At 39.4% G+C, this 60,948-nt stretch overlaps 2 protein-coding genes across 2 annotated transcripts; both read left to right on the top strand.

Annotated features, from left to right (window-relative positions):
• Nucleotides 1–5,276: 5,276 nt before the first annotated feature.
• MMP1 (matrix metallopeptidase 1) lies at nt 5,277–12,986 on the top strand. The gene is made up of 10 exons (XM_066253667.1): nt 5,277–5,763; nt 6,147–6,391; nt 6,486–6,634; nt 6,866–6,991; nt 7,717–7,872; nt 8,010–8,127; nt 10,158–10,291; nt 11,219–11,381; nt 12,129–12,232; nt 12,426–12,986. The coding sequence occupies exons 1-10, from the start codon at nt 5,662–5,664 to the stop codon at nt 12,527–12,529; spliced, it is 1,401 nt and encodes a 466-aa protein (XP_066109764.1). The 5' UTR covers nt 5,277–5,661; the 3' UTR covers nt 12,530–12,986.
• A 7,036-nt stretch (nt 12,987–20,022) lies between these two features.
• Nucleotides 20,023–50,102, top strand: LOC136319545 (stromelysin-1-like). Its single transcript, XM_066252759.1, is given in 16 exon segments — nt 20,023–20,034; nt 23,118–23,362; nt 23,456–23,519; nt 24,121–24,202; nt 24,332–24,457; nt 26,570–26,734; nt 26,920–27,058; nt 27,761–27,767; nt 27,985–28,120; nt 31,385–31,468; nt 31,471–31,540; nt 32,220–32,323; nt 33,395–33,492; nt 45,021–45,041; nt 45,144–45,389; nt 50,025–50,102. Coding segments are annotated over 16 exon segments (1,677 nt in total).
• Nucleotides 50,103–60,948: the final 10,846 nt, after the last annotated feature.

A 60,948-nucleotide genomic window follows, 5' to 3' on the forward strand; every position in this document is an offset into this window, starting at 1 on the left:
ATGGGGAGATGTCCAGGGTCCGTTGAAACAGAGATTCAAGAAAAAACTAGGGGCAGAGTTCAGGGAAATTTTCTGTGAGGATGTTTGCTGAAAGTATAAGAGTAGGTAAGATTGTCCCAAGAAAAAAGTGGTCAAAGAATAAAGATGAAGTCTCAGAGCAGGATATTGGTGAATGACTAGATTCAGCAGGAGAGAAAGGAAGAGATGGTAGCAGAGGAGAGGGAACAATCAGAAAGGGACAAGGAGAAAAAGAAAGTGCAGGAACTCCCAAGCCAAAAACAGAAGAATTTCTGAGACTGAGCATCATATGCCAAAAAGAAACAATGAGAAAGTGATCTGAGAAGAAGCCATTTGTCAGGTGGTGGGAGTGAATTAGTAGTAAACATTGGGAGTGCGGTGCATGCAATATACAGACACTGTATCATAGAATTGCACAGTTGAAACCTACAATATATAATCTTATTTACTAATCTCAACTCAATTAATTTAGTTACCCCCCCAAAAGAAAGAAAACTATACCCATGGAATTATTCAGATGAAAGGTGTGTACATGTTAGACACAAAAGTCAAAGAAATATCAAAAGAATATGTTTATTCCACTAGATTCGTTTTTATCAGAACCATGTGACGTTTGCATTTCTCTCTTGTACCTGTCAATTGACAATGAAATACTGAACTACAAAAGAGAAAAGAGTGCAGTGCAAGAAGTTACAGTCAACATGAGTTTCAGTGTAAGACTGATGGTAAAGACAAGAGAGAGAATAGCGAGTTACAATAATAGTTACCACTGTGATCATCAGTCTATTTCACAAGCAGACAGGTGCACAAGATGAGGAAAGAGCTATACCAAAGGAAACACAGGAAGACAGAAGGGTTGAAATCACAGTGTGATACTTTAGCTTAGGCAAAAAGTCTTACCACTACCATTTGCTAGTGAGCAACCTGAAAAAAAGACTTAATCATGAGAAATTGCCACAGTTTTTTCATTTATGAAATAGAAATAATAGTATGCACCCTAATTATTCCATGGGATTGCTGTGAGAACAAAATAGTCAAGCGTGTTAAAGTTGTCAGAGACCCAGTGAATGTTAAACACTCTTTCTTTCACCCAGCACTCATAAGGGTAGACAGACAGAAAATCAGCTGACTAGCCAACTCTCATTGCAATGAATTACAACTGGTGCATGAGTAATTGGGAGATTTTTTTTTAACTGGACAAAAAGCTAGTGGTCTTACTGAACATTCTGCCTCATTCAAAACAGAAAAATTCTTTAGCAATAAAATATATTATGAGACCTAAATTGTAGACAAAAGTTCTGAAGGCAACACAGGCACATACATCAGAGAGACTTAACAGGCAAGTCATTGCTCTGGACATTGCCACAATATTAAAATTTCATAGGCCTGTCCTGAGCTTCCTCGCATATCTCAAATCTATATGCACAGACATGAGGGCTGAGTGAGAATATTCCAGCATGGCTGAGCTGAGCCATGGTCCAAGCAGCACTCATCCCCACCAGGGCTGCTGGTTTGAACTTCCTTAGAGGAGAGCCAAAGTGGCAAAAGTCCATAGGCTGGTCTCAAGGATGTACTCCTATAAGCACTTTCCAGAGTGTCTAATAAATATCCAGATGGGGAAATACTATTGGCAAACAAATCAATAAAATGTTCAAAATAATCTGAGACTAAATGGTTACATCATAGCAGGCAAATAGCCAAGAGTAAATGTTTAGTGCTTCATTAAAAATCTCTACTTAATGGACATATCCAAAGTTTTTCTATATAGAAATATATATATATATATTTAATCTTAGCAGTGTAGGTAAAAGAAATAAAAGTCTAACCATGAGCATAAGACATTTTGCAGGCAGCTAAGCCTAATGAGAAATGGTCCTTCTATTTATATCATTGAACATCTACTTATTCATTGATTTATTCATTCATTAGTCCATTCAAAGTCATTTATAAACATCTACTAAGTCGAGGTAATTACTGTAAACTGCAATTTCATGAATTTTAGTGAAGGAAATAGAGGCAATTGAGTGGCAGTTTAAAGATCCTTTCAGACCCAAAGGACAGGGAGGTGGCATGGAGAAATTATAAACATGACAGAATTAATGTAGCTAGCCTGGCGTCTCACAACATTTTCTATATTGTTGAAAGGGGGCAAAATTTCTCTACCCAGATATGTGTCTCATATCTCGTAACAGGAACACTACGAGCACTACGTAACAGCCTCCAGGAGGCTGTACAGACACCTGACAATAAGTGGTTCTGGGCTGATGTGTCAATCTTTTCTACCTGGAAGGTTGAGGTAATGAAAAGGTACAAAGTGTCAGCTAAGTGGTGCACAGTGGTTATCCATAAAGCCACCACATGGCTGTAATTAAGAAAATACATGGGGTGAGACACATCATTCCCTCGTGTTACTCCCCAAATAGAACAGGATATTAAAAGTTTCTGGCTAAAGACCATTGTGACTTGTAGGGTCAAAGAAATAGAACATATATCTGACACTCAAACTGAATTATAAAATTGAAAATGCTGAATTTCCAAACCTAAAAAAAAAAAATGAAGCAAAATGGAAACTCCAAGATTTGAATTTAATATGGAAAAATACAAACTTAGTTGAGTCTTTTTACAGAGCAGTCAGTGTGAAGCAACCAAGAACCCATGAAAAGGAAGTAATTTGCCTGTTTGGAAACCGTCAGGGGTTGGTCGACATGGCCACAGTCATGAGAGTCTCTTAAACCTGTCATGCTCCCAGGGGATAAAGAGTCCAGGAATGATTTCCATGAAATTACCTCCGAAAGGGGGTTATGGGGAAAGAACAAGCTCCTAGAGAAATAAAACCACATCTGGATGGGAAGAGCAACAACATTGTAATATGTTTCGGGTTTTTTTGGAAACTATGCCAAATCCAGGCATTGCTAGGATTGGGGTGAGATTTAATCCCTAGCTTTTCTGTTTTACATTTTTATGTGTTCTTTTTTCACTGTCAGTACGCACTAACCCTAGCCCAGAAGTCACATGTGTTCAGCTCCTAACTAGAAATGTCAGGAATCAGGATGATGTGAAACTTTGAAGCTTGTTATTTAGCCAAAATTTAATTTTAAAGTCTTTGTTATGTTAGAAAGAAATCTAACAAAAAGTTGCTTTAAGTAACCAGTTTCAAATCGACATTAGCATCCTTGAAGTTGTAAGCAAACATGTAGAGCTTCGAGCTCAAGAGCCAGGAGAAGATGTTAGTCCAAGTTCCATCTGTGATGTCCCCACTGCATCCCCCTCCCACCCGGTGCAGAGAGGGGGTGACCCGGGCCTGACGGTAACTCTGCTCTTCAGTTTCTTCATCTGGAAAATCCAGGTGCTAGACTAGGTCCATGATTTCTGAACTTCATGCCACTGAACCCTCATTGTTCCATAGAAATTGGGGACATTTCTAGAGAAAGGGGCACAGGGGACAAAGTGGAAATGAGGTAGGTAGGATTCCAAGATCCCATTCCCACTTCCATCAAAACATTTCTTTCATCTGCTTAACAAACTGGTTTCCAAAAAAAAAAAAGGCTTTTAAAAAAGGATATAGTAGTTTTTAAAAGTTTGAAAACTTCTAAACTGTAGGATATAAAACCTTGCCAGACTGAATCTTTTTATGAGACTTTTCCAGAATGATATGTAATTTCTTGCCCAGTCCAAATGGTCACAGTGGTGTTCTCTCGACTGAACTCTTGTTTTCTGGACCCCAGAGCTGGAGGCAGTCTCACCACACTGACCAGATTCCCTAAAACCCGCGTGTGTCTACCACCCCGTAACATTGGAAACACAGCCTGCGTTCAAGCATAAAGAGTTCCTTTCACTATTTTGGCTTGCCTGTGCTGGAGTCACTTCAACTGCCAGTGTTCTTTGGACATTGCCCCACTCTCTATCAGATATCAGTGAGACTCACATATTGCTCCACTTTGACGAGGAAGTTGTGGTTAAATGATTAGGGAATGAGTAAGTTCTTTCATATCAGTACAAAACATAGTGGAGCAACATATATGCACATGATGTTGTTTGTAGTGTGGGGAGGAAAACAGAAGTAGGTAAGCTGAGAAAAGTTCTGAGAAAGCAAACCTGACGTGGTGGGAAAGGTGGGAGACACCATGAGGTCCCAGTGGGAGACCTCAAATTGTTTCTCAACTTTCTGTCTCATTTAAACACTTGCAAGGAAGGCGGGTGGGATATCACTACTAAAAGCTACAGATATAAAGCAACTTTTCTCTCCAAGAGTGGAATGGATACCATTGGTGGTGCCTATGACAATTTGATGTGGCACATGAACACGTGAATGTGCATTTTTTGTAACATAACCATATGTTTATTTTAATGTGTATATAAGAATAATAGTTTATTTAGCTATGATTTTATAGATATGATAATCCATAAAATGGCAAAACTTTTAAAGTAAATTAAAAAAAATACCTGAATAATACTACAGGTGGTACTAGTATTGGCAAAGATTTGGCAAAAAATGATGATGCAGGCAAGAGAATTAATGAAGGTCAGGAAACTTAGGGCTGGACCAGCTCCAGAATCTCTCCTATCCCTGCACTTTTTGGTAAAACTAATCTGTGCAACTTTTACAGACTTCCGTTAAAGCTACTGTAAGGTGTCCATAAGATGTCTGCTTATTAATTACCCCATCTAATAGTATTTGGTGCACAGAAGATGCTAAATAAGATCACTTGAATGAATGAATGCCTAAATACATAAACCAGTGCACACATGAAAGAATAAATAATTGCTGCTTAGTCCCAAGGAGCAATCATCGAGGGAAACAAGGATGATTAAAAATAAGATCCCAGAGTCACACTTGATCTTTTACCAGCCCCTGACTCACCTAATACATTCTGACAGGTTTCAGAGAAGGATCCTATTTTTCCCATAATGCCAATGGACGGGGTCTACACAAGGCAGAACTTTATGTCATAGTCACCTGTGGACGACAGTCTTCTCAGCCAAGGTTCTCAAATCCCGATCCTGGATAAAGATCAAGGGAAACCATGGCACTGTGCAAACAATGTACCAAGCAGCTTAACAGGGAACCCCACTGAATTCAGGAAAACTACCCCAAAGGGAATGTATGTGGTGCTAAATAAACTTTAGTCACTACAGGTGTTGAACAGCCACAGAGTATGTGATGTCAGCAATCCTGCCCTTCGCCCTGGAAGCAGGGTGTGTATATATGACTTGGATCACTTTCTAACAAGCAGAATCAAGTAGCAAAGTTTGTTTTCTTAAAAAGGTCATGGAGTACTTTGTGATCTGCTCCTATAGAACAAGCAAGGTATTTCTCAAATAGAATAGAAACAAATTCAAGAAAACAGCTGTTTACATGATAGCGTGTGTCTCCTTCACACACGTTCTGTTTGATTTAATCATAAAATTGCAACACCTAGCAAACCCAAATAATCTACTTGGAGTCATCACTTCTGATGATTGCTTAGGCTATTCACAACTAATCAAGAGGATATTATGAAACATGAGTCAGACCTCTTCCGGCTTTCTAGAAGTGCAAGAACTCTATATATAAAGAGGGAGCTTCCCAGCAGGGATATTGGAGCAGCAAGCAGGTGAGGAGCCATCAGATTTCTCCAGCTGAGAAGGAAGACAGCAGACAGCATGCACCGGCTTCCTCTACTGCTGCTGCTCTGGGGCGCAGGGTCTCATGGCTTCCCAGCAGCATCTGTAAACAGACAAGACGATGATGTGGAGATGGTCCAGGTAAGTGTGGAATTTTAATGCCAGAAATGGAAAGGCCTTTATTGCATTTTTTTTTCCCTACAGTAAAACACAGTAGTTGTAGTTAGTATAACGAAGTTTTTTTAAGGTTGAATTTTCTGCAATGAGTTAGTTGGAGGTGAAAGGGAACTAAAGGAATGATATGTAAATATGGCTGTACACATTGTAATTCCGGTTTCATAGTAACTAATGATGGGGAGATTTCTCTCTGAAATTACAGTGTCCACCAATGGTAAAGATAATAAGGACCATGAAATCAAAATACAATCTTTAAGAGTAGAGCCCTGTCAATCTTTAGAAATATTATACAAGAACGGTTTCCCATCCAGCGTTACAATAACATCATCTCTATCATCTTTCACCAGAAATACCTGGAGAACTACTACGATCTGAAGAGTAATGGAGAACAAATCGGAAGGCAGAGAAAGAACAGCCTAGTGGCTGAGAAACTGAAACAAATGCAGGAATTCTTTGGGTTGAAAGTGACAGGGAAGCCAGATGCAGAAACCCTGGACATGATGAAGCAGGCTAGATGTGGGGTGCCAGACGTGGCTAGCTTTGCCCTCACTGAGGGGAACCCTCGGTGGGAGAGCACACACCTGACCTACAGGTAACCAGACAGAGCACCAGACTGAAAACAAGGCTTCCCATCAGAGCCATCAGAAATGAGGTTCCATATGTCTCTATTTTTATTTTATTTTTAGAATTGAAAATTACACGCCAGATTTGCCGAGAGAAGATGTGAACAATGCCATTAAGAAAGCCTTTCAACTCTGGAGTAATGTCACACCCCTGACTTTCACCGAGGTCTTCGAAGGTCAAGCAGACATAATGATATCCTTTGTCTGGAGAGGTAAGCTCCGCTAGTAGCACAGAAGTATTCTCACCTTAACTTCACCCTGCCCCTAAATCTCTCCAGCCTCACAGCTAGAATTATTTGTCTGAGAGGATTGCTGATTTTATGGGCTTGAAAAGGGAACCTAGGTCACATTTGATATAATTTTGTTTGCCTCTCAGCAAAGCAAATACTTGCTCTCCTAAGTAAGAAGCAAGAGGGATATTTGTTGAATTCTGTTTCTTGCAGATCATGGTGACAATTCTCCCTTTGATGGACCTGGAGGAAACCTTGCTCATGCTTTTCAACCAGGCCCACGTCTTGGAGGGGACGTTCATTTTGATGAAGAAGAAGTGTGGACTAGTGATTTCAGAAGTAAGTCAACTAATCTTGCCTTTCTCAATTCCCCCCACCCCTTTGTGATTTATTGTAATAATTGATTGATTATACTGAAAAAAATACATTAATGAAGTATGCATTTATAAATGGTTTCTACTACCATTTAGGAAATTCATGATACATTGAGAAAAGTGTAAGAAAAGCATATTTTGTTAGTAACAACATCTTATTGGCTATAAATAAGCCACACTAAAATCTCTATTAAGAAATTGTTGAAATCCTCAATGGTTGACTTGTGTTTCCATAAGTTTTTTTTACCAAATGACACATCACAATTTAAGATTATGTGTTGTAAAATTATGTGTTTTATAAAATTCCCAACATTAAGCATGTATTAGTTTTGTAAATAGATAGAAAAACATTGTGCTAATAGCAGCTGATCGCCTCTCTGAGACACAAGATGTGTCATCTAGTCATAGAGAAGACTGGTGAATCTGTGCTCGACCCTCCGGCGGCTGAGTGCGCCTGTTTATTGCATCAGTGTATTCACAGAGTTTAGGCTTTAACCTCGCCCTTCACTATTAATAAATGCATGTCTCTCACTTTAGGGAAAAAGTTTTATATATATAGTTTAAAAACTATGAAGGAAATATGAACACTAGTTCTTATAGAGTTATAGATTGCTTAATTAAATATCTTAAAACTGAAAACACTTTAAATAAAATGCAAATGGGTATAAATGGGTATATCGGCCTTTTTAGATTACAATTTGTATCGTGTTGCCGCTCATGAACTGGGCCATTCCCTTGGACTCTCTCATTCTACTGATATTGGGGCTTTGATGTACCCCAGCTACATCTTCAGTGGTGAGGTGCAGCTCTCTCAGGATGACATCAATGGTATCCAGACCATCTATGGTGAGTATAAAGAAAAATATCACAGACAAGGCCCACTAGAGCAACCATTTGCTATATCTTTTAAGAAACTGTCTTTCATTGTTTATATCGTTGTCCCATGCCGGGCAGCACAAACTACAGATCTCTTTTTTCTTTAGGCCCCTCCAAAAACCCCAGCCATCCAGCAGGCCCTCAAACCCCGAAAGTCTGTGATAGTAAGCTAACCTTTGATGCTATAACTACAATTCGCGGAGAAATGATGTTCTTCAAAGACAGGTAAGACATCAATTCTTCTTGTTTTGTGTTTGTAATAATAACAGCACTCACTGTTGCGGATCCCTGTGGGTCACTACAGTGCTTCGCTCATCACTTATCTTACATTTGTTTGTGCATATAATTATATAATAGCACTTACTTGCATACCCAAGTAGGCAAAACCTAATGAATTTATAACACCATCATTTTCCCACATGTATTCTGCATTTTGATTCTCAGGAAAAAAAAATATTACTGAAGAGAGAAGGAAAGAGAGCCTTTTAGGACACAGAGTTTATTGATGACAGAGCAGTAATTGGTCTTCTGAGTTCTATTCTGGGTGTTTTTCATTTATGGCATTCTTTATGGTGATCGGGATGTTAGTACATAATTAGGAGAAATAATTTCTTTTTCACTGCACTATCATGCTGGTACCTGTTAAATATCATCCCTTTCATTCTGGAAAAGATGATCTTTCCAAAGCTCATGATCATGACAGGTCTCCAGAGGCCTCCAGAGGCCCAGAGAAAAGTAAGAGTCACTGTACGAGAGTCCTTATGAGTTCATGAGGCCCTCTTTGGATGGAGATGAGCAACACAATGTGCTTCTCTCCTCAGAGCAGGATTCTAGGTCTCCCTCTGCAGCATCGGCCTCAAAAAGGCAAGGTTCCCCCGACACACAAAGAACAGTCTTGCTCTGCACACCACGCTGATTGCTAAAGGACCTGGTAAAATCATAATCTAGTCTTTTTCTGCATGATGCAGTCCACAGCACAGAGAAAGTAGGGATGCTCAGAAAGGCTCGAGTCTCCTCAACCACTCTTCTCAGAGTGTTGTCGGTACTGTTCTAATATGTTGTGGCCATCTCTACTCAAGAATTCAGGCTATTGGCTGCTAACGCTTTTCATCTTCTTAATTATTCTTGAGTTTAACAGGTAAGGAGGGGTGTGAGCCACCCAAGGGGTGGCTCAATGTCAGGGCTGCTAAGGAAATACATGGTGTTTAGGGGAAGCCCTCGGTACAGCAAGACACCTAGCCAAGCAAGTATGTGGAGGATTACTCCAAGGAGTAGGACCAAGTCTAGCATTTGCAGGAACTAAAGGGACATGGAGACCATTTAAATGTCACCAAGTTATTAAGATATGGAAGATCAGAAACAGTAATAGTAACTGATTTGCCCAAGGTCTCACAGTCAGGCAGAGAGGCAAAGGCAAGATTTCTGATTACCAAGGTCATAGTCTTTCCTGCAGCTTAGAATCTGAAAAGATTTCCATCAGCCGACACGACAGTCTATGCTTTGCTGTTTCTCCCAGTCTCTGTGGGCTTGTAAAATCAGCTTTGTAAACCACCAACCAAAGCAAAACAAAGGAGGAACTGCCAGACCCAAGTTTACAATTAACCTTCGTGTCTTAGCTGTGTAGACTTAGCAGCTCCCTTTGCCTCCCTGCCCTGAATTTCTCATTTGTAAAATGAGAGTAATATTCTCTTGCAGGGGTTTTCGTGAGGTAGGGCATGATGAAGTAAAGACCCTGTGTGTTGGAAGTGTACACTCAGGTGAGATGTCAGTGCTGTATTCTGGCCAGCCATGTGTTGCAGTGGAGTCCTAAGGGCTCACATGCCAACGCTGAGTTTTAAATTTTGAGAATTTTGCAAGCTGGTTGTGAAACACAACCACTATTAAAAAGTTAAATTAGATTTCAACTAAACATACCATAATAAAATTATTCAAAACATACCCCTTTGCAATATTTTTGCTACATTTTACTTTTTATTAATGTTCCTGAGGTTATGCCTAATGTACAGTATTTGTGTGATAGAAACACTACACAACGATGTGCTACCGCAGATCTCTTGAAATCTTCTATGGTGAGAGTATTTCCATCCTGGAAATGAGCAGAAGCGACAAGCCAGGACTCCTCCCACCCTCACCTTAGAGCCCCAGATGTTAAACATCTGTCCACACACGGCTAGTGCCTCAGTGAGAAGGAGCTAGATGTCAGCCAGACTTGCAATAGATTAGATCAAAACCTTGTCTTCTTTTTTTCAAACCAGGTTCTACATACGCACAAGTGCTTACTACCCAGAACCTGAGCTCAATTTCATTGCTATTTTCTGGCCAAATCTGCCAAATGGACTCCAAGCTGCATATGAGGTTGCTCACAAAGATGAAGTCCGTTTTTTCAAAGGTAACACTTCCAATTACTCTATGAATTAATTTTTCATTGTCTGAGATAAGAAAGCACTAGTACTTACTTTCTCTCCATGGAATGTTATGAACCTAAGTCTCACCAAATCAAATCAAAAGTGAGGGAGGAAGTCCATTACCTTAAGAATTACATAGTGCATTCTGAGTCTTTTAACATAAAAAGCATATGACTAGGGGTGAAAATTTTCTGGCCTGTTTATGAATCTAGACTTATGAAAGTGTTTTTCTGTGAAAATTATGTGTGCATTTAAAACCCTTTCCATATCTCTGGGAGTGCTGAGAAATCAGATTGAGAGCCTTGGACCAGTACTGTAGAGAGCATGCAGCAGAAGCATTTGAGTTGTGTGACTCCAGAGGGGAGGCACCTGCGGGCGGCCAGCTAAGGACGCTGGGGCCTTGCTCTCAAAGGGTGATCCTCACACCAACCCGCTGACATCACCGGAGAGTTTGTTAGAAACACAGACTCTCACTTAGCTTGATGCCCTCAAGGTTTATTCCTGCTGTCAGGCCCACTCCAGGCCTTCTTGAACTGTAACAAGATTTCCAGGCAATGTGTATATACACTGAAGTATGAGAAGTCCTGAATCACCATGAATTGACTGTCTGTGAGGTGGTATCATGGACTCCTGAGTCATTTGAACATCTGGCTTTGGATAGAAGTTCCCAATTGCATAAACCAGTCATTCTCAAAGATGTTGCATGTTAGGATCATCTAGAAAACATTTTTAAATATACTGATTTCATTTGTCTGTGGTAGGATACTAACATCAGTATTTTTAACAATATCCCTAGTTAATTCTAATGTGCAGCCAGGACCCTGCTCTAGTGTATGAGGCTAACTTCACTGGAAATTTGCTCACTGTCTCCTGCTGCCTTGGGTGTTTTCATCACCGTTCTTGATTGGCAGGTACTAAGTACTGGGCTGTGCAGGGGCAAAATATGCTGCCCGGATACCCCAAGGACATCTACAGGTCCTTTGGCTTCCCTAGAAGTGTGAAGAATATCGATGCTGCTGTCTTTGACGAAGATACTGGGAAAACATACTTCTTTGTTGCTAACAAGTACTGGAGGTAAAAAAAAAAATTAAGGCACCAGGTCTCTCTATATAGAAAGAAAGCTCTAGATCCCTGGTCAGCAAACCGCGGCTCGCGAGCCACATGCTGCTCTTTGGCCCCTGAGTGTGGCTCTTCTACAAAATACCACATGCGGGCACTACCTCTATAAGGAATGTACCTACCTATATAGCTTAAGTTTTAAAAATTTGGCTCTCAAAAGAAATTTCAATCATTGTACTGTAGATATTTGGCTCTGTTGACTAATGAGTTTGCTGACCACTGCCTAGATATTTAAAAATGATTCTCGTGTTGCCTTGGCTAGCTGCCTTTTCTATGAATGGTTGTAGACAGTCCAGTATCCACATCTCTTGATCAATAGTCATCATGCAATCTGTCCCACGAAACCAGGGAGCACTTGAGCTGAATTTGAAAAAAGAAGCCATAAAAAGGAGGACATTCATCCTTACAGAGCTACTTCAGCCAACAGTAACTTAGTTTTAGTCATACTGTACCTTAACAGGACATTGTGTGGCACCAACTGGAAAATTAGAATCAGATGCTGGAGTTCAAAGGGACCTTATAAGTCTTCTAATCTACCCATCATCTTCCCTCACCTCATCCCACCCCCAACTCCAATTTACACATGATCTATGGAATTAAAAGTTCTTATTTAATTCTTGTTGGTGAATTCTCTGTGAAGATCTTTGAGAAGGCTTTGTGTTTAACAAATGGTTCTAACACTTTTTATTATTTTTTGACCAGATATGATGAGTACAGACGATCCATGGATGCAGGTTACCCCAAAATGATAGCAGCTGACTTTCCTGGAATTGGCCAAAAAGTTGATGCTGTTTTCCAGAAAGATGGTAAGTGAATATATATGTACTTCTTCTATTTGCTGTTCTAAATAATGATACTGATGCTATACTATCATTATTTAGAACAGTAAATGCCAAAAAAGTATTTATTCTCATAAATAACTTGGATTTTTCAAGAATTCAAGTTAAACCTAGAAAATACTTGTATGATGTAGTAAATCTCTTTTGTTTTTGTTTCTAGGTTTTTTCTATTTCTTCCACAGAACAAGGCAATACAAATTTGATCCTAAAACCAAGAGAATTTTGACTCTGCAGAAAGCTAATAGCTGGTTCAACTGTAGATAAAATTGACTAACTATTTCACCATTGAACAGAAAAATATATTTTGAGAACCCAAGGAAGGTATTTTCCTGAAGAGCCATATTTTTAAAAAGTATAGAGCTATTAAGTATAATTTTTATACCTCATTCTGCATATGTTTTTTATGATTTAGAATGCAATGCTTTATGTACTGTTATAATTTAGTTCCACATGCTAAGGAAGGTCAAGTTTATGGCTTATTGATATATATTAGCTAGTTTTACAGAAAGCAGCTCTTTTTTGAAGTAAGAGACTCTGACATTAAGCCTAGGAAGCAGTCCCAGTGATGAACATCTCCTCTCAAGAGAGAAAGAGACAAAGACATGAGTCTTCAGCAGAGAAGAAGCAATTCAAGAACATACATGCAGCCACTAGCTAATATCATCCTAATAAGCAACTTTTGTTACAGAAAATAAAATATTTTATGTTTGAAATAAATCCATCTTTGTCTCTACTGTTTTATAAATGTTCTGTTATATTTGTTATAATGCAGTTATTTCTTGATTATAAAGCCACACTTAACTTAATTTTCAGATTTGAAATGGGAAGTAGATAACTATGCAAAATATTTATGTGGAATATTAGGAAATACAAGTTCAAATATTTTTCATTCTCATAAAATTTACATCAAATAGAAGGGGAGAAAAGTCAATTTTCTATTTCCTGTATAAGGATTCCAAATTAGTTTTAGGTAAAAGCAAGGACATCATGGTAGAGTTTTCTAAGGGTACATTCTTCTCTCTTCTGGGTACATTGAAGGATTATGTTTCCCCATAGCCTAACTCCCTGTAGTTGTGGGGGGAGGGCTGGGCAGGCATCTGACTAGTCCTGGCCAGGAGATTGTGTCCTGACGTGAACAATATCACTTCCAGGTGGAAACATTTGATTGCTGGTGCAAATTTCTCCAGTATCTGCCTGTTCTGCTCTGCTGATTTTAGAAACATGTCTGGAGAGAGTCTCTACAAGATAGAAGATGAGTGAATTGCTGGGCCACTACTCCAGTTACCCCAAACTCTGACAAACTTTGCTTAAGAAGTAATCATTTATTGTGCTATGCTACTAAGATTTTTAGATTGTTCACCTCAGATGCTAAGAAGAGCTTGGTTGCTGAGCAACTGAGCAATGCCCCAGAGGGGCAGAGCATCACCTTCTAGTGGGCTTGCTGGGTGGATCCCAGTCAGGGAGCATGTGGGAGTCTGTCGCTCTGCCTCCCCGCCTCTCACTAAATAAAATAAATAAATAAAAAATAAAAATATTTTTAGGTTGTTAAAGCTGCATAATCTAGTTTTTCTAAACAAGTACTTCCTAGTCTACCATGCCTAACTTGGGAGGTTGTTTTTTGGTTTTTGTTTTTGTTTTTTACAGAGTCAGAGAGAGAGTCAGAGAGAGGGATAGATAGGGACAGACAGATAGACAGGAACACAGAGAGATGAGAAGCATCAATTATTAGTTTTTCATTGCAACACCTTAGTTTTTCATTGATTGCGCTCTCATATGTGCCTTGACAGTGGGGCTACAGCAGACCGAGTAACCCCTTGCTCAAGCCAGCGACCTTGGGTCCAAGCTGGTGAGCCTTGCTCAAACCAGACGAGCCCGCGCTCAAGCTGGTGACCTCGGGGTTTCAAACCTAGGTCTGCCGCATTCTAGTCCGATGCTCCATCCACTGAGCCACCGCTTGGTCAGGCTGGGAGGTTGTTACTATATGAAGGAGTCTTGCAGGTAGCTTCCAGCTCCATGAGTGTTGAGTTGCTCAGAAAGTGCTCACAATGCTTGGAGACTTTCCAAGGACACAGAGAGTTGTGAGAATATTTTGAAGTGCTCACGATTATGACAGTTTACAACTCAAGAATTTGAAAAGCAGTGTAACTTCTCCTTTGACCAAGTCTCTCTCTCTCTCTCTCTCTCTCTCTTTCTCTCTCTCTCTAAGAGACAGTTTTACATTGAAGCAGAACATAAATGCAGAAAAATGTACATGTCATAAACATTTGTATCAATGAATTATTACAAAGTTAGCAACCCTTTGCAACTCAAAAAATACAACATTACCAGCACTACCGCAGGTCTCCCTCGAGTCCCTGTCACCAATGTTCAGCTCTGTGTTAGCTTAGTTCACTAGAATCAGAGCCTGAAACAGGAATTTTTCATTGTGGTCATGGAGGAGGGGTGTTCTTGGGAGAATAGGAGTGGGGACACATTTTAGAGCAGGGAAAACGGTAAAGAATGTGGTCTCAGACAGAGACTGCTTCATGAACAGGGAGTTCCAGGCATCAACTGAACTTAGTTCTACCTTGAGGCAAAGTAATTTGAACCTCTGTGTGAATTAGTCATCAGTTGAGGTCTGGTTTTGAGTGGAGAGGAATAGCTCCCAAACAAGATAGCTCCTCTCTGACACAGGCACAGGGAACACTGGGAGGTGTAAGCAACCAGCCCTCACACTAGCCAGGTGGATGGCTGCAATGGGGCTAAAGACGATCTGGAGAACACCACCAGGAGCATCCACTATACATGCTCTCTTTCCAAAAGGTAACCACTATTTGACCTGTAACCTCTTAGATTAAATTTGGCTATTCTTGAACTAAAATGAACCAAGTATATATTCTCTTCGATAGACCTTATTTTGCTCAACATTATGTTTGTGCATTTCATCCACTGGTGATAGGTTTTGGGTTGCTCCCATTTGGGAATTTATAAATAATGCTGCACATTTATAGACATTTTTTGTTGATATATATCATATTCCCCTATGTATAAAAGCACCTTTTTTTTGAAAAACTTAGGGGTAAAAACTGGGTGTGTCTTATACAGTGGTTGTACTTTTTTTACTTGCATTTCTCCCTTTTTTGCATTTGTCTTTGCACTCATTGTTAAAGACAGTGATTTGTTATCAGACACAGATGAGGACAAGCTAATGGATGGGAGTTTTGACAGTGATGAGGAGTTGTATGAATTTTATGATGAATAAAACTTGAGTTCAATAACTTTATGTAATATATTTTTTTGCAAATATCAGGCCCCAAAATTAAGGTGCGTCTTATACATGATATTGTCTTATACATGGAGAAATATGGTATTCCTAAGAGCATGACTGTTGAGTCACAGAGATTATCAGACACCTCTTCAGATTCTTCCTTGGCCTCTTCTATCTTATAGCTCAACCAAAGCAGTGGTAACTGATTCTCTGAAGGTTCTAAACCAGCCTCTAAACTGACAAGCGGGCTCATTGGGCCTGTGTAGTGGGCTTCTTACTTCCCTCTGTAAAGCTTTTCTGCCTTTTCTGTTGATGTTGCAGAAAGCTCTGCTGTGCGGTTCACTCAGAGTTCGTGCACATGAAGCCTAGAAGTGAGAAGATTAATCCATTGTGGAGCAAACATTTTACCAGTGTGAGAGGAATGAATGAACTGATGCAATCCCCTTTCTTTCTTCAGAAGATATCCTTAAAACAAATTTCAAGTGGATTTCAGTCCCATACTAAGCAACCTGTTCCTTATATCTCTGTCCAGTTGACAATTCATCTTTGTTTTATCTCTCCCGTTCTTCCTGCTTTGCTGTCCCTGGCCCTCAATCCAGCCCTCTGGGTCATATGCCTCAATAGGTACTTGTGCTTAAACTTTTGTCTCAGGCTTTGCTTTTTAAGAATACCAGATTAAGATAAATTATGTTGGAAGTGGGGTAGTGATAACCCTCAGTTTGTAATGACATCATGGTTACTCACCTCGGTTGATTGGGAAGAGACAAAGGTGAAGTGTTGAGTCACCAGGTGGTTGTGATACTTCAGTAATGTGTGATGAATGATAACTATAGGTGTGAAATTGGCTGCTAAACTGCTCTGGGAATTTAATAGAAGAATGTAATTAGTTTAAGGCTTAAAACAACCAAATATTGACTCAAAACATACTATGAAAGCCAACACTCATGTCAACATTTAAGGAAATCATGTTTCTATCAAACCTAGATCTAATTGTGAAGTTGGAAGCATTTTAGTTAGAATAATGGTGTGCATAAACCTGAAAATTTTTAACATCTAAATTTTTCTGAAATCTCCTTGTGGGCAAAGGTAGGATTTCCTTTTGCCGGGGGAACACAATCTCCCTTGCATAGAAAATCAACAGACTTTATCTGAGTCAATACCTCACAACATATTAAGTCCTCCTCCAATTGCTTCCCTCACCCATCATTATCTTCAGGCAAATTGTTAAGGTCAGGTCTTAGCACAGTTCAAATCCTAGTTATAACAGCAAATCACTTACAAACCAAAGGGTCTAGTGGATTTGTCCCTTAACGAGGAGGAGCATGTGTAGGAGTATATCTTACAGGCACTGGATTGGGGTGGGGAAATGCAAGGCTGGACAGGGAGGAATTTACTAATGTGTTGTACTCATTCATAACTCAAGAATCAATATTCTGGCAAGGAAACCAGGAGTTTGTTGGATACTGTACTAACATCCATTCTCAAATCTTTGGTACAACAATGTCTTATAGTATATGAGGCAGAGATGCCAAAACTTCTGTAGCATGGTATTATGGAAGTGTTGTGGACTGTAAATGGCAAGAAGCCTTTGTAGGTTCAAGGCTTAGTAAAAAGCTAAGTTTTCCCCCCTTCACCTCGATATTGGCTATGATGCTGAGTATTTGCACCCACTTCACTTGCTTCCTTAAGTTGCTGGAAGCAATTTTCATGCCCTTCCTCTTACTCTTTGTTTGTTTAGATGTTAGTTGACTTCACTTATGCATGGTAGGGAGATTCCTGTTTATGCCTTGGGAGAGTTCCTGTTTTATCCTGGATGTGTAACTTTTTTTTTTTAATTTTTATTTATTTATTTATTTTTTTACAGAGACAGAGAGTGAGTCAGAGAGAGGGATAGACAGGGACAGACAGACAGGAACGGAGAAAGATGAGAAGCATTAATCATTAGTTTTTCATTGCGCTTTGCAACACCTTAGTTGTTCATTGATTGCTTTCTCATATGTGCCTTGACCGTGGGCCATCAGCAGACCAAGTAACCCCTTGCTGGAGCAGCGACCTTGGGTTCAAGCTGGTGGGCTTTTCCTCAAACCAGATGAGCCTGCACTCAAGCTGGCAACCTCGGGGTCTCAAACCCGAGTCCTCTGCATCCCAGTCCGATGCTCTATCCACTGCGCCACCACCTGGTCAGGCTGGATGTGTAACTTTGTATCAAGGACTTCCTTGATTTGCATATAGCTATATATGTATAATAAAGCAAACTGGGGCTATGGGGCACTCGGATATTGCCATCAGCATTTGAAGAGTTCTCCTGGTCCTATTTTTTCTTAATAAGTGTGTTTCCTTAATTCCGCTCCATTATTAGGAGCTGTGCTGGTCCGTGGCAAAGAACTAGCCAGAGGGCTATGGAAATGAAAACCTTAGAATGATTTTATTACATAAGATTAGAGAAGCCATCACTGGACTCTGTTCCCTGGGAAGAACCAGAGGACTCTCCCTTCACTGAGCCTTTAAGGAATACTCTAGTGAGGAGACACACTGGTGTCTCACTGATACACAATGATGGTTGTTCTCTGTTTTGCCACTTACTCCCTCTGAGCCTAAGCAAATCACTTGGCCTTTCTAAATTTTGGTTTCCTACCTGTGATAAAGGGAAAATAATAACTCCTAGGATTTTCATGAGGATGGACAAGGCTATACCACCTAGCATAGAGCCTGCCATATATAAGGTCTACCGGAAAGTTCTGTCCACTTTTGGAATAAAACAAAATACAAATTCTTTTGACTTAATTCATGTAGCACCCATCTTGGATATTTCCACACCAATCCTATCTTCCAAATATGGTCCGAAATGGTTTGCTGAGCTGAATTAAGCTTTTCTGCGATCTCCGATGTTGTCAGAAAAGGATCTTGCTCCAACATGGTCTTAACAACATCGTCATCAATCAAAGATGGTTGCCCAGAACGTGGCTTATCAGAAAGGTCGAAATCACCTGTTTCGAATTTTTCGAACCTTCTTCTGCATGTCCGATCAGAAACTGTACCTTCACCAAACCCTTTCAATAAAATTCTACATGCTTCTGTAGCATTTCTTCCTTGTTGAAATTAGTATACAATACAGTGGCGTAAATGAACTTTATCAGTAGCCATGGGTACACTATCGCTTCACACATAAGACTAATGTGAATCAACTTTGTTTTAGTTAATTTGCTACATCAGTATGTATACATTAAGTGATAAAATAGAGAGGCAAACATGTGCTTACGTGTCGAAACTTGTGATAGAAACAGACAGAACTTTGCGGTAGACTTTATATAAAATATTGAATAAATGGCAATTACCTTTTCCTTCCCACATCGTCCTAAGGCCAGAATTTTTCACCAGGGTTACTCTCTTCCCTGGCAAGCCTTTTCCCACCACAAAGCCTACCATACCAATTAGGGTCAAAGGACCCTAATCCAAATTGAAAATATAGTAATATTATCTATGTATCCAACTATTATTAAGAATAGTGACTATTTAATGTTAGAATATTTTAATTATATTACAGTGCTTTCTAATGTATATGACAAACACTGAGGCCACAGTTCTGAGTTGTGCCCATTCTCTACTCTGACATTTTGCCTCCTCCAGCAGAGTCTTTTACACGGCAAACATAGTGATCTAAAATCTTTAGCTAAATTACGATGAAAAAATAAAATGAAGAAAAAATAAACTGTATTCACATTCTGAAGCAGTCAAACTGGTATTAAAAGCATGGGAAATAAAGTGGACTTTTTACTTGTTCTCAGTTGGTATCAGTGATTTAGCAGAATAACCAAATCTGCAATAAAATTGAGTTTCCAAGCAAACAAGAAGTTGTAAAATATATATTTTATCATACCACTACTGATGCAAGATCATGTGTATGTATCTACAATCCATATCAGAGGCTGTTGGTTGTTGAAAATTGACAGCTAAGGAGTTTTCCCAAGAATTGAACCACTTATGAATAAGGAACTGTTACACATGTCTCAGTCTTAGTTCCAGGATGTAACAGATTGCAGACATACATTCTATCTGGACAATATTTGTTCAGTGAAGGCCAAAAGCCACAGGTGATAAAGCAGATAGACATAGATAAAATAAAAAAAAGTCATATCAGATAGCTGGGGGGAAAAAAAACAGAGGGTAAGAAGGTAAGTTGAAGCCAAATTCAGGGGAAATTTTCAAGGATAAGAAAAACAAACAGTGTCAAAGCATGAGAGAAAAAAGTTGGGGGAGAGCCAAGGTTCAAGGCAAGAGGTTTTAGATAAACATAAATTGTAATGATTAGAATTCTGAATAATCTCTTACAACTTGTTAGCTGGCTGACCTTGAGTTTATTATTTAATTTTTCTGATCCTAATCTCTACCCTGCTGAGTTGTCCTAAAGATTAAAAATAATACATAGCTAAGGCCTGGCATACAGTAGCAGCTGTATAACAAGAAAGATTTCACCTTTATTTAAGGAGCAATTCTATACCTGCTTGACCACATGCATACTTCAGTAAGTTTAATAAGTAATTAATTACTTACAAACATAGGACTCTTCTTGCTTCAAATAATTAATTTTTTCCACATGTAATTGTTTAATATAGGATAAGCTTACACACCAACATATCTCCTGTGAGACATCTACTTGGTAATTAGCCAGTATAATCACAGCTCTTACTACATTAACTTTCACTGTATCCTTATGACATAATAAAATCCATCAACAGGATGTGCCAACACCAATAAAATTATGACTCAAACGAAGATGAGGTATTTCAGAGCTTGCTAAAGAAGTGACTGAGAGCATTGCCACAGATTTTTCAGGCCAATGGGCTTTGCCTAGTACGTAAAGATATTGTAGTGACTAGAGAAGATTTGTTGCCAACATGAAGCATACTTGATAACCCTGTGAATGAGATTACATCCAACCCATTTTTATAGATGGCAAAACAACAGTGCACAGAAATTATATACTTGCTCCAAGTCCAGCTGACTTCCTCCAAGGCTGATTATTGGGGCTGCTGCCCACCTACCCCTTCTAATTTTTAAGCTGATGTCCATTTTATTGCCCCATGATGCAGAGCAAATACTTGGGCTGCCTTAAGCCACAAGTTGACTTGGCTGGCTCAGTGCATATCTCAGAGTCTAGAAATCCTACCCTGTCCAATATACCTCAAGTCAGGTAGAAGTGGTGGGTGGTGCCCAGAAGATCATTCCTGCACACGCATTAACTTAGTCTCTCATCACTTTGAAATTACATGATTCAGGTAATTTATCTTTGGTAAAGAAAAAGATATATAGTCCTACACAACAAAAATTTTAGGGTCTTTTATTGTAATAGGTTAATTTGATAAAGCAGTTATTGCAGACTTACTATGTAAAAAGTATGATACTATAGTTGGCTGAGGGAAAAAAAGAGAGAGAGATGCTAATCGCTGTACAAGGTGAGTGATTAGATTGGGAGGATTTGAAATCATTCTCCCTTAGAAATCTCAATCTATCTCTTCCTCTGTCCTTGAGAATGAGGAAAAGAGGATAAAAAGATTTTTTTAAAGCAAAAAAAAAAAAAAAAAAAAAGAGGAAGATAGGAAGAACACTTCAGTTTAAAATGCAATTTGATTTATTGCCATGTAACAAGTTTGCATGAAGTGGTTACTATAAACATATCATCCATTCTGAAATCTGTCATATCCATTTAAGAGTTTACAATATAATGCTAGCAGCAGCTTTGAGGTTAAATGAAAATAACAAATGCAAAATGCATGAAATTTCTCTTGTTTAAGAATTTTAGTTAAAATAATTAGGGAGGGAAAGCTAGCTCATTCTGATCTTCAAATAATTTCAAGTTCATGTTATTTGTCAGAAGAATTTATTCCACTTCAGTCTTGAACCAAATCTATATTAACAAAGCGAATAAAGATATATATATATACCTAAACTCTCCACACAGTCATATGAAGGAGGGTTTCTTTCTCTTTTTCTTTTTTCTTTTTTCTTTGTTGATTTTTAGATAAAGGGGAAACAGAAAAAGAGGGAGGAGAAGCAGGAAGCATCAGCTCATAGTAGTTGCTTCCTGTCTGTGCCTTGACCAGGCAAGCCTAGAGTTTCAAACCAGCAACCTCAGCATTCCAGGTTGATGCTTTGTCCACTGCACCACTACAGGTCAGGTAGAGGGTTTCTTTTTCTTTAAGTGTGTAGGACATGTGTTGGTCAAATAAGTTTGTAAATATGATATATAGGTTTGCTCGTTTATACTTTATATTGGGTGTGGGGGAGAGGCTGTAAGCAGGTAGGGTTGCTTGACCTTTGTCTTGGTCATGTGATACATTTATCCGTCCCACCCTAAAGGCTGGTCTGTGAAAATATTTTCTGAAATTAAACCGATACATGGCCCAAAAAAGGTTGGGGACCACTGCCCTAAGGCTTAGTGTTAAGACTAAGCCTTTCCCACCCTAAGTGACTTTATATCAGAGACTTCCTTGTTTGTATATTGGATTAAATGTTTTGATTTCTACACTATAAAATGGGGCAGACCAGGAGCTTTCTCTCTCTCGGTTCCTGAGATTAGCATTAGAGGAGAGAGCAGAGAAAGGAGAGCAGAGAAAGGCCACGTGGAGGAGAAGAGAAGCAGCCAAGATGGCGGAGTGCTGAAGGAGAAGCCAGTTTGTGCAGATAGAAGGAGATGGGAAACAGAGGTGAATAAGGCTGGTGAGGTAGAAAACTTTGATTCTAGGAAACTCGGATAAGTCAGTGGCTTTGGGAGCCCTGAATGAAAAGGGAAGTGTTTTCCCACTGTGGATATTTCTTGCCCGCCGGGTGCAAGCTAGGATAAAGATGATGGCCCACCAGTTCTTGGCTCCGTTGTTTCATTACTATCTGTCCAAATCAAATACGAACCTGCATGGGCCAGGCGGCTGTGATGGTGGCTGTGGCTACTGGCTTTCCAACATGAATTTTTAATTTCAAATTGCTTACTCAGCTAACAAACTAAATTGCAATGAATTTAAAATTTAGTATGGAAGGCCCTGGCTCGTTGGCTCAGCAGTAGAGCGTCGGCCCCATATGTGGAAGTCCTGGGTTAAATTCTCAGCCAGGGCACACAGGAGAAGTGCCCATCTGCTTTTCCACCCTTCTCCCTCTCCTTCCTCTCTGTCTCCCTCTTCCCCTCCCGCAGCCAGGGCTCCATTGGAGCAAAGTTGGCCCAGGCACTGAGGATGGCTCCATGGCCTCTGCCTCAGGTGCTAGAATGGCTCTGGTTGCAACAAAGCAACGCCCCAGCTGGGCAGAGCATCACCCCCTGGTGGGCATGCCGGGTGGATCTCAGGCAGGCACATGTGAGAGTTTGTCTGACTGCTTCCCCGCTTCTAACTTTGGAAAAATACAAAAAAAAAAAAAAAAAAGAAAAGAAAAAAGAATAAAATTTAATATGAAGGAAAATTAACTAAAATAATTGAGAATTTTAGTAAAAATGAGATAAAGTGTGATAACTACTTTTGTTTAAGTATACTAGGCAATAACTAAAATAAAGTGTGAAATTTGGCTTAATGGCTAAAAATAGTAAAACTAACCTTAAAACTGTATTTATTATTCCATTAGCAATATCTGCAAAAGTGCTATAACCTTGCAAAAAATATGACCCTGTTTGCTAGAAGAAATGACAGTAGCCCTGTTGTTAAAAAAATTCGAGAAATGCAGAAGTTCCTGGGGTTGAAGGTGACAGGCAAGCTGGACTCTGACACGCTGGAGACCATGCACAAGCCCAGGTGTGGAGTTCCTGACATTGGCGGCTTCCGCACCTTTCCTGGTGCACCTAAGTGGAAGAAAAGTCACCTGACCTACAGGTAAAGGGTCTGAAGAGGTTTCCCCATAATACTGAGATTTCACACACCACAATCTCAGGACAAAACACTTTCTTCTTCAATGTTCTCATACAGGATTGTGGGTTACACATTGGATTTGCCAAGAAAGGCTGTTCATTCTGCTATTGAGAAAGCTGTTGTAAAGCCAGTAGCCACAGCCACCATCACCACCGCCTGGCCCATGCAGGTTTGCATTAGATTCGGACAGACGGTAATGAAACAATGGAGCCAATAACTGGTGGGCCATTATCTTTAATCCTAGCTTGGATCCAGCGGGCAAGTAAAAATACACACTGGGCTCCAAAACCCACTCATTCAGAGTTCACAAACCTACTGACTTATCCAAGTTTCCTAGAATCAAAGGTTTCTAGTTCACCAGACTTATTCATCTCTGTTCCCCATCTCCTTCTCCCTGCTCAAACTCTGCACAAACTGGCTTCTCTTTCAGCACTCTGCCATCTTTGCCACTTCTCCTGGCCTCCTCCACGTGGCCTTTCTCTGCTCTCCTACGGCATGGTCTCCTCCTAGAACATAATCACTCTTCTCCCAAACAACATGATCTCTCCTTTTAAAAATCTTTTGGCATGAAAGCCCTCCCCCAACACACATTAATACAATCACACCCATCCCAAGCAAGAAGGGCAATTAATACTATCACCTGGGCATCAGACTTTCACGTGGACAGCGCCAACTTTAACAAAGTGAGCATAATATATTTTATCTGCCCAATAGCTGTCAAGGTCTGGGAGGAGGTGACTCCACTTACATTCTCCAATATTTATAAAGGCAAGGCTGACATAATGATTGCTTTTGCAGTTAGAGGTAAGAAAAACAGAAACAAAAATACCATTAACAACAAAAACATAAAATGCATTCATTTTCATGGTGGTGTTTTATTGGAAGAAGGATTTCTAATTATCTATTTTTTCAATATTTTTTTCTCTCTGCTAGGACATGGAAACTTTTACCCGTCTGATGGACCTGGACAGGTTTTGGCTCATGCATACCCAGCTGGGCAGCAGATTTATGGAGATACTCACTTTGATGCTGATGAACAATGGACACAGGATGCATCAGGTTAGTTACGCATCACTCAGAAGAATTTTGCTGTTTTTTAATATTTGGGAAACTCTTTAACGAGTAAGAATATTCTGGAAATGAGATGGTCTGAATTTTCCAATGAGTCAAGCATCTGCAGACTATATTTTTGTGTTAATCATTATTGGAAACATTTTTAGATGCCTAAAAAATTTATTTTCTGTCTTGGTAAGTAATATATAGGAAGTCTAATTAAGTATTTCTTTGATGACATTGGTTTTTGTGTGCTCTTAGAACCTTCATTAAGAACAATTTCTCATCATATCAAATCGCAGATATGCAAGGGACAGTGTATTTTATTGAATCTACAATACAATATCCAACTGGGGAAAATGTTCCCTAATTACTTCTTTACTCTTCCAAAGAGAAATTGTTATCAGACTAAAGGGTCTGTTTGCCTGCACTCATTAAAGTCCAATAAGACATGAACAAGGGCTTGCAGCATAGAAAGTAAGGGTTAATTCTCAAGTAGTGGTCCACTTCTGGGGACAGGAAGCTAGTGCTCAAAGACCTGTGACTCCCCTATGGCTCCCAAGGCGTGGGTTATACTGGGGAAAATCATTAATCATGGTGACTAAGGGAGTTAGGATCATGGTCAGGGTTGTGGTCTAGGATAGAGGGTCAGTGTATCTGGTCCTAAGGTCAGCTGTGGCATCACTATGGTTTTGTGGCTTTTCCAGGCCTGGAGCTGAAACACAGTGAGGCCTAGATGTTATCTCTAGTTTGACCTGAAAACTGTTCCTAGGTCAGTAGACCTACAGCTTTGTTCCTAAGAATATTTGATACTGATCAGAACTTTATTGTCCTGAGGGCTTAATGATTAACGGAGTGGTAGTGCAAGGGAGAAGGCAGGTGAGTTGGTGCTGGATGAGGTCAGTTTGAATCAAAAAGAAAGAAAAGAGAAAAGTCATAGGAAAGAAATGAAGATTCTACACAGTTACAAAATGAAAAATAAATTATAGAAACTGAGATTTGGTTTAGGTTTTCCTGGTTAAATCAACATTTTACTCTACATTAAAGAGATTTTATGGACTCGTTCTGAAGGAAAAAACTATAATCCCCAATAAAATGTTCAAACTTTTTAGGTAGAAGAATGTTTCTCAGTTCAAAACTGTATACTTTGAAGAATGGCTTCCAATGTTTTCAAACAATTAGCTAAATTTCTATTCCAATTTACTAAAACAAATAATAATACTCTTTCTGAAATTTAATTGGAATTTATACTCAAAATACAAACATTATCTCTGTAGAAAGTATAAATGTACAGTTAATACTAAATAAAATTCTTGGTTTAATTGAATCAAATTCTTCCTACAAAGTTTCAAATGAGAACTTTACTAGACACACAAATTATACAAATAACACTTATACAAGTAAAGTTGACTTACTTGTAATGTCAATCACAATTACCCAATGACTTTCAATTGCAACAGTATTTTTTCAATAATATGAAGAAAAAATCTGAACACAGCTAGTGTTTGTGACAAATACTAGACATGACTGAGCATGTTTTAAACCAATCTTACAAATCCTATGACATATTATTATTATTAATTTTTGGAACCAACATACACTGAATAATCATCATGAGGCTGAAAATAATGCAAGAAATATTCCAATTGCAAATAACAGCAATAAGGTTGTTTAAGGATTTCAGCACTGAGAGGCATAAACTGTGATTCATTTAATTTAGTAACTCAGAAATGTTAATTCTTTGATATGGTGTTACGTTTTTCACTAAAAAATTAAGAGAAATATTTATTGATGTGCTAAACAAATGGGTTTATTCCATTCTAGAGTACAAGTAAAAGGACCTGGTTTTCATGAAATTAATAGGCTCCTAAGAGGAGAGTAGTTGGATATAGCTTGCTTGGCCCTATGTCTCAAAGATTGATGTCAAGAATGAGCCTTGACAAACACTTAGTTTTCCTTAAGTTTGTACATAATTTACCTAGTAACCAAAAACAAGGAAAACACAAATTTAAAAAGCCCTGCATTTTCAGAAAGTAAACAAATGTAATACACTGCTGACATATGGACTGTACATTTATTTAAAAAATAGAAAATTCTTATTCACAACTTACTAAATAGGGGACAATTTATTCCTCATTGCCGCTCATGAACTTGGACACTCCCTGGGTCTCTTTCACTCTGACAACACTGAAGCTTTGATGTACCCACTCTACAACACAATCACAGACCTGGCCAGGTTCTGTCTTTTGCAAGATGATGTGAACAGCATTCAGTCCCTGTATGGTGAGTGATGCTGGCAAAATTAGGCATTGTAGCATTGCAGTGATGGTTTTCAGGAAAGCTTTAAAATGCTGCATAAAGCATTTGCAGTCAACTCATAGCTCTTTGAGAAAGTCTGGAAAGCACATGCATTGATGGAAACACCACATTTCTCCTAACATTTGCATCCTCACATCTGTTCTCTGTAGGACCTCCCCCTGCTTCCCCTGATGACCCTGTGGTGCCAACAGAACCCGTACCTCCTGAGACACCAGCCATGTGCGATCCCACTTTATCCTTCAAAGCAGTCAGCACTCTGAGGGGAGAAATCCTGTTCTTTAAAGACAGGTCAAACCCCATATAGCTATCCCAATACAGTAAAATTGCCAGAAAATTATATTTTTCTATCTTTTTTCATGTATAATGCTTAGAAAGGAACAATTAACAGAGATTGTTAAATAAAATATTTCTGCTACAATTTAAAATCACTCAGATCTGATGTTTTGTTGCATTTTATCATTTTATTAAAATTATTTCAATCATTTTTTTCAGACTTACAAAGATGATTCTTTGCCACTAGAATGTAAGGTCGATGAAGGCAGTAGCTTTTATCTATTCTTCTTCCTTTTTTATTTTTTTAACTTTTATATCCCCTGAGCCTAGAAAAGGTTTAGAACATGTAGTCAATATGCTGAATAAATGAATTGTTGCATTTAAATATCATAAATCATGTAATTTCTTCAAAAAGTGCTGGTAGATCTTGAGAGGCAGGACTGTATCTTTACCTTTGCTAACAAATGTTATTTTTAAAACATTAATTTTAGGTAATGTGTTATATGCTTTTGGCACAATATTAATTAAATGGTCACCAAAAGACATAGAGGTAAAGGAAAACTCTCTCCATCTCTGACCTATACACTCCCCAGTTCTTTCCATATACGCAATCACAGCTACCAATTTCCTTTCTTCCCTTAGAATGATGTTCTAATCACATACAACCACACATCAGTGTATTTTTATGCTCCTTTTTCCAGAATGAACACATAATAGACACACTGTTTTATAGACTTTTTAGAATAGACACTAAATAAATTATTAGTACATTGTTAACAGTTTCCCACCAAGTTTTATTACCCTGGGATCAATCAGGAGAACAACTTATGCGAACACAGACTACTGAATTAGCATAAATTGAAACAAAAAGGAAAAATATGTTTCTTTTAAAACTATATCTAAAGGGAAATGACAATAATAATTAATTTTATGTATTACAGATATTTTATCGCAAATCCCTCAGGAACCTGGAACCTGAATTTCATTTGATTTCTGCACTCTGGCCCTCTCTTCCATTAAATTTGGATGCTGTATATAAAGTTCCTACAAAGAAACCATATTTATTTTTTAAAGTAAGTAGTATATAAAAATTTTTAACTTATTGAAATAAATTTTTTATAATAATTTTATTATGACATGAATTTTCTCCATTATATTACATTTTAAATGGTTTATTACTATAAGATTAGTGCTAATGCTTAAATAAGATGTGTATAAAGAACATTATAAACTTTATTTTAGAGTATTCAATGACACCTAAGTAAATAGATGCTATCCCATACTCATGGATAGAAAAATTCAATATAGTAAAATTGCCAATTTGTCTATAGATCACATGGAACTTTCAGTTCAAATGCTAAAATATTTTTCATGGGACTTGACATAATAGCTCAATAATTTATATGGAAGAGCAAAGGCCAAGAATAATCAAGTTACTCCTGGAGAAGAATAAGATGAGTATAAATGTCCTGCTTTATAAAGTCTTACTGTATAAGATAATGCAATATTAGTGCAGGGATTGATAAATTAACAATGGAACTATCTAAGCTTGCTGACTTCTTTGCAGGACTTTTAAACTACTGTTTTAGTTAGTTCTATTGTTATATGGTATCTGAGCTTCTATTTCTTGAGCTAGTTTTGTAAACATATTTTTCCAGGAATTTGTCAATATATTCTGTTTTCAAATGAACTGTTATAAAATTTTCAGAGTATTTTTTGTTATCACTTTAATTATTGCTGAAGTTTTGTTTCCTTTTTCATTCTTTTTTTTTTTTTTACAGAGGCAGAGATAGACAAGGACAGACAGACAGGAACCGAGAGAGATGAGAAGCATCAATCATCAGTTTCTCGTTTCGACACCTTAGTTGTTCATTGATTGCTTTCTCACATGTGCCTTGACAGCGGGCCTTCAGCAGACCGAGTAACCCCCTGCTGGAGCCAGCGACCTTGGGTCTAAGCTGGTGAGCTCTTTGCTCAAGCCAGATGAGCCCGCGCTCAAGCTGGCGACCTCGGGGTCTCGAACCTGGGTCCTTCCACATCCCAGTCCGATGCTCTATCCACTGTGCCACCACCTGGTCAGGCGCCTTTTTCATTCTTAATACTAAATCTATGTGCCTTTCCTTTCTTTATCAATTGCATAAAATAATAGGATATTTGACAATTTTATTAGTCTTCTAGATTCTAACTTTTGGGTTTGTTAATCATCTCTATTGTACTTTGAATTTCAATTTAATTATTTTCTGTCCATATTCTTATTATTTCCTTCATTTTTGTTTTCTTTTAATTTATTTTGTTACTATTTTTATAACTTAAGTTTGATGCTTACTTTTTTAATTTGTAGCCTTTCTTTTTTCTAATATAAGCATTTATGCCTATAAATATCCCTTTTTTCCAGTTTTTGTTTTATCTCACACGTTTTGATATGCAGTATTTTAATTTTGTTCATTTAAAATGATTTTTAAATTAATTGAACAGCAATCAGACAAGAAAAATAAAAGCCACCCAAATTGGAAAGAAGGAAGTAAAACTATCATTATTTGCTGATAACATGATACTGTACATAGAAAACCCTTAAGACTCCACCAAAAAACTACTTGATCTAATAAATGAATTTGGCAATGTAGTAGGATACAAAAATAGCATTAAGAAATCAGTGGAATTTTTATAGACTCCTAATGAATTGTCAGAAAAAGAAATTAAGTAAACAAACATTTTTTTTTCTTTACTCATGAGTTATTTGGGAGTTTTCTTAAATTTCAAACTGTATGGGAATTTTAAAAATTACATATGTATTTCTAACAATCTCATTTTATGCAGATTAAGTGAAATTACATTGCAAATTGTAAAAGGTTATATAACTCTGAATACTACTATCCATTAATTGACCTAAGATTTATTTATTGCTTGCAATGTGCCAGGAAGCCTGTTTATTAGTGGAGGTCTAAACTAAAAGGTGCTAGTTAGTCTAGAGCAGGGGTCTTCAAACTTTTTACACAGGGGGCCAGTTCACTGTCCCTCAGACCGTTGGAGGGCCAGACTATAAAAAAAACTATGAACAAATCCCTATGCACACTGCACATACCTTATTTTAAAGTAAAAAAAAAAAAACAAAACGGAACAAATACAATATTTAAAATAAAGAACAAGTAAATTTAAATCAACACACTGACCAGATTTCAATGGGAACTATGGGCCTGCTTTTGGCTAATGAGATGGTCAATGTCCGGTTCCATATTTGTCACTGCTAGCCATAACAAGTGATATGACGCACTTCCGGAGCTGTGACACGTGAGTCCCGTGACACCGGAAGTAGTACTGTACATGAGCGATGCTGTGCTTTGCGGGGCCACTACATACAATACTCCAAGAGCACAAGATTTATCTGCATCCTGTGCTCCTCTCACTGACCACCAATGAAAGAGGTACCCCTTCCGGAAGTGTGTGGGGGCCAGATAAATGGCCTTAGGGGGCTGCAGTTTGGGGACCCCTGGTCTAGAGACTGGAGCCGAGATGAAGTCATCCTCATACTCTATAATAACTGTTAAGACTGAGGGAAGCTGGTGCCATGGGAATTCAGAGGAGGAAACTTGACCCATAGCCAGGGTTTAGCACAGCTCTCTGAGAAGAGATGCCATTTAGAATGAGTGTTAAAAAAGAACTTTGCTATGTGGAGAAGGGCTGGACGGGTAGAGAGTAGAAAGGTCTTCAAGGCAGAAGGAACTGTACATACAAAAGTAAGAGTATATCTGGGACTTCGCAGCCAGGTACAAGTCATTCAATCCAGGTGAAGCTAGAGAAATAAAATAGTGTCAATACGTGGCAGTGATGTGAAGGAGGAATTCAGGGTTGGCACTGGAGGGATGATGTAACAAAGTAAAAGCAGAGAGACCGCTAGAATTGCATTGTCTTCATTCACTCAAATTTGTGCACTTTCCTAAGTTATTCAGAAGCAGCACAGACTGGATGAGGTGACCAAGAGATGTCCAAGAGGAAATGTCCAATAAGTAACTGACTTACTGATATGAAGCTTAAAAAAGAGTATTAGGGTAGAAATTTAGATTAAGAAGTCACCAGAAACTATAACTATAAGAAATGACTAAATCTAGGCACTCTTATTTATAAATAATAAATATAAGTCCCAAAAAAGGTAGTGAACTAGAGTTATCTATTCATTTATTCACTCATTCAGGCAGTATTTATTAAACATCAGCTATAGATTGGGCACTGAGTTAGTGGTTGGAATTAAAACTCAGATTTCCTCTTTTTTACAAAAATGCATTAAAATAATTTCTAAGACCAAAAGGCTTCCTTCAAAATTTCTTGGGTTTCTTTTTTCCATAGGAAATAAGTTCTGGGCCACCAAAGGAAATGCAGTACGAGCAGGTTATCCAAGAGATATCCACACCCTGGGTTTTCCTCCAACCATTGGAAAATTGATGCCGCTGTTTCTGATGAAGAAAAGAAAACGCACTTCTGTGTGGAGAACAAATACTAGAGGTAAGATACAATAGGAGCAGTTTTGTATGGAGCCTAATTAAGAAAATGATTTCTTTCTTTAAGGATATCCCTCACTCTTACTTTCTAATTTTTTCTAACTTCAAACTTTCCGATTACGAGAGAGACAACATATAGTTATTCAAATTCTCAGGTAGAATAAAGAGTTCTCAGAACAGCTGATAACTGGTTCATCTATCCAGACATCAAAAGACACCAGGAAGACCAGCAGCAACCCTGACAATGGCCACTGTAGGAAGTCCATATGTGTAAAGACAAGGTTTATAGGGCAAGTGTGGTAGAGAACCAAAAGTTTATTTTTAGTCAAATGATTGAATTCACTTTGAATCTTTATGTATATGCAGTCTTCATGCATTTCTGGCAGAAAGGCACTTGGGCTCCATATGTTCAGGCTTAGAAAATTGACCTCAGACATATACAGGGAACCTCTGTAGAACAGCCTTATGTCCTTGTTTCTGGAGAAAACAATGTTTTATGTGCTGAGCTTAAAATCCAGGAAAGTCACATTTTTTTATAGTTATAAAAATGTTTAACACTTCCTTACACTACTTGAGATTATCCAGACTTCCAGACTGTAACATTAACATGACATCATACTGCCACACAGAATGGGGGTCTCTGTCTGCACAATGTTGAGCTGTATTTCTTCCCTTTGGTACAGATTTGATGAAAATACACAGTCCATAGAGCAAGGCTTCCCCGGGCTGATAGCCAGTGACTTTCCAGGAGTTGAGCCAAAGGTTGACACTGTACTACATGCATTTGGTAGGAGGACACTCATGTCATTGCCAAGGAGGATACTGGAGCATTTTATATCGAAATGATTTAAAGAATAGAAAACTTTTTCAAATCATTCAGTCTTACAGACTTTTTATTAATTTTTGAAATTTTTGACTTTCTAACTTATGCAAATAACATTTAAAGTTTGTTTTTCTTGAATAATTTCCAAGCCTCTGTTTCATACATACCTATACATAACATCAAAGGATACCTCCTTGCAACATAGCCATTATTATTCAGGTCACTGTGTTGGCATAAAATTACAACCACGTGTGAGCCAGGTTTACTAAGGGCTGGGTGTCATTCTTCTCCATCTCATTCTCTTCTGTTCCATCCCAAAGTGCCTTGCCTGGCTTTCTGTTGCAGTCTGCAGCTGTTGGCATTAAATAATTCATGTGTAAATAAATAGTAGCCTTCCCATATGCTCTAAATAGATAAGATTTGATTCTTGGTAATGGGCAAATAGAGTAGAATAACTTGTTCTTTTTCTGAAGAAATATTGAAGGGAAATGTCAGGACTTAACAATCATAATGCTCATGAGGCTGATGATCTTGTTACTAAGATAACTTAAGCTTAATGTATGCTCAGCAGGAAGTTGACCTCAGTGCATCTCATTGTTGGCCAAATATTCTTGGGTTCAATCTCTCCTAAACTGTGATTTAGGACCTAGTGGGGAAAGAGAAGGCGGTGAAGAAAGAGGAGTTAAAACAAGGTTTTAAAAATCATAGAAATTTATTAATTTGGAGGTAGTATAATTTAATGTTTTAGAGCACTGGCTTTGGAGTCATGCAGATAAGATGAAGAGCTTCCTCCATCTTTCATTAGAGAAAATAATGGGAAAATCGCAATAGCTACCTAATTTTATACGTTTTCCTCATTGGTAACATCTTACACTTTTTGTAAGTATCAGTGAAACAAAGCATGCAAAGCACATAGCACAGTGACTGACAGTCTCCACTTAAACGCCATTTATTATTAGCTCTCTCTGAGTTATGCTTGTTGCAAAATTGATCATTTGAAAAATTCCTTATTATCTTTCTCACTTATATTTACAGGGTTTTTCTATTTCTTCACAGGATCCTCAAAGTTTGAGTCTGACCCCAGTGTCAGGATGATGACACGTGTAGTGAACAGTAACAACTGGTTATGTTGGGTGAGATAAGGGGAAGATAGATTCATTCCAAATGAATGTAATTATTCACATAATTTATTATGAATCAGAATGATCCATTTTTTTCTGCATGTGCAGTGGCCAAAGAAGAGGAGCCTTGCAGCCATCTTCATGTGTCATGGGGCATTATCTGGATCGCTTCACTTGCTGTTGGATTATATTAAGGAGAAGTGGGAAATACCCATGTGCAATAGGCAGAGACCATATCTCCATGGGTGTTATATTACTATTTAATAAATATTTTTATTTTTGGTATATTCTGCATTCAAAAATCATTTAATCACAGCATTAAATTAATTTTGAAGCAAGCAGGATATAAATGAAAACAACAACAACAATGTATTCAGTCAGTTAAGAAACACACTGAACTATCCCCTGCTACATGCTTACTGCATTTCCTCAAAAACTCAGTAGACATTATTTTGGTAAATGTGCAAGGGAAAGGAATGACCTGGTCTTTCAAAGATATAACCAAGGGAGATGTCTGGTTATTTATTGCTACATAACAACAACAACAAAACCACTCCAAACGTAGTGGCTTAAAATGACAATTCTTCATGGTTCCGTGGGTTGATTATTTACAGCTGGAGTCATTACAACCTTCTTTAAAGACTCACATGTCTGGCGCCTGGCTGGAATGGTGAAATTAGCCTAATGGCCTCCATGGAGCCGTTCCATCTGGCTTGGCCTTTCTTTCAGCATGTGGCCTTAGCAAATATAGATTTTGTGCATGGCAGCTCAGGGCTTCAAAAGCAAATGTATGACATAAGGTAAAGGTTGTCAGCCTCTTAAGGCAACCTGTCATTTTTGCCTTCATCTAATGACCAAAGCAGTCATAGGCTTCACCCAGATTCAAGAGCATAAGATGTAAACTTAACCTCTCAAAGGCCAGGGGTTAGGGGGTGGGGCTGGGGAGAATGTCAAAAGCCTGAGACCATTTTTTAATCTGCTACAAAGGCACTTAAGGAGTCATACAAACTTGATCCCTGCAAGGTCAGTAGGAAACACTGCCCTCTGGGAAGGGTCTTCCCTGGGACATGGACATGGCAAAGATAGATGAGCTAACATCCAGAAGCTGATTTATAAATGATTATGTCAATAAAGCTTTCTCAAAACAATGGGGTAGTACTGAATTGTCATTAGTTAATCCAAAAGTTTGGTTACATAAGATACATGAAAATTTATCTCTCTTAGAAACACATCATTTGAGCAAGTATTTTGAGAATCACATTTAACTCATGATGACAATGAGGGAACACTGATCACATGGCCATCCCTTGAGCAGGCTCCCAAATTCAATAAGATAATTTAATGTGTAGTTTACAATGTGAATTTAGCTGAAAATGGTTCTTTTTTTTTTTTATTTTCTCTCATTGCATAAAAATAATTTCTCCAAGAGTCACATGTCCCTTAAGAAGTTAAAACCAACTTCAAATGATCTCACCCTCTTCCCTGAATCATTTCCCAATTGTTTTCTCTCTAACAAAGTAAATGACTTAGCAGTTCTGGATCTCTGTCTTTCCATCGCTCATGTAAGAAGGTTTGATTAGGTGATTTTTAAACCCCAAACAGTTTTCCAAAGTGATTGTAGAAATTGTCTATGCTATTTTAAAGGAACCAAATCTTTACTATAATGGCCACATTTTCATAGATTATATCTCTAGTTTAAAATGAAACAGATTTATAATACAATTAGGTGGGAAAATAGGAAGTTATATAAGAAGTTCAAATAGTCTCCCTTCTCATAGAATATTCTGTGTGTCACATGGAGTGAGGGGAACCCTGGCTGTTGACCTTCCTCACTTACTTTGTTCTCAAACTGTGCCTTAGATCCTACATGGAGGAAGTCATCAGCTCTGGTGGTTTGACAAGTATCTCTTAAGTTTCCTGTAGATGATCCAGACTCATTCAGATGCCTGAAGTCCATGGAATCTTCTGAAGTGCTCCTGACCATCAGGTAGGTCCACCTGCTTTTTTTTTGGCATACTGAGGTGTTGAGCGGGCTATAATTCTTAACTCAGGCCATTAGAAAGAAAGGGAAGGCCCTTGGCTAATCTTTCCTGGCTAGGACAGAAACAATGTCCCCACTACCACTACCAAAGACTCTCTGAAAGTTTATTCCACACAGGCTGAGAAGCAGTGCCTTCTGAAGGAAAAAGAAAAACTTCAAAATACCCCCAGCAAAACCTGACCTCAAGGGTCCTCACTCCCTCTGAGTGTACTCAGCTCTCACCAACTCCTTCTTCTCACCTACTGAGAAGAAGGTCTCAGGACCCCCACATTGCTGCATTAATGAATTTAAACATATTCAAAATTGGGTTTAAATAAAAGAGTGATAAATCTTTCTAGTTTATGCTTTGTGCTGGTGAGTTTACTATTGGAATGTTAGAAATTCAGACAAGGGCCTGACCTGTGGTGGCGCAGTGGATAAAGCATCGACCTGGAAACACTGAGGTTGCCAGTTCAAAACCCTGGGTTTGCCTGCTCAAGGCACATATGGGAGTTGATGCTTCCAGCTCCTCCCCCCTTCTCTCTCTCTCTCTCTCTGTCTCTCCCTCGCCTCTCTAAAAAAAATGAATAAATTAAAAAAATTTAAAAAAAGAAATTCAGACAAGAACAAAGAGGACAAGGAAGTAAGATTTTTTCTTTTTCTTTTTTTTAAATTAAGTGAGAGGTAGGGAGCTAGACAGAAAGACTCCCACATGTGTTTCTACAGCGATCCACCTGTCAAACCTCCTAAGGGGTGATACTTTGTTCATCTGGGGCCACTGTACTGTTGATCAGGCAACCGAGCTATTTTAGCACCTAAGGCAAGCCATGGAATCATCTTCAGCACCTGGAGCCAACTTGCTACAACTGAGCTATGGCTGCAGGAGTGGAGGAGAGATATAAATAGAGAGAGGGAGAGAGAGAGAGAGAGAATAAGAAAGAAGGGGAAGGAGTGGAGAAGCAGAAGGTCACTTCTCCTGTGTGCCTTGACCAGGAATCAAACCCATGACTTCTACATGTCAGGCAGATGCTCTATCACTGATCCAACCCACCAGGGCAAAATTTCTTTTAAAAACATTTGGGGCAGAGAATCTTTCTGGAACCCTCCCAAATGTACCAACACACAACTTTCCCTTCTACTGAAGCACCCAGCTGGCTCTAAGAGCATGCAAGGAACTAGCTGAATCTGACTGATCCTCATGTTCTTCTGTAGGGATAAGTACCTGTTTTTTCAGGGAACTTCTCCTCCCTGCACTGCAGCCACAGGAATTGGAGTAAGAGCTCTGAGTTGGAATGAGCAAGGTTCAGGAGCTTCCAACATTATCTTTCTTTGGATTTCGTGTGAAAAGTACAAAACTATACCAAAGATCCTTTGTAAGAATCTATAAGAATCCTTATGAGACTCAAGGTTCTGGCAAGAACTACAGCACACTTATTCAAGTAATTGAGGAGGAATTCAGGAAAAGACAACCTGTAAAAGTGTCGGCTTGGTTAGAGAAAACCAACAAATGAGGGTGAAGCCCAAGTAAGAAACATGGAGGAACCAGCACCCACAAGCCTGAAGCAGCAAGGAGAGAACTGTCACCAAACAGAGGGCTTTACCAGTGGCGAGAGCTAGAGTTAGTGAGCAGCTCTATAGAAACTGTGACCTTTGATAGAGAAATGCAGCAGCTGGCAACTCAGAGCTGAAAGGACAGACATGGAGGAGTGAATTCCCTAATATCTCTCTTTCTCTTAGTCTGTTATCACTTGTGGTGACTGCAACTGGACAAAAGCACTAGAAATCAGAGGGTGGGGGAGGCCAGAGGGTGATACAGCCTATGGAAGTCAGCCTTCTAGCACTCCAAATGAGTACTAGATACCCTCTTATAATAAAGTCCTCAAATATACAAAATAGAGGTTGTTGAACAAACTCAAAAAGAGTCTGGAAGCTTTGCTAGAAATAAATGATAGAGATTTACCAAAGGGTCTTAGAGTTTGCAAACTGGGAACATAGTGAGACAAAACTCCAGAAATATTCCAAAGAAGAAAGAAAAGTTAAAAGTTCTTATGATTAAAAAAAGGACAATTTGATAATTATCAGTCCCACACTTTTAGCCCTACGATTGGTCCAGAACGGTTATCGATCAGATGTCAGGCGGTCAGGATGATGGATGCTAGGTAGTCCAGAAGACAGGTGAGAGGAGGTCTAGTTAGTCCCAGAGGTCTGGACAATAGATGTCCATTGCCCTGAATAGATGAGTCCTTCAGGGGATAATTAGAAGGTTATCTGGACGTCCATATGTGTACATCCAGACATTGACAGAAAGTTCAAAAACATTTAAGTTCCCAGGCTAGTTAGAACAAGAGTAAAGTCTTTTCTCATGTGTTGGGCAGATAAAACATATTATGCTCACTTTGTTAAAGATGGTGCTGCCCACATGGAAGCCGTTGCCCAGGTGATATTAAAGTGTGTTGGGGGCAGGCTGTGGGCAGGCAGGATCGTTGGAGCCTGGGGCTTGGTTTTGGGATTAAGCCTTTCCCACCCTTTTTGATGTGGGGTGGTACAATCCCATCATGCCCCAGATAAGTGACTTTGTATTAGAGACTTCCCTATTTTGTATATTGGATTAAAGGTTTTGATTTCTACACTATAAAATGGGGCAGAACAGGAACTTGCTCTCTCGGTTCCTGAAATTAGCATTAGAGAGCACAGCAGAGAAAGGCCACATGGAGGAGGCCAGGAGAAGCAGCCAAGATGGCAGAGTGTTGAGTGAGAAGCCAGTTTGTGCAGAGTTTGTGCAGGGAGAAGGAAGGAGATGGGAAACAGAGGTGAATAAGTCTGGTGAGCTAGAAACCTTTGATGCTAGGAAACTCAGATAAGTCAGTGGCTTTGTGTTGTTGTGAGTCAGGGGCGCAGAGAGAGAGATCAGCAGACAAAATCAAGGACTAGCAAAGGACCACTGCTCGCTCAGGCAAATGGCCATGAGTTCACGCTGTGTCCTATTTTTATTCACAAGACTTCAAAAAGCTTGTTTACTGAGAAATTGGCATAACATCAAGCATAACTTTTACTTAAAGATACATGGAGTACACCTGCATGATAGCTTAATAATAATATAATATCAAAAGGCATTAATTGCTATTGCTTCTATGGTTCCCACAACATTCCTCTCTTTATCTCAAGGGATAATCTCGAAAGGAACAGAAATCTTATGAGAATGTTTTACTGAGAAAAAAGCCCAGCAACTGCCTTCAGTCACATAGACCTGTATCAGTGACTCGCCTTCAAGTCACAAAACAATTCTCTTAGCAAAACATTCTTTTCTTGTTGGCTGTGTTGCTATCCAAGGCCATGCAATGGGTTATTCCACTACAGCTTTGTGAGCACTGAATGAGTGGGTTTTGGAGCCCAGTGTGTGCTTTTACTTGCCCGCGGGGTGCAAGCTAGGATTAAAGCTAATGGCCCACCAGTTATTGGCTCTGTTGTTTCATTACTGTCTGTCCGAATCCAATGCTAACCTGCACATATTCCCTATTTTCAGTCTTTCTTTAAGATAGATCAACCAACTCTATATATTTCAAAATAAAGAGGACAAACAAAGTTTTCTACTCACCCACTTTCCATTCAATCTTTTTCAAAATTAAAGACTTCTCACTTTTCACAAACCCTATTATAGCAAATTTAATTTGCTCAACAACCGGCTCTGGTGGAACAATAAATATTCTTTCTTTTATTGTTGTTATTACAGTGCTTATGTTATTCACTAAGCATGGACAATATCAATTGTGATTTAATCCAGTTATAAGGTGATCAGTAGGGGAAACAATCAGAAAAACAGATTCATTTCAATAGTGGGTTGGCAAGCACAATGACAAGAGGAAAGAGAATGAATGCAGCTTCTGGGATGGGTGGGAAGTGTCTTAGGGAAATGAAATAAAACGTGGTTTCCTCAGGGAGATCACAAACCATCCAAGTGATGGCTTTGCCACTTGTTGTTCCTAGTCTTTGTGAGGTCAGTTAACCCCGGAAGACTTTGGACTCAGAAAAGTTTTGATTCTACAGAATAACTTGGCCTGAAAGAATAGACACACTCTGAGAAGAGACCTAGAAATTGCTAAATCCATTCTAGGTGTTAGAAAGAAGACCAAGACACCCTGCTGTGGGTATTAAGGACTTTGAATGACAAAGGACATTTTCATGCAGCCCAGATAGTGTGGGGTGGGAGTAAAGGTGAACACATGGCAAGGGACCTAGAAAGGACAGCACAGAGACTTCTTAGTGAAGGTGTCTCCAGTTAGTAGACACTTATCTTCACTTCCTTTGTGAGGAAAGTGTGAGACCACTGCCATTACCTCTTCTGTAACCTCACTGTTTATGGTACAAATATTTGCTCAGTGAATTGCTTGAATTTACCAACTATTCCCAGCACATGTTCAGCTATTTTCAAACCATTCTGCATCTATTTCTGACTTTAGAATTATGAGTCTGGTATGCCAGCTTCTTTCATAATAGAATGTTCTGGGTAGATTTCAAGCTTCATTATGCAAACATAGGTCTATGCTACTGTCCTCCACAAACATTTTCATGTTTGTTTCTACTCAATGCCACAGTTAAATTCAGATTTCTTTCTGCTGGCTCTGTAAATAGGAGCCTTGGAATTCCTCGCGGGAAGATTTTGCAAAAATCTCAATGACCCTGCAGTCTCTGAGATTCTTACTTATTGGCAGGGTCTATGAGAGATAATAACACAATTCTGAGGTAGGGTCTGTCTGGCTGTTCAAACCCATGTAATCTCAACATAGGATACATTGGAATGAACCTTGAATTGTTATGTTTATTAGTCAGCCTCTATTTGCATATGTGTGACTACCTGGTCTTTAACTCTTTTTTAGCTTTTTCCTCTGAGGTATGTGTATGATAGTGTAATGATATCATAGGTATTGTGATTACATTTTAATGTAGTTCACTATGGTTCTTTTTATTATTATTATTTAAGTGAGAGGAGGAGGGATAGAGAAACAGACTGCCACATGCGACCCAACTGGGATCCACCTGGTCACCCCCGTCTGGGGTCAGTGTTCACAACAAAGCTATTTTTAGCACCTGAGGCAAAGGCTCAGTGGAGCTATCCTCAGCGCCTGGGGCTAATGCGTTTGAATCAATTGAACCATGGTTGCAGGAGGGGAAGAGAGAGAGGAAGAGGAAAGGGGAAGGAGGAGGGGAAGAGAAACAGATGGTTGCTTCTCTTATGTGCTGTGACCGGGAGTCAAACCCAGGATTTCCATACACTATGTCAATGCTCTACCACTAAGCCAACTGGCCAGGGCCATAAACTGGCCTTATGATTATCAAATTGTAGTCCCATCTCACCATAGTATATTGTGCTGGCAAATATCCTTGATTTTCATTCCAGGAGAATAAAAATTTCTGCCAGGCTATATTATGAAATTGAGATTAAAAAAAAAGAAAGGTTTAGCCAAACCTGTAACAGCATACCAGCCCCACTGGCCTTTGCCCTTACTGCACAGTGTCTACTCTGTCGGACTCTGCTGCAACAGTTTAATCTGTAGTCGCTTATTACAAACCTCATGAGCTATCTGCCTGAAGCTCTGGCTATGCTATAACATTAAAAGGGGATTTAATGGAAATCAAAAGTTGTGCCTCAATCATTTTTTTTATTATTAACAGTGATCTTTTGTTGGCCTCCTAAACAGGACTAGCAGCAAGATGTGCAGTGCAGAGTGGAAGTGCAGAGTTCTGTTTGACAGCGGGAGCAGTCCTTTCCTTTCTCACGCAGTCAAGTCACTCATCCTTCATGATGTTTCTGTTTGTTAGTCCGTTTATGCCCTTTTTTACTCCTAACTGCTTCAGTGTATTTTCCTAAAACAGGGAGATTCTCTTACCTAGCCAGAGACGAATGACCAAATTAGGAAATCAACATTGATAAAGTGCTATCATTTATTCTAAAGACCTGATTCAAATTTTACTAATTGTTTTAATAATACTTTTTGTTTTATTTTATTTTATTTAAACAAGCAAACAAACAAACAAACAAAAACCTGTTCACCTATTTCACACCCTTCAACCCCCACTTTTGGCAATTATTAATTTGTTCTCTGTATTTATGAGCTGGGTTTTTGGATTTTGTTTTTTTGTTTGTTTGTTTGTTTGTTTGTTTTGTTCTTTAGATTCTACATATAAGAGACATCCTACAGTGTTTGTCTTTCTCTATCTGACTTACTTCACTTAGCACAACACCTCCAGGTTTTTTACTTTCTACTTAATGTCACACTCCTTTGAGCACAGGGATAATTGTGAGGCAAGTGCAGACTCTCCTTGGGCTCCTTTGCGGTAATTTGGGGTGAAGTGCATGCTAGGTCCATGAGCTGCTGGGGCCCCTTCTCTCCAGCAATGGGGATGCACCATGCCTGGCAGAAGAGAGAACATTTGAGCCCACCATTTTCCCATATGTGGCTACCACCCAGTGGACAGACAGCCACCAAGGGTATTGCACCCTCTGCCCCAGATGTGCATACCACTGGGAGTGGGCAAGAAGCTGCGCCCACCTAATTGCATGCTGAATGCACAGTGATACAGTGACACAATGCCCCCAAATCTGTGAAGGAGATGATTCAGCTTGTTGGTTTATTATGGGGAAAATACTTGATTTTCCTTTACTTTATCTCATTGCACACCAATAACTTCCTCAAGACTCATTTCCTTTGGTAAGTTCAAATCCTCTTAAAATGGTCTGACTCTGTTCCTTGAATCATAGTCACAATTGTTTTGCTTTCTAAGAAATAAAACTGAGAATTTAAAGGTCGCAATTTCCTCATTTCCAATGTAAGATGGCTTAATTGGGTCCTTCTAGGGTATTTTTAACTCTAAAAAGAATCAGCATTCATGAAACATTATTCAACAAACATTGAAATATAAGTATACAATATACATTATTTTGTTTAATTCTCCTAAAAACCCTTTTAGGGTGATATTATTATTATTCCAATTTTCTAGTCAAGAGTCCTGAGTCTACACATCTAGCAAGGAGTAGGCTAAGATTTCCACTCTCTATCTGCTTTACACCAAAATCTTAACTGAAGTACCGTCTCTGCTTCAACACCCCATGAGCCCATGATCATAAAATCATTTAGCACTTGCAGTGAAGCAACTTGGAATGTCATATTTTGGGAGTCACACCATGCTGTCTTATATTTTTAGTTGCTTGGTTTCTATTTCTTCCTTTAGAGCAAGAAGATGAAAATTATGAACCAGGAAAATGGGTTACATTTCCCTGTGTAACCCTCTGTTCACCTTTTATTACCATATAACAGCTGATTGCAAGAAAAGTTTTTAATGCCAGGGAAATAATAATTGCTGTTTTATTAGTGCACTGTATAAAACTCATGTCTAGAATAGCATATTTATAAAAATGTGGTAGCCTAAATATTGTTCCTTCTTTTTCACAGCTGAGCATGGTACAGGTTAAGAAACACCTCCATGTTTCCAGAGTTTATAAATTTGGAGCTAGAAGTCAGAGCAAGGCCCTTTGACTCTAATCCTGTGCTTTTTCAAACACTCTGCTGGACATGTGAAGTAATAGAAAATGTATATACATTGGTCTCTGTCCTTAGCTACTGTCAGAGAGCTCCTAAAACCCTTGCAATTTCTAAAGTAATAGGAGCACTAGGAGTGTTTATGCTTCCAACAGTTGGTCTTTAATCCTGGCTCCTGACACAGCTCCCACATGCCTTGGCATTTCCTGGTGATAGCAGTGTCTTTCCTTCTAGAGGTGGTTTTGGATAAGCTCCTGGATGGGGACTGATCACCAGAAAGACCAGCCATTATCAGAAAGCCTGGAGTTTTCAGCCCTACTTCACTCTCCAGAGAGGGGAGCAGGACTAAAAGTGAAATGATTGATCATGAAGCCTCCCAATATTGCAAAAGTATGGGGTTCGAAGAGTTTCCAGGTTGGTGAACATAGTGATATACCAGGAAGATAACACACCTCAATTCCATGGGACAGCTGCTCCTGAGCTCCAGACTTTCCTAGACTTCTCCCGAGTATCTCTTCACCTTGTTGTTCATCTATATTATCATATCTTTTAATAAAAAATAAACTTGTAAATGCAAGTAGGTGTTTCCCTGAGTTCTGTGAGCTGCTCTAGAAATGACTGACTCCAACGGCAGGGTCAGGGGAACCTCCAATTTGTGGTAAAGTCAGACAGAAGTTGTGATTGGCATTTGAAGTGTGGGCGGTGCAATCTAATGGAACTGAGCCTTCAACCTGTGAGATCTGACACTATTTCCAGGTAGCTAGTGTCAGAATTGAGTTAAATTGTAGGACACTCAGCTGGTGCTTGTTGTGGGGGGGGGCACATATCTTGATGTCAGAGTGCTGTAAGAGTGGTAGGAATGTGAGTGTAAAAGAGAAATACAGGGGAGTACTAGTTTTCCAAACAGATGGTATGAAATAGCCACCTCTCCTCACACATAGGCAACCCTCCTTGGATCCAAGATCATTACTGGGTACCTCAAATGGTATTGTTTCAAGCAACTAAGTTTGTGGCAAATTGTTATGCAGTAATTAATGGCTAATTGATACCCATGGGGAAATTCCCTGGAAAGCATTGACTAGCATATTGAATATTTATTTTTCTGTTATGTCTCATAAAAAATTTTGGTGCTGAGTGACAAACTAAAAACTATTCCTTCTATGAAAATATGGTGACTGTGCCTTCTTAGAAACTTTCTACATAACTTTAGGGACCATAGTAACATAACCTTGATTGCAGTCATTTCATGAGATACTAAATTTCTTGTGACTGCAATCAGAATTTGATTATTTTGGGAACCCCAGCACATAGCATAAAGTTCCTAATTTTATAGAATCTTCACAAATATGTTTTATTAAATCAGTGAGGGAGGTCTATGTCTACTTAGTTTTTTAAATTTATTTTATTAATTTTTAAATAAAATTTTTAATTTTTTAATAAATAATTTAATTAGTTTTAAATTGTTATTAATTAGTTTTTTATACAAAAAAAATTCAAAGGTCTTTTTAACCAACATGATTTTGGCTATACAATTTATAGCACCTTGATAATTATAAGTTACTAAGAGAGCATCATGATTCTTTGGTTATATTGACTTGGTCTTTCCCCAGTTATTTCAATCAATTCCAGCTGCAAGAATCACCAGTGACCCTGTTTGAGTAAAACCTTCAACATTGTAAAAAAAAAATTGTTTACAATCATAGTACTGAATAAACCTTAGATTTCCTTATTGTATGAGTCTTTATTAAAGCCTAACTGTGGTTTCCTGGGTTCACCAGAGGTCTCCTGTCCCATTACTGTGGCCACCGAGTGAACTTGGTGGTTCCCAGCTAGAAGCACCCAGAGGGCTGAGGTGACAGCCCCCTCATTCCCAGAGAGCATCCTCCCCAGTGAGCAGGGAGCTCCTGCCTCACTTTGGCTGGGGAGGAAGATCTGTATTCCACCTGTCAAAAAAATACCTTTCCTGATGTCCTTTGTCTCTGCAGGAATCGGGGTCCTATGTGAAAGTAGGTGTTTGTTTTCTTCCTGAGAAGTTCATTCACTCCCCTTTTCTGCTCACACTGAAGTACTGCTCCACTGAGCTCTGAAAGTTGTGGTTAAACTGACAGAACAGGGGCAAATGGAAGCTTCATCATCACACGTCAGAAGTCCACCCGAGCATTCCTATTATTGCACAAGGTAATGTCAGGGTCGCTTGTTGGAAGGAGAGATTTAGTAAGCCCATGGAATTCTGTGAAATCAACTGGACCTGGAAGGAAAGGGGAGAGACTCTTGCCACAGAGGAGGAAGAGGTAGAGCCCAGTGTGAATGTTTCCTCTACTGTCCCTGTCCAGTTCGTGCCCTCGGGCAAGGAGGTTAGTGTACTGAGAAGGGAGGAGAAGCCATCAAGCTGGAACATTTTTTCCTTGTAAAATTATATAAACAGTAGAATATTTTTGCCACTTGCAGATGAGGAAGAATATCACAAAAAAGACCCAGAAAAGCATAAACTATAAGGGGGGAAACTGCTAGGTTTGCCTACATCAAAATTAAAAAAATTATATTAAATGAGGGACATCAAAAACAAAAGCAAAGAAAAACTGAAAGACAGAAAAGATACTTGCAACATAAGAAACTAAGGAAGATTGTAAATTTAATATAATTTTAGTAAAACTGTGTTTACTAAGAGAGCATCATGATTCCTAATTTACTAAGTAAGATTATAAGATTAATATATCGTCTATACAAGGAAGTCCTACAATTCAACAAAAAAAATGAAAAGGAACGTGAAGAAAATAAGCTGATCATTAACAGGCAGAAAGTGTGAGTAGCCAAGAGAATATGAAGAAATAGTCACCTGCCCTGGCCAGTGGCGCAGTAGATGGAGCATTGGTCCCGGGATGCCAGGGTTACTGGCTCCATCTCGAGGTCTCTGGTTAAAGCCCAAGGTCAGGGCACATATAAGAAGCAGTTAATGGCATGACAAATTGGAACAGTGAGTTGATGCTCCTCTCTCTCTCTACTCCTCTTTATCTCTCAAAAATAATAAAAAGAAAAAAGGAAAGGAAGAAAGAGAGAGAGAGAAAAGGAAGGAAGGAAGGAAGGAAGGAAGGAAGGAAGGAAGGAAGGAAGGAAGGAAGGAAGAAAGAGTAAAGAAAATAGAAAAAAAGAAAGAAAAGAATCACTTTTGCTTTTCAATTAGGGAAATACCAATTTAAACAAGATACAAATTTATACCTATTAAAAGACAGAAATTAGAAGTTTTAATAACATTAAATGATGATAAAAAAAAACAGCAGGACAAATGAACCTTCATTCACAGCTGGTGGGAGTGTTAATTGCTACAACCGTTGTGAAGCAAAACCCAGCTGCACTGTAAGAATGCCTATTCCCTACCCCCACTCCTGGGTATTAATTCTGACCATGGCTTGTAGGAGACTTGTAGTAGTATAACCATTAATGAACTATTTGTGAGAGCAGGGAGCTAGCATCAGCCTGGGTGGACTTTGTTTAGAAACTGGTGAACAAGATGTGAGACCTATATCTGAATGAATACTATAAAGCAGTGAGAAGTTGTAAGGCCAGGAGCCGCCAATGTGGTCATTCACATGCAGGTTCGCATTAGATTCGGGCAGACGGTAACGAAACAATGGAGCCATGAACTGGTGGGCCATTTAACTTTAATCCTAGCTTGCACTGGCAGGCAAGTAAAAACACACACTGGGCTCCAAAACCCACTCATTCAGTGCTCACAAAGCTACTGTCTTATCTGAGTTTCCTAGAATCAAAGGTTTCTAGCTCACCAGCCTTATTCACCTCTGTTCCCCATCTCCTTTTCTCTGCACAAACTCTGCACGAACTGGCTTCTCCTTCAGCATTCTGCCATCTTGTCTACTTCTCCTCTCCTCCACGTGGACTTACTCTGCTCTCCTCCCTGCTCTCTGCCCTCCTCCTAGGATGCAATCACTTTTCCCCCGAACAACATGATCTCTCTTCCTTTTAAAACCTTTTGGCATGAAAGCCCTCCCCCAACACACATTAATACAAGCACGCCCATCCCAAGCAATCACCTGGGCGATGGGCTTCCACGTAGGCAGCGCCATCTTTAACAAAGTGAGCATAATATATTTTATCTGCCCAACAGAAGTAGTCCATTAGAATGACTTCAGAGCAACATGGATAAAAAAATAAAGTGTAAGTCACAAAAGTAAGATACAGAATGAGATGTAAACTACAAGGCCATTTATAAAAAAAATAAAGTCCAGATACAAAACAACACTATATTTTTCAAGAATACATGCAGATTTAAATGAACATTTGGAAAGATAATATTAAATACATTAGACGGGGAGGGTATTTGAGTTGTCGTTTGAGGTAAGGAGGAAAACAGTGGTAAAAATAATAAATGGAGTTTGTATAGACTAATGAGAATAGTGTGTCCTTGACTGAAGGCTACAGTTAACTAAATGAATGTGTAAGTGTAAATAAAACCAAAAAACAAACAAAAAAACTGAAAATGGGGAAGGGAGGAGAAGAGAAGAGAAGATAAGGAAAGAAATGGGAGAAAAGAAAACTTGAAAAATACTAAACATTACAAAAATAGAACAAATCATCTGTAGTCTTACCACCTAATAAGGGTTGTTAATATTTTAGGTTATAAATATTTTAATGCTTATATTTGTCTTGATAAATATGAAAACACATTGTACATACCTTTTTATAACCTAGTTTTTCACATAGCACATATCATGACATTAAGTAGTCCTTATAGCTGTATTAATTGAAAAATATACTTACTGCTCACCTACTGTGTGGTACTATTGCAGGAGTTAAAGGAGGACAAAAACGCCCAGACAACTTGATGAAGGAAGTAGGATTTATTTAGCTGGTGGATCTGCGTGGCCCTAACAGTCAACAAAACACAAGCTCCCTGAAGTCAGATTTCTCACATCTTATATACCTCTACAGCTTTAGCTTTCATGTGACAAATGCCTGATTTCTATGACTTCTTTGTTTGCAGGCCTACCTGACTTTTGTGTCTTAGAGAGGGGATGGCGAGAGGAGGCGGGAGGGTCTGTCCTTGATAATTCTATTACTTATTTTTCTTGCTGGGACTGCAAGTTCATTTCAAGGAACTGATAACAAGCAAGGTTCACACCGGTGGTTTGTTATTTTTCAAACTTTTCTAGCTGCCCTTGCTCCTCAGTCCTGAACACTGACTGAGGTCACGGGCTGGAGCCTGAGACCCTGACATTGCAGGCCCCTCTCTGTATTCTTCTGGTTTCTCCGCCCTCAGTATTACCCTCTCTTTCAGATGTTTTGGATTCATCAATAAACAAACTAATGCACGCTGTCTTCACAGGGCTTACATTTCTGTTCTGGGAAAACAGATAATAAGTAGTAAATACAATTTTAAAACGAAGTATGTAAGATGACGAATATTATAGGGGTGGGGAAAGTCCAGAGGATGAGGGGAACCAAGAGTGCCGGGAAAGAGAAGTCAACCATTGCTGCATTAATTAAAATAGTCTGGTTAGGATTTATTGACAAATTGTTCCTACAGGGAAGACTTGAAGGAGGAGCAGGAACCGGTCACTTGAATACCTGGGATGTGTTCAAGCAGAGGTAAGAGCCAAGGCAAAGGCCCTGAATGGGGCGTGCTGACGGGTTCAAGGAAAAGCGGGGTGGCCAGGGTGGCTCCAGCACAGCGAGGAAAGCCAAGGGTAGGAACTGAGGTGAGAGATGGGCCAGATTGCAAAGCTTCTTGTAGGTCATAGTAAGGATTTATATGTTCACTTTAGGTGAAATCAAAATTGGGAGCTCTTGTAGTATGTTGAGCAAAGCAGCGCATGCTCACTGCTGAGCAGCAAGAATAGAAACAAGGTCTATTGTCCTGGCAAGGGATGATTGTGGTTTAGACCAAATTAGTACTGGAGGACATACATGAAAGAAGACATTCTATGTTTCCCTCTGTTCTCTGCACAAATATCAATTTTCTCACAGGGTCTTCTGGGCCTCTTTCTTGTTGATGGTAGGTGGTCAAGTCTTCTGCTTGTTAATTGATAGACATACAGTTTTTTACATTTCTATGCTCCAAAGCAAACTATGACATTTCTGGGCTCTGGGGAGCACCCTTGTCCCCATATGAGATCCGTCTCCAATCCACATTCCACTGCCTTTGTCCAGAGCCTGACCTCCTGTGGGAAAGCTTCATGTGCTCATATACTCCCTTGTTATCTCAAGAACAGTCTTGGGCAGTTGTAGGACACGCTGTGAAAGCAGGTTGAAATAAGCTGTGTGATGGCCACTGTGGGATCAAAGATGGCTCTCTCAGTGACCTTCTTGTTTTTTTTTTGTTTTTTTTGTTTTTTGTATTTTTCTGAAGCTGGAAACGGGGAGAGACAGTCAGACAGACTCCCGCATGCGCCCGACTGGGATCCACCCGGCACGCCCACCAGGGGCGACGCTCTGCCCACCAGGGGGTGATGCTCTGCCCCTCCCAGGCGTTGCTCTGCCGCGACCAGAGCCACTCTAGCACCTGGGGCAGAGACCAAGGAGCCATCCCCAGCGCCCGGGCCATCTTTGCTCCAATGGAGCCTTGGCTGCGGGAGGGGAAGAGAGAGACAGAGAGGAAGGAGGGGGTGGGGTGAAGAAGCAAATGGGCGCTTCTCCTATGTGCCCTGGCCAGGAATCGAACCCGGGTCCCCCGCATGCCAGGCCGATGCTCTACCGCTGAGCCAACCGGCCAGGGCCTCAGTGACCTTCTAATACTGCTACCTGTGATGACATTGGGAAGATGTTCTGTTATTGGAGAACAAATTGTGTGTTTAGGGACTTCGTGGCCACTCTATGGAATTTCTCATGCTGTATTCTCACCTACAGCATTTTCATAAGCCTTAGCTGAGTCTCCAACACTCAATTCTCCAACTAACTTGCCTTGTTCCAACCCTAGTCTCATCCTCAGTAAATAATATAATGACCATCTGTGTGTATATTTCTATCTATTTTAGACTATTGGCCTGACCCAACCGCTCGCTTACAGCCCAAGTGGACTCTGGACGCCCTCTAGTGGTATTACATGGGCATGACCACCATTAGCCTGAGTGAGTGACGTTAGTCCTTAGACTTTGTGCTTCTACACCAGCATAGCCGTGGAGCATCTGACATTTACACGGAGGACTCACTATAGACCTGAAAACTTCTCTTATGGCAAATACGATCTTTAATCTTTGGCATTAAGACATAAAAATATCTGGATGGGGACATATCAAAATGTTAACAGTAGACACCTCTTGACAATTGAAGGGGCCTTTGGAAGCTTCACATTTATTTTTCATACTTCTGAGTATTTGAAAATTTTTTAAAAATTAGCATGTATTCCTGTATTACTAGAATATTTTTAAACAAATGGTTTTTAAACTAAATAAATCCTTTAAACAAACCTTTATCGTTTATAAACTGCTTTCCATCAATTACCTCCTTAGAACCAACAGGTGTCCTGTGAGATAGTCTCATATCTATTTGTCAGGAAAATGTAATCTCATCTGTTATTTTGCACCAGGTGCTAGGCTGTGTGCCAGACACTTTCCATGCATGTCTGTACTTAATCTTCACAACATTCCTACGACATAGGTACTATTGTTATGACCATTTTACACGTGAGGAAACTGAGGTTTATGGACACGAAGAGAGTTGTTCAGGGTTCCATAGTAGTAAGCGGCCAATCAGGGTGTGAAACTGAGGCACAGAGATAAAGAAACTTGTCCAAGGTCAAGTAGATTGTAGAGGAGGATCAAACCCAGGTCTCCAGCCTTCCGTTCCACATGCAAAAGCTAACCTGGCTGCCTGTGCCTCAGGCTTACCAACGCAGGCTTCCCTGCAGTTCTACCCTCCTGTACTAGGCAATTGCAGTTGTAGAATTTGGAGGAAGGAAGGGTCAGAATATACCTATAGTGACTTTATTGTACCATTCAACTAAAGAAGCGACTAAGGTGAAAGGTCAACTCCAGTCTATGACTTTGTTCAACATTAATGGAAAGAGCTTTAGAATCAGAGTTATGAAACAAACACTGGGTCCCTAAAGTCTACCTTATATTACATACCTACTAGCTGTGTGACATTGAGTAATTCATCTAACCTCTGTGAGTCTCAGTTTCTATATTGCTTTAAAAGCCATACTTAAGAGATTTATATTAACATGCCCCTGCAAAGGTACTTACAGGCACACTTGGAAGATATTCCTGGTTCAGTTCCAGACCACTGCTATGAAGTGAATGTCGCGACAAAGCGAGCCACATGTTTTTTGGCTTCCCGGTGTATATAAAAGTTATGTTTGCACTATACTGTAGTCTAATAAGTGTGCAACAGCATTATATCTTTTAAAAAACCTAATTAAAATACTTTATTGTTAAAAAAATATTAACCATCATCTGAGCCTATAAAAAATTACTCATAGACTTGCTCAACAGAAGGTTGCCACAAAACTTCAATTTGTTTGTAAAAAATGCAGTATTTTAAAGCAGCACAAAGTGAGGCACAGTAAGAAGAGGTATGCCTGCACTACAGCACTGACTGATAATGGCTATTCAGTAAATATGCACCTGATATGTTCTTGGCCTTGAAATTTAAATGGAACCCAGTCAGAACAGGTCACCCTGGGATTATAGGGCATAATCTTCCAAAAGACTTGTAAAAGCACCCAGTACGCACAGAGCTTCAGTGCTTTTCTCCATGCCATCACTCCACGCATGAACTGACCACCCTAATTTCTTCCCATGGAAAAGTATTGTCTATGGTTGGAAGCACATGGCCCCAAAGTTGTCTACACCCTAATCTCTAGAATCTGTATATTAATTTATATGCCAAAAGAGATTTTACAGGTGTAATTAAAATAGAGGATTTTTTTTTTAATTTAAGTGAGAGGAAGGAAGATAGAGAAACAGACTCCTGCATGTGCCCCAAGTGGCAACCCCCATCTGGGGCTGATGCTCTTCCCATATTGGGCTAATGCTGGCAACCGAGCTATTTTTAGCACCTGAGGCAAGTTCCTGGGGCTAATGCATTCAAATCAATCAAGCCATGGCAGTGGGAGTGTGAGAGAAAGAGAGAGTAAAGGGGGAGAAGCAGGGGAGAAGAAAGAGATGGATGCTTTCCCTGTGTGCTCTGACCAGAAATTAAATCCAGGACTTCCACACGCTGGGTCAACAATTTACCACTGAGCAAACCAGTCAAGGCAGTGAAAGACTTTAGGATGGGGAGAGTAGTCTGGATTACACGGGTGGGCCTAATCTAATCACATGCATCCTTAAAAGTGGAGAACGTTTTCCAAATGTCATTAGGGAAAGACATGATGACCATAGAAGGGTTAGAGAGAAGCAACTTTGGTGGGGTTTTTTTTTTTTTCTGAAGTTGGAAACAGGGATGCAGTCAGACAGACTCCCGCATGCGCCTGACCGGGATCCACCCAGCAAGCCCACCAGGGGGCGATGCTCTGCCCATCTGGGGCATCGCTCTGTTGCAACCAGAGCCATTCTAGTGCCTGAGGCAGAGGCCACAGAGCCATCTTCAGCGCCCCGGCCAACTTTGCTCCAATGGAGCCTTGGCTGCAGGAGGGGAAGAGAGAGACAGAGAGGAAAGAGAGGGGGAGGGGTGGAGAAACAGATGGGCGCTTCACCTGTGTGCCCTGGCCGGGAATTGAACCCAGGACTCCTGCACGCCAGGCCAACGCTCTACCACTGAGCCAACTAGCCAGGGCCAACTTTGGTGGTTTTGAAGATGGAAAACAGGGGCCACAGCCAGAGGCAGATGAAGGTCGATTGAGGCCTCAAGTGCAGAAGACAATATTGGGCCCTTTAAAAAAGAGAGAGAGACAGGGAAAATAAAAATACATTTTAACCGTATTTTTTAATTAATTCTAAAAAAATTGAATTTATTGGGTGACACTGGTTAACATAATTATACGAGTTTCAGGTGCCCAACTCTACAACACAACTCTTTGCATGATATTGTATATGTTTACCCCTCCACGCCACACACACACACACACACACACACACACACACACACACACACGCATACACAAGTCAAGTCTTCATCCATCACCATTTATCAACCCTCCCAAATGGCAATCACCACACTGTTACCTGTGTTCATGAATTTTGTCTTTTTTTATTTTGTCCTTTCTCTTCTTCTTTTTGTTTTTCTTTTTTGTCATTGTTGTTCTTTTTTTGTTGTTGTTCTTCTTTTGTAATTGCATTGTCTTTTGGTTCTTCCTATTACAAAATCTGTAGTCTGATTAACTGCCGATTTTGGTGATCCGATTTTATTCTGACTGATTATAAGATCCTCTCTCTCTCTCTCTCTCTCTCTCTCTCTCTCTTTTGGATATAATGCAGTTTCATTAAAATTGTATCCTTTTATTTTAATTAATGTGTTAACATGGATTCAAGTGTCCCACTGAATATAACACCCTCACCCCCCACCCCATGCCCTTATTTACACCCTTTTTGCCCCCCTTCCCCTAACTCACTCTGCCCTTCCCTTTGGGATTTGCTGTCTTGTTATCTGTATCTCTGTGTTATGTATATTATATATATAATTTCACGAATTCTTTCACCTTCTTTGATCCCATCCCCTCATCCCCTTCCCTCTGACAGCTGTCCCTCTGCTCCCTGTGACCCCGCCTCTGCCTCTCTTCCTTTCCTCAGTTCACTTTGCTCATTAGATTCCACATATAAGTAAAATCATATGATATTTGCATTCTCTGCCTGGCTTATTTCACTTACCATAATAGTCTCCAGTTCATCCATGCCATCACAAAAGGTAAGATTTCTTTCTTTTTCATGGCTTCATAGTATTCTATTCTGTTAATATACCACAGCTTTTCAATCCACTAATCCACTGATGTACACTTGGGCTGTTTCCAGATCTTGGCTATTGTAAACAATGTTGCAATAAACATAAGGGTGCATATCTTACTTTGAATCTGTGATTTGGTATAGGATATCTTCTTATCAGTGGGATAGCTGGATCAAAAAGCAGTTCCATTTTTAATTTTTTAAGGAAACTCCATACTATTTTCCACAGAGGCTGCACCAGTCTGCATTCCCATCAGCAGTGCAAGGGGGTTCCCTTTTCTCCACACCCTCACCAGCACATATTGTGTGTTGATTTGTTAATGAGTGCCATTCTGACAGGTGTGAGGTGGTGTCTCATTGTGGTTTTAATTTGCATTTTTGATGATTAGTGATGTTGAACTTTTTTTCATATGCTTATTGGCCATCAGTATGTCCTCTTTGTAGAAGTGTTCATTTTTAATTGGATTATTTACCTGCCTGGTGTTGAGTTTTAGAAGTTCTTTAAAATTTTAGTTATTAACCCCTTATCAGATGTATTGGTGAATATGTTCTCCCATTGTATGGGTTGTCTTGTTATTTTATTAATGATGTCTTTTGCTGTACAAGTTTTTTAATTTAATATAGTGCCATTTGTTTATTTTCTCCTTTATTTTACTTGCTCATGGAAATATATCAGCAGAAATATTGCTATGAGAGATATTGAAAAGTATACTGTCTATGTTTTTTTCCATAATGTTTATGGTTTCACGACTTCCATTTAAGTCTTTTATCCATTTTGAGTATATTTTTGTGAATGGTGTAAATTGGTGGTCTAGTTTCATTTTTTTTGCATGTACCTGTCCAATTTTTTCAATACCATTTATTAAGAGACTGTCTTTAATCTGTTGTATACTTTTAACTCCTTTGTCAAATATTAATTGACATAAAGGCATGGGTTTATTTCAGGTTCTCTGTTCTGTTCCATTGATCTGTATGCTTGTTCCTGTGACAGTACCATGCTGTTTTGATTGCAATGACCTAGTAGTATAACTTGATATCAGGAAGTGTGATAACTCCCACTTTATTCTTTATTTTCAAGATTGTTGAGGCTTTTCATGTTCTTTTTTGGTTCCATATAAATTTTTGAAATATTTGTTCTATATTTTTGAAGTATGCCATTGGTATTTTGATAATTGCATTGAATTTATAGATTGCTTTGGGTAATATAAACATTTTAATGATGTTTATTCTTCCTATTTATGAACACTGTATATACTTCCACTTGTTTGTATCTTCCTTGATTTCTTTTATCAATGTTTTATAATTTTCTGAGTACAAGTCTTTTACCCCCTTGATTAAATTTACTACTAGGTACTTAATTTTTTGTTGCAATAGTGAAGGGGATTGTTTCCTTAATTTCTTTTTCAGACAGTTTTTTTGTTGGTGTATAAAAATGCCACCAATTTCTGAATCTTGATTTTATATCCTGCCACCTTGCCAAATTCATTTATCAAGTCTAGTAGTTTTTTGACTGAGACTTTAGGGTTTTCTATGTACAGTATCGTGTCATCAGCAAATAATGAGTTTTACTTCTTCCAATTTGGATGCCCTTTATTTCTTCTTCTTGTCTGATTGCTGTGGCTAGAAGTTCCAGAACTATGTTGAATAAGAGTGGTGAAAGGTGTATCCCTGCCTTGTTCCTGATCTTAAGGGGATTGCTTTTAATTTATGCCCATTGAGTATGATGTTGGCTGTCAGTTTGTCAAAGATGGGCTTTATCATATTGAGGTATGTTCCTTGTATTCCCACTTTGCTGAGAGTTTTGTTCATAAATGGGTGCTGGATTTTATCAAATGCTTTTTCTTCATCTATTGATATAATCATGTGATTTTTATCCTTTCTTTTGTTTATGTGATGAATCACATTGGTTGATTTGCAAATATTGTATCAGTGTTGCCTCCCCACAATAAATTCCACTTGATCATGATGTATGATTTTCTTAATGTATTGCTGGATTGGGTTTGCTATGATTTTGTTGAGAATTTTAGCATCTAAGTTCATCAGGGATATTGGCCTATAGTTTTCTTTCTTTGTAGTGTCTTGACCTGGTTTTGGAATGAGGATGAGACTTGCCTCATAAAAGGAGGTTGGAAATCTTCCCTCCTCTTGAATTTTTTGAAATTGTTTGTGAAGGATAGGAGTTATTTCCACTTTGAATATTTGGTAAAATTCGCCTGTGAAGCTGTCTGGTCCAGGACTTTTGTTTGTTTGGAGTTTTTTGATAACTCTTTCGATCTCAGTTGTTGTAATTGGTCTGTTAAGGTTTTCTGATTTTTCCAGATTGATTTTGAACAATTATATGTTTCAAGGGATTTGTCTATTTCACCTAGGTTGTACAATTTATTGGCATACAGTTCTTCATAGTATATTCTTACAATACTTTGTATTTCTGCTGTGTCAGTTGTTACTTTTCTGCTCCCATTTCTAATTTTATTTATTTGAGTCCTCTCTCTCTTCTTTTTTCTTGGTGAGTCTGGTTAAAGGTTCATCAATCTTGTTTACCTTTCAAAGAACAAGCTCTTCATTTCATTGATCTTCTGTATTGTTTTTTAGCTTCTATGTCATTTATTTCCACTCTGATCTTTATTATTTCCTTCCTTCTACTTCCTTTGGGCTTTATTTGTTGCTCTTTTTCTAGTTCTTTTAGATGCAGGATTAAGTTGTTTGTTTATTTGAACTTTTCTTGCTTCTTAAGGTATGCCTGTAATGCTATAAACTTCCCTCTCAGGACTGCTTTTGCTGTGTCCCACAATTTTGAGTTGTTGTGTGTTCATTTTCATTTGTTTCAAGGAAAATTTTGATTTCTTTCTTGATTTCATTGTTAACCCATTTGTTATTTAATAACATGCTACTTAGCCTTCATGTGTCTGAATATTTTTAAATTGTAGTTGATATTCTAGTTTCATGCCATAGTGATCAGAGAAGATGCTTGATATGATTTCAGTCTTCTTAAATTTATTGAGAGTCATTTTGTGTCCTAACATGTGGTCTATCCTCAAGTACCATGAGCACTTGAAAAGAATGTATATTCTGCTGCTTTGGGTGAAAGGTTCTGAAGATGTCAGTTAAATCCAGTTGATCTAGTGTGTCTTTTTTTTTATTTTGAATTTTTCTGAAGTGAGAAGCAGGGAGGCAGAGAGACAGACTCCTGCATGTACCCACCTGATATCCACCCAGCAAGCAAGGCCTCTAGTGGGCAATGCTCTGCCCATCTAGGGCATTGCTTCAGTTGTAACTGGAGCTATTCAAGCACCTGAGGCGGAGGCCACTGAGCCATCCTCAGTGCCCGGGCCAACTTTGATCCAATGGAGCCTTGGCTGTGGGAGCAGAATAGAGAGATAGAGAGAAAGGAGAAGGGAAATGGTGGAGAAGCAGATGGGTGCTTCTCTTGTCTTCCCTGGCCAGGAATCAAACTCAGAACTTCCACACGCCAGGCCAATGCGCTACCACTGAGCCAACTGGTTAGGGGGCTCTAGTGTGTCATTTAAGGCTTCTGTTTCTTTGTTAATTTTCTGTCTGGAGGATTTATCCATTTATGTTAGTGGGGTATTAAAATACCCTACTATTAGAGTATTGCTGTTGATATCGCCCTTTATGTCCATCAAAATCTCTTTTATATATTTAGGTGATCTTATATTAGGTGCATAAATATTTACAATGGTTATATCCTCCTGGTGGATTGCTCCCTTTATCATTATGCAGTGACCTCCTTTATCCCTTACTATAGCCTTTGTTTTAAAGGCTATTTTGTCAGATATAAGTCTTGGTATCCCAGCTTGTTTTTCATTTACATTTGCATGAAATACTTTTTTCTATCCCTTCACTTTCAGTCTATCTGTATCTTTTTTTCTGAGGTGGGTCTCTTGTAGACAGCATATGTGCAGGTGCTGTTTTCTCATCCACACAGCTACCCTATGTCTTTTGATTGGAGCATTTAATCCATTTACATTTAAGATTATTATTGACAGGTACTTATTTATTGCTATTTTATGCTTTAAATCTACATTCCTCTTTTTCTCTATTTCTCTTTTTTTTTTTTTTTTTTTATAGCAGGTCCCTTAACATTTCTTGCAGAACTGGTTTGGTTGAATTTAATTCCTTAAGTCTTTTTTTTTCTTTCTTTCTTTTCTTGGTCTGGGAAACTTTTTATATCTCTTTCAATTTTATTTTTTTTTATTTTTTTTTCTCCTTCAATTTTAAATGATAACCTTGCTGGATAAAGTAGTCTTGGTTGTAGGTTCTTGATTTGCATCATTTTTAGTATTTTTTTGCCAGTTTCTTCTGCCTTCAAGTTTTTCTGTTGAGAAGTTGGATATCTTTATGGATCTTTATGGGAACTCTTCTGTAGATAATTAACTGCTTTTCTCTTGCAGCTTTTAGTATTCTTCCTTGTCTCTTAACTTTGGCATTTTAATTATTATGTGTCTTGGTGTAGGCATCCTTGAGTTCCTCTTTAATGGGATTCTTTTTGCTTCTTGAACTTCTGTGACTTTTTTCTTCATCAATTTAGGGAACTTTTCAGCTATGATTTCTTCAGACAGGTTCTTTATCCCTAGCTCATTCTCATCTCCTTCAGGAACCCCTATGACGCAGATGTTGTTTCTCCATGTTGTCACAGTGGTCTCTTAGAATTTCCTCAGTCTTTTTGAGCCTCTTTTCATTTTGCTGCTCTACTTTTGTACTTATATTTATCTTATCTTCTAAATTGCTGATTCAATGCTCTGCTTCATCCAGCCTGCTGTTGATTCCTTCTAGTGCAGTTTTCATTTCTGATATTGTATTTGTCATTTCAGACTGGTTCTTTTTTATGATTTCAATGTCCTTTTTGATGTTTGATATCTCTTTATTTAGGTGCTCATTATGTCCATCTATTATTGCTCTAAGATCCTTGAGCGTCCTAAAAATCATTATTTTAAACTCTGCATCTGGTAGTTTATTACATCCATTTCATTTAGTTCTTTTTCTGGGGGGGTTTCTTGTTGATTCATTTGGGTTGCATTTCTTTGTGTACCCATTTTGTCTATGCATAGACTCCTGCTTTGAACGTGCTGCCTGTGTAGCCAGCTGAGCCTAGGGTTGGTGCTGTCTGCCACCAGCTACCAGTTGTGTTGGTTCTAGATCTTCTTGGGTTGGTGTCAGCTTTTGTTTGTAACTGTGGGCTATGTGTCTGCAGCTACTGTTCTTTTTGCTGTTTGTATCTGCATTTTCTGTGCCCGGGTAGTGTGGGAGGGGCCAACCCATGTATATGGATCAGCTTCCTCCTGCTTAGAACTGACAGCAGCTCTGTAAAATCCCTAAGTTTCGTAAGATTTGCCTCCACTTTTCAGCTGCTCCACCTCCTCTTGCAGCTGCCTGGTCTTCCCAGAGTATTCTGTAGAAAGACTGTAGTGTGGGCCCAGACTGGACTCACCCAACCAACTCTTCTAAACATTGCAAGCTTGTTGGATTAGGGCATCTGAGGTTGTGAATACAATGTTAGTGTGACCCCCTACTTCAGGGTCTCTTGGTAGTAGCTCAGTACAGGGACTGTGGCCCCCACTCTAGAGCCTAATCCCTCAGCCACTGCTGGATACTAAAACTTTATTTCTCCTCAACAAAGTGAGCAGCAGGTTCAGATCGAATGAGGCCAACAGTCCCCTCTGCAGAGGTTCTTGTAGCTCATGAGACCTTGGTCTCAGGGAGGAAGACTGAGAGAGTCATCTCCTGGGGCTGACAGCCCCCCCCCAGAAAGTGGCTAAACCCCTTGACCTGATCCAACAATAGGCTCACAGGGACTCACATTTTGAGTGTTCATGCTCCAAGCCTCTCTCTCTTCCCCTTTTGGAGTCTAGCCCAGTGGGGTAGGCTATCTAGCACCCAGGCCAGCTGACTGTGAAGCTCCACCTTATCCAATGCACATGAGGCACTATGCCGGTGCTGATTACAGAGAACATAACTCGCCTCAGCTGGGCCAGGTGTGAGAAGCCCTTCCTTAGGATATCACTCTAGCAAGGGTTGTTAGTCCTGATCTGATGTTCTCCACAGCTGGCCACTGGATGTGCCAGCTCTGAGCCTCCCTGGCAGGAATCTTCACAGACTAGTAAGAGATAGTGCCTGTGTCTGGCCCTCAGCAACCTTCTTGGAGCTACCAGCAATCCAGAGTTTGTGGCTGCCTCTGCTGGGCCCAGGTGTACATGGAAATACCAAGCTGCACACGTAGGCTGGCTTTTACCCACTCTGGGCCTGAGGGAAAGTCCACTTAACAGGTTAAGGTTCCCTGAGTCCCTCTTTCTGCAGCCCCTGTCTGCTGGTTGCTTGTTGGGCTCAGCCGCTGAATAAAACTCTGCTAGAGTCTAGGGCCTGCAGCAATTCAGGCATTAAGGAGAGTAGTGGGTGTGGCTACACCCCTCAGCTCCAAGTGTCAGTCAGTCCAGAATTTTTCACAGACCTCAGCAGGGTGTGGCCCCAAGAGTCTGGAGAGTGTGGTTTCTGAGACCCAGAACTGTGGTCTTCCTGCCCTCTGAACAGTTTCTACTGAGTCTCCTGTGAGGTGGAAGCACCAGTCTTAGACTCAGGAACATGGTGGGGGAGCAGGTAGCTCCAGTCTCAACACCAGAAAACTGAGTCACTGATGCGCCCCCTGCTTCCTGGCCTCTCAGAATGACCCTTCGCCCTGACTGGAGCAGGAGAGACTCCCAAGGGTGGAGCAGTTGCTTTTCCCCAGGCTGATGCCACTCAGTGGAAATGCTCGACCCAGGAAAGATGGCAACTACAGTACTGGAAAATGACTCAGCACAATGGTTCTGGTGGCCATCCCCCACAGTGTCTCTCCCTGGACCTTCAATTTTACTACTCTCCTCATGCAACTCCAGTCCTCTCAGCTTGTTCCCTCCTCCGGAGCCCCAGGTAAGTGGCTGTAAACTAGATTTTCTGAGCAGGTTTTTTAAGACAGAGCCTGCATCTCTGAGAGTTCCATCATTTTCTCGCAGACTGAAGCCCTGCTCTTTTCACCGCCAAAAGCTGTGTGGGCACCTCTCTAGGCTCTGGGACTCTAGGCTGA

Source organism: Saccopteryx bilineata, chromosome 1, assembly GCF_036850765.1.
Source record: "Saccopteryx bilineata isolate mSacBil1 chromosome 1, mSacBil1_pri_phased_curated, whole genome shotgun sequence".
Taxonomy (NCBI): Eukaryota; Metazoa; Chordata; class Mammalia; order Chiroptera; family Emballonuridae; genus Saccopteryx; species Saccopteryx bilineata.

Coding starts and splice junctions, on each gene's coding strand:
- MMP1 (XM_066253667.1), top strand. CDS start 5,662: ATGCACCGGCTTCCTCTACTGCTGCTGCTCTGGGGCGCAGGGTCTCAT. Junction 6,392..6,485: donor AGCACACACCTGACCTACAG/GTAACCAGACAG, acceptor TTTTATTTTTAG/AATTGAAAATTACACGCCAG. Junction 8,128..10,157: donor ATGATGTTCTTCAAAGACAG/GTAAGACATCAA, acceptor TTTTCAAACCAG/GTTCTACATACGCACAAGTG.